At 44.4% G+C, this 72,089-nt stretch overlaps 1 protein-coding gene across 3 annotated transcripts; it reads right to left on the reverse strand.

Moving 5' to 3' along the window:
- Positions 1-534: 534 nt before the first annotated feature.
- Positions 535-41,072, reverse strand: tmem218 (transmembrane protein 218). 3 transcript variants are annotated; one of them, XM_072593081.1, is made up of 5 exons: positions 39,734-41,070; positions 34,296-34,416; positions 26,955-27,060; positions 4,708-4,871; positions 535-4,243 (listed from the first exon to the last, which is right to left on the reverse strand). In XM_072593081.1, the coding sequence occupies exons 1-4, from the start codon at positions 39,795-39,797 to the stop codon at positions 4,740-4,742; spliced, it is 423 nt and encodes a 140-aa protein (XP_072449182.1). In that variant the 5' UTR covers positions 39,798-41,070; the 3' UTR covers positions 535-4,243; positions 4,708-4,739. The 3 variants fall into 3 exon arrangements, with proteins under 3 accessions (XP_072449182.1, XP_072449183.1, XP_072449180.1); XM_072593082.1 differs by having other exon boundaries at positions 535-4,871; positions 41,024-41,072; XM_072593079.1 differs by having other exon boundaries at positions 535-4,871.
- Between the last annotated feature and the right edge of the window lie 31,017 nt (positions 41,073-72,089).

Consider the following 72,089-nt stretch of genomic DNA (forward strand, 5'->3'; position numbering starts at 1 on the left):
ATAAATCTGTGTTAGGTACAAATTATTTGCATATGCTTAAAAGCGACATACTACCTTTATGGAAAGGCGTCACTGAATGTGTATGATTTCAAAATTTATGCAAAAACATCCTAACTAGATATATTTCCATCCTTCTCTTCTACACTCCATGTTCCATTTAGCTTTGAGAATTTTTCTATATCTTATTACTATGTTATCTTTTTAACAGCTAAAAGTTGCATTTTACCTTACAGGTAGCTCTTAATTGTGCCAGCAGGTGGCATTGTGGCACCACCAGGCTCCAGATTTTTTTCTTCAAGAATATCAGTTTCGGAGAAGGGCACTACAAAAAGGAGCATTTCTGTCTCCACCATGAAATACTAGGTTAAGATAATGTCACCATTTTCCCAGCGGACTACAGGGCTGCTCTCTCATTAGAGAGAGATGATTCGAGGTGAGATTATCCAGAGGATCACCTATTTAGGACAAAAGTTTCAGGCTGAAATCTTAACATTTAAACTTTCTTTTATTAATTCAAAGGCATTAGAACATAAACACATTAGAATATATAGCCTTGCCTATATTCACCAACATTTTAGATTTTAAAAAAAACTTCATATACAAAACAAGATATTTATTCAAAATAAATTAGTTACAAAATGTAAGTTTCCAAAATACAAAAACAAACATTAAATAATCAATTGCATAATACAATTACAAAATCTGCTTGATTCATTGTTAGTCATAACTTTAAATACTTCTGCCACATCCCACCTCCAACAACAAAAATTCTCCTTTGAGCCAACAAGCTTTGTTCTGATTTTTCCTGTCTCACATTTTCTATGTCTTTCAACTGGTTGGCAGCATCCTAGTGAATTTCTAATGCCTCAACATCTTGGAGCCTGAGTGGAGCCCACAACTGCACATGGTACTCAACCTTAGCAGACATTTACTGCTGAGGTCTCCGGGAGGAATGAGACCTGGCTGTGAGAACACAGACTGAAAGAATGTTCATACATGGTATCTCATAGCTTCTGTTTATTTGTAAACAAACACACCCTTTGAGGTGCATGTTTGGAATCTGCATTTTCCATAGGTTGACAATGAAATAAACTATTCCCACCTGCCTACTTTTGGCCCATATCCCAGCAGGAATCGCTAGAGTCAGGGAGGGTCCCAGAGGACTGAAAAATCGCTAATGTAACACCCCTATTTAAAAAGGGAGTATGGCAAAAGACAGAAAATTACAGGCCGATTAGCCTAACCTTGAGTATGAGTAAGATCCTGGAATCCATTATGAAGGATGAGATTTCTGAAAACTTGGAAGTGTATGGTAAAAAAGGGCAAAGTCAGCATGGTTTCATCAAGAGGAGGTCAAGCCTGACAAATCTGCTAGAAGTCTTTGGGGCAGCACCATGGTTAGCACTGTTGCTTCAAAGCACCAGGGACATGGGTTCAATTCCAGCCTCGGGCGATTGTCTGTGTGAAGTTTGCACATTGTCCCGGTGTCTGTGTGGGTTTCCTCTGGGTGGTCCGGTTTCCTCCCACAGTCTAAAGATGTGCATGTTAGGTGAATTGGCAATGCTAAATTGCCCATAGTTTTCAGGGATGTGTCGGTTAGGTGTATTAGTCAGGGGTAAATGTAGAGTAGTAGCTTAGGGTAATGGGTCTGGGAAATGGCCTGTTTCCACACTGTAGGGGTTCTGTGTAACGAGCAGATTATACCAAGGAAAGCCAATGGATGTTTTCTACCTGGACTTCATGAAGGCCTTTTGACAAAGAACCACATAAGGAGGCTGTTGAGTAAGATAAGGGCCCATGGTGTTAGAGGCAAGGTACTAGCGTATATAGAAATTTGGCTGTCTGGCAGGAAGCAGAGAGGGGGGAATAAAAGGGTCCTTCTCAAGATGGCAGCTGGTGTTCCGCAAGTCTCAGTGTTGGAAACACAACTTTTCACTTTGTATGTAAATAATCTAGATGAAGGAACTAAGAGTATTCTGGCTAAGTTTGCAGATGATACAAAGATAGTGGGACAGGTGGTATTGAGCTGGCAGGGATGCTGCAGATGGATTTGGACAGGTTAGGAGAGTGGGTAAAGAAGTGGCAGATGGAGTACAACATGGGGAAGTGTGAGGTCATGCACTTTGGTAGGAAGAATACAGGCTTGGACTATTTTTTTAAATGGAGAGAAAATTCAGAAGCCTGAATTGCAAAGAAAATTGGGAGCTCTCGTCTAGGATTCTCAAGGTAAACTTGCAGGTTGAGTCAGTAGCTAGAAAGACAAATACAATGTTGGCATTTATTTTTGAGAGGACTTGAATATAAAAAGCAGGGATGTACTTCTAAGGCTCTAGAAGGCTCTGATCAGAGAATATTTAGAGTATTGTGCACAGTTTTGGGCCCAGTATCTCAGGAATGATTACTGACCTTGGAACAGGTTCAGAGGAGGTACACGAGAGTGGTCCCACGAATGGAAAGTGTAACATATGAGGAACGTTTGCAGACTCTAGGTCTATATTTGGTGGAGTTTAGAAGGATGTGGGAGATCTATTTGAAATTTACAGAATACTGAATGGCGTAGACAGTGTGGATGTTGGGAAGATGTTTTCACTGGTAGGAGAGACTAGGACCTGAGATAAGGAGAAACGTCTTCAACCAGAGAGTGGTGAATCTATGGAATTCACTACCACAGAAGGCTGTGGAGACCAGGTCATTGAGTATATTTAAGACGGAGATAGATAGGTTCTTGATTGTCAAAGGTGACGGGGAGAAACCAGGAGAATGGGGTTGAGAAACTTATCAGGCATGATTGAATGTCGATGGGCTGAATGGCCAAATTTCTGCACTGTCTTATATACTAAACTGTTCTTATTTATGCACTTATCCAAATGTGTTTTAAACGTTGAAATTATACCCACATCCAACACTTCCTCAGGAAGTTCATTCCGCATGTGAATGACCTTATTGTGTAAACAAAAAATTGCCCCTCATGTTTTTATTAAATCTCTCTTCTCTCACCTTAAAACGTGCACCCTTGTCTTGAAATCTCCCACCCTAGGGAAAAGATACCTATGATTAACCTTATCCATATACCCCCTCACTATTATAAACTTCTATAAAGACCCCTCTCAACTTCCTACGCCCCAGTGAAAAAAAAGTCCCAGACTATCCAGCCTTCCTTTATAACTCAAACCTTCCATTCTGGGCAACATCCTAGTAAATCTCTTCTGAACCCACTGCAGCTTAATAATATCTTTCCTACATCTGGGCAATCAGAACTGGACACAGTGCTGCAGAAGAGGCCTCACTCCCTCAGAGTCATTCCTAAATTAATCTAGTTCCATTTGCCAGTATTTGGCCCATATTCCTCTAAACCCTTCTGATTCATGTACCACGATGTAATTAAGCCCACCTCCACCATATTCTCTGGCAGCTCATTCCACACACGTACCATCCTCTGCATGAAAAGGTTAGCTCTCAGGTCCTTTTTAAATCTTTCCCCTCTCACCTTAAACCTATGCCCTTGAGTTTTGGACTCTTCCACCCTGGGGAAAAGACCTTTGCTATTCACCCTATCCATGTTCCTCTCAAGGGTCTCCCTTCAGCCTTTGATGCTCCAGGGAAAATAGCCCCAGTCTATTCAGCCTTTCCCTGTAGCTCAAACCTTCCAACCCTCTCAACATCCTTGTAAATGTTTTCTGAACCCTTTCAAGTTTCACAATATCCTTCCTATAGCAGGGAGACTAGAACTGACCGCAGTATTCCAATACTGGCCTAAACAATTGCTCTGTACAGCCGCAACATGACCTCCCAACTCTTATACTCAATGCACTGACCAATAAAGGCACACAGACCAAATGCCTTCTTCACTATTCTATCTACCTGTGACTCTACTTTCAAGGAACTATGAATCTGCACTCCAAGGTGTATTTGTTCACCAATGGTCCCCAGGACCTTACCATTAAGTGGATAAGTCCTGTCCTGATTTGTCTTTCCAAAATGCAGCAACTCACATTTATCTAAATTAAACTCCATCTGCCACTCATTGGCCCACTGGCCCATCTGATCAAGGTCCTGTTGTATGTACTCTGAGGTAACCTTTTTCGCTGTCCACTATATCTCCAACTCATGTTGAAATGAAGAATTATTCTCCTTTTCTCAATGGTCTCTCCTTCTCTCCAGTAAACTGCAGACTGTTCAGTAATGGTAGCCTTCTTCTCCAAGCAGGCTACTCTTCAGGCACTGGTATCAACAATCCACTGACCTAGAGGGTGATGATAAAGCTGAGCTTTATTCACTGACACAAGGCTGATGCACCTTATTCAGTACTGTTAATTTCTATGATTCTGGGAGCTACTTTCTGCATATTGATACTCCAGTCTTTTACCAAAATATTGCTTCATCAAGAACTGGAGTGTTTTTTAAAAAAATTCAGCTCACTACCACTTTCACCAGAGTAATTAAGGATGGGCAATAAATGCTGGCTCAACCCACATTCCATGAACAGATTTTTAAACAGTTACTTTTGACTCCCTTCCCTGATCCCAGGAAAATAAATGTAACCCCATGATGCATGGGATTTTTTGTTTAAAGTGGTTAAGTTTAACTCATTCATATATTACCATGGGTTGACTATTTCCCACCAGATATTACAGGGGCCACACCTCATGCTTTTCCACAAAAATACACCTTTTAAGAGTGTTTTAACAAGTAGTCATTGCCACACACCGATACAAAATACAGGGATTCTAGATCACTCCTCAGTTCCGAAGGAGCTTAGCTTCCACGTGCTCCACAATGTAATGGGGAAAGAGTAGAATCAAGCCTGTCAGGAGCGCCACAATCAGTACACACAGCAGACAATAGCGGCCAATGAAGAAACGGTCATAAATCTGAAAGAGAAACAAAAGAGGCACATGGGTCAGAGCCGGTCCCGCCTTTCCAACCCTTTTCTCCTGCATGAAAGTAAGCGATCTGCTTCCAGATTTAAATCTCATCGTTCAGCTTGACCACAAAGAAGTGCAAAGAGCCAGCAGAAATAACCTAGATGATCCTGAGATAAAGATAATGCCCCCACTTCTGACTGCCAATTAGTGACCACCCCTGTCCCCAACAGCGACAACCAGTCCTAGAGGTAATTTTAACCCAAAAGAAATGAACACTAGTTAGTAATAAAAGAAAAATATTAAAATAACCTGGGTTATTTAATTAGGAATCTGCAAAGTTCCACAGTAAGATCTTGGAATAACATTGAAATTTCTCTTGACAGCATGCCAAAATTATGGATTGTTTCTGGCACAATGTTTTATTTCCAAGGTCGAACCATTGTAAACAGAAACCTTTGAGAAAGATAGCTTACAAACCCCTTCAGTTGAATACGGCTTAAAAAAAGAGCATAGAAAACAAGTAACTCTTACACAAAGAGCTTACATATAATTCACTCATTTTCAATAAAAAAATGAAGAATGGTTTTGACTTGGAAGAAATGGTATTTCACAAGTCTGAACGTTAACATGTCAAATGCAGTGACACTACTTGCATGACACAGACAGTAGGTAATGAAATACAAGATTCTGGATTAGTGGTGCTGGAAGAGCACAGCAGTTCAGGCAGATGCCCGAAACGTCAATTCTCCTGTTCCTTGGATGCTGCCTGACCTGCTGCGCTTTTCCAGCAGCACATTTCCACAGAACTGACCCATCTGACTACCAGGACAGCAATAGTGCAAGAGAGAAGGTGAATGACAGCATCCTGAGCAAGACAGGGAAAATCATCCTGGTTTCTGATTGATATCTAGCAATGTCCACTGAGGATTGTGCAAATGTGTGTGGCAAGTAAAGAAAGAATCTAATCAGCCATGATGCCTTTCATGATCAACAAACCGGACAGGGCCAAATGTAAGCCCATGTAAAGAATAAGTGCTGTCTATGGAACAGCATCTCAATAAGTGCACTTTCAAAGGTGAAGAGAAATTTGGAGACTTTCTGTAAATTCCTAGCATCTGGGGAAGTAGAATCCAAAACACAACACTCCAACAAGTGGAACCAATTATAGAAATCAGCTGCAGCAAGGATAAGATGACCTGGTACTTTTAAGTGATGTTCTCATATTATAGAGTCATAGAGATGTACAGCACAGAAACAGACGCATTCGTTCAACTCATCCATGCCAACCAGATATCCCAACCTAATTTAGTCCCACCTGCCAACACCCGGCCCATATCCCTCCAAACCCTTCCTATTCATATAACCATCCAGATGTCTTTTAAATGTTGCAATTGTACTAGCCTCCACCACTTCCTCTGGCAGCTCATTCCATACACGCACCACCCGCTGTGTGAAAAAAATTGCCCCTTAGGTCTCTTTTATATCTTTCTCCTCTCACCCTAAACCTATGCCCTCTGGTTCTGGACTCCCCCATCCCAGGGAAAAGACTTTGTCTATTTATCCTATCCATGCCCCTCATGATTTTATAAACCTCAACAAGGTCACTCCTCAGCCTCCGATGCTCCAGGGAAAACAGCCCCAGCCTATTCAACCTCTCCCTATAGCTCAAATCCTCCAACCCTGGCAACATCCTTGTAAATCTTTTCTGAACCCTTTCAAGTTTCACAATATCCTTCCAATAGGCCTACAGCAGCCTAACCAGTGTCCTGTATAGCCGCAACATGACCTCCCAACTCCTGTACTCAATACTCTGACCAATAAAGGAAAGCATACCAAATGCCTTCTTCACTATCCTATCTACCTACAACTCTACTTTCAAGGAGCTATGAACCTGCACTCCAAGGTCTCTTTGTACAGCAACACTCCCTCGGACCTTACCATAAAGTGTATAAGTCCTGCTAAGATTTGCTTTCCTAACATTTATCTAAATTAAACTCCATCTACCACACCTCAGCCCACTGGCTCATCTGATCAAGATCCCGTTGTAATCTGAGGTAACCTTCTTCGCTGTCCACTACACCTCCAATTTTGGTGTCATCTGCAAACTTACTAACTATACCTTTGAAGCTCACATCCAAATCATTTATATAAATGATGAAAAGTAGTGGACCCAGCACCCATTCTTGTGGCACTCCACTGGTCATAAGCCTCCAATCTGAAAAGCAACCCTCCACCACCACCCTCTGACTTTTACCTTTGACCCAGTTCTCCCTGAATTCCACGAGATCTAACCTTGCTCATCAGTCTCCCATGAGGAATCTTGTCGAACACCTTACTGAATATAATGAAATGAATGGCTGAGTCTAGATACATACTATATCATCAATTTGTTGACAAACTGTTCAATTAAACTTTAAACAACCAGAACTTCTTAAATGTACATCAAATCTAAGGAATATTGAAATAGTCAGACATGGTGAGGGAATGGAAGATACATTTTTTGATGGTGGCTGAAAATGTGTTGCTGGAAAAGCGCAGCAGGATAGGCAGCATCCAAGGAGCAGAAGAATAGCCATTTCGGGCATGAGCCCTTCTTCACTTTGGCTTTTTTCAAAACCAGCCATAAACCTAGCAAACAGGTAAACACTACTCTGAATACAGATAAAATCTTGGTTCAAACATATCAAATCAACCTCAAAAAATAGAACAATAACTGGACTATACATTTTTCTTTGTTGTTCTGCTGTTACTATTTTGATCAATGACAACTTCAAAAACTGCACTAACCTCATTAAGAATAGGTGCACAATTAAAATGAATCCTAAACATAAATGGATGTTGTTGACTTATTATGTTGCTTTGTTGTTGTTTTGGATTGTGGGAGCAAGGAAGAACAAGGTAACGACTCACCCTTTTATATTTTTGGAGGCACTAGTGTATTCATTGTTAGGTTCCTTTGTTTAGTAAAAGGGATCCAGGATGCAATGATCTCTCAAAAATCATCCGACTTACGGAGCTTCAAGTTTTTTTCTGCTGGGTAGTAAGTTCACTTTCTAGCCCCATTCCCAAGAAGAGGGGAAGGCCCTGTCAAAACCTTTGGCCTGATGGCTGCTTTGTGATGTAAAGTGACACCAAACAGCAGGGGTTCAATTGTCAAGTCACCATGAACAACCCACCCTCTCAACACGCTCCTTGTGGTGACCCTTGGGTTAAACTGTCCACCAGTCGCCTCTTGCTAATACGAGAATAGCCAATGGTCTTTTGGGACAACAGCAACTTTAAATATCCTGTTTCACAATTCCTTCAAACTCCACAGAGTGAAGGCCCATTCTATTCAATCTCTCTTCTCCTCTCTTTCCAGGAAGTTATCCAGTTAATACTTGCTGCACTCTTTCAATAAGTATATCTTTGCTTAGCACAAAGACAAATATTGCAAAGTATACTTCAGGCAGCATCTCACTTTGCCCCTTACAATCATTTCCTTATTCTTGTATTCCTACTGTCTTGTAATAGTGGCTGACACACTATTTGCTTTCCCAAATGTTCGCTGTACCTCCATGTTAAATACATATTTCTTATGCAAGGACAGCCAAATTTCTCTGAATATCAACATTAAAGGATTTCTCAATATTTAAAATTTAATAAATTTTTCTGTTCTTCTCAACCAAGTGTCACATTTCCCACTTTATTAACCATCTTTTTGTCCACTCACCACCAGAATGCCTCATGTGCAAGGTAGCATTAACAGAACTTGCAGATAACATTGAGCTTGAGCAATAACTGGGAAACACTGTCCAGCTTAGTGATTGAGGCCAGGATATTAAAATGAAAGAGCACAAAACATTCACGTCCTAGAATAATGACATCAACTGGGTGCTTGGGCTTTTTATAAGCAAACATATTTTGACAAAACCCAGTGGCATCACGATTGCTGTGCTGTAAGCTGATCTATATTAACAATAGGGCAGCATGGTGGCTCCGTGGTTCGCACTGCTGCCCTCACAGCACCAGGGACCTGGGTTCAATTCTAGCCTCTGGCGTCTGTCTGTGTGGAGTTTGCACATTCTCCCAGTGTCTGCGTGGGTTTCCTACGGGTGCTCCGGTTTCCTCCCAAAGGGTTAGGTGAATTGGCTATGCTAAACTGCGCATAGTGTTCAGAGATGTGTAGCTTAGGTGCATTAGTCAGGAGTAAATGTAGGGGAATGGGGCTGGGTGAGTTACTCTTCAGAGGGTTGGTGTGGATTTGTTGGGGCGAATGGCCTGTTTGTAGGGATTCTATGATAGGATATGATTCTATGAACATAAATTACTTGAACTAAACTGAACCTTAAATGAAATCATTCATGTCTCAATGTTATGATTGAGACGACAGGACGACAAACGTGACTGTCCAAAAGAAAATCAGTGTTATACTTGCAATTCTATTTTGCTGAACACTTAGAATTCCCAGGTAATGTTAGCATGCAAACCTGCAGCTTTATGTGTGGCCTAAAATATTAATTAGCTGTGAGAGCAGAACAAGCAGAGAGAAAACAGCAGAGAAAGAATGCTAACGAATGCTAATCATTGCCCCTGCAGGTGGTTTTGCCTGTGCTCTCGTGCAGCAATACAAGGAGCTTGATACTCTAAGACGATGTTGAGGAAGAATAAACTCCACCTCAGCAACAGAACAAATCTCCTGTGGACTAGACGGGTGCTCGTTTAACACACCTCATTCTTTAATGAGCCAATTAGTGGGGCCTGATACTGTGAGCAATACACAGAGCTTGGGCCATGTAATATTAATAGTTCATTGGCTTGCGAGCAGAGGTCCTGCCCTGTGCCCTGCTAATTGGTACCATGGTACTGCTATTATTTGATCATAGGTGGAAGTTAGCTGAAGCACACGGCAACATAGTTCTGCTTTAATGTCCAGGTTTGTGAATTCTCTCATCTGATCAGTTGGAGGAGGTGTTCCAGTCAGTCAGTAAACTGGTCAGGCCACATTATTCGCTTTTTTGGGCTTTCATTATTAAAATCTTATGTATTTTTCTATGATATGCTGTACCCAACACTTCACCATTACTGACTGACATAAATACCAAACAGGAACTTGCAACATGTCATATCAGTGAGTACAGCCATTCCATAAAAGTGGCTGCCGGCAATCCCAAGTGCTTTTATGTATCTTTAAATTACAAAGGTTATCAGAAGCAAGCATGATGGTGGTTTTCTAGGTTTCCTCTGAGGCAGTTACACTGTTGGTGTAAACAGATGTGAATACTGCTGAATGCAGTTACTATGGAACGGACAGAAAAGTTGAAGTCACTACCATCTCTTGAAATCATGGATACAGGTCGTTCTACTATAATGCACGTTTTGTTAATGAGAATTCGCTGTAACGCAATTGCCAAATTGGGCACACGGTTTCTAAGCACAAACTTTTAAAGTGTGTGTTGGCTGTAACACAATTTCATCACCAATACTTTAAGTGCTGTTTCTAAAGTGATATTTTTCTATAACATGGGACTGTACAAGAACACAACCGTCACATTATAGAAGTACTGCTGTTTCTCAGTTGTTATCTGTGCTCTTAATTCTAATTTGCAGTGTAGCTACGATAGTTTCTGAAGCACTCTGAGCCAATGTGTACTGCATTGCAGAAATCCGTGAAGTAAATGGCAGTTCTGCCAAACAAATGGGAAATATATATGATGTATATCATTTATACAGAATAGTGGAGAGATAAAGAGAGGTAAAGTCAGATAACAGATGGAGGGAAATTCCTCTCTCCCTATTTGTTTGTTTTGTAAATCATGCATTGTGATGTTGAATGTAAAGTTATTGCTGTAATGAAAACTGCTCAAAGATGGTTACTTTGATGGTGTTTGGTATAACCACACTATGTAAAATTAGTCTTGTGGAGCTGCATTCACAAACACTTAGGAACCTCTGTTGCCGTCTCCTATGCTTTCTGACATGGTCCAACAAGTATTTCTAAGGTCTACTGTTTCAGCTTCCTCTTAAAAAAAACTTCAGAGTCTGTGCTACAATTGTTGACTGATTTCTCAGGCTCTGCATCAGCTCAGGGACTTTTCTGGACTGTCACGTTCCCACTCCATATTAACAATCTCATCTACTCATCATTCAACATAATATTTTATGTCGATTGTACTCTTCAACTTCTTTTGAACTGCACACACAAGGCACAGATGTTGTTCCTCATTCGGTGCAATTGTTGCACCATTAGATTTTGGTCACTTTTGAGCTTTGCAATGAAAATTGTGACCCTTTCAAATCTCTGAAAGTCTCAAAACTACCTTCATTTTTGTTTTAATTGCTGAAATTCTTCTCTATTCTGACCTCAGGTGCAACTCCTCATCCTTGCCATATCTATATTTTTGAGGGATATTTCTATATCAATTCAATGGTCCTCAGCTTGTGGGATGTGACCCTCACTGGTGATGTAGAAACAGTGGATGGGATTACAAAGCTACACCAAAGTCTGGAGGCCAATAAAAATAGCAGTAACATTCAACTTGTAATTATTAAAGTTTGCACCTACTTGCCTCTAGATAAGACCATAAGACATAGGAGTAGAAGTAAGGCCATTCGGCCCATCGAGTCCACTCAGCCATTCAATCATGACTGATGGGCATTTCAACTCCACTTACCCGCATTCTCCCCGTAGCCCTTAATTCCTCGAGACAACAAGAATCTATCAATCTCTGCCTTGAAGACATTTAGCGTCCCGGCCTCCACTGCACTCTGCGGCAATGAATTCCACAGGCCCACCACTCTCTGGCTGAAGAAATGTCTCTGCATTTCTGTTCTGAATTTACCCCCTCTAATTCTAAGGCTGTGTCCACGGGTCCTAGTCTCCTCACCTAACGGAAACAATTTCCTAGCATCCACCCTTTCCAAGCCATGTATTATCTTGTACGTCTCTATTAAGTCTCCCCTTAATCTTCTAAACGCCAATGAATACAATCCCAGGATCCTCAGCCGTTCCTCATATGTTAGACCAGCCATTCTAGGGATCATCCGTGTGAATCTCCGCTGGACACGTTCCAGTGCTAGTATGTCCTTCCTGAGGTGTGGGGACCAAAACTGGACACAGTACTCCAAATGGGGCCTAACCAGAGCTTTATAAAGTCTCAGTAGCACAATGGTGTTTTTATATTCCAACCCTCTTGAGATAAGTGACAACATCGCATTCGCTTTCTTAATCACAGACTCAACCTGCATGTTGACCTTTAGAGAATCCTCGACTAGCACTCCCAGATCCCTTTGTACTTTGGCTTTACGAATTTTCTTTAGAAAGTAGTCTATGCTTTTATTCTTTTTGCCAAAGTGCAAGACCTCGCATTTGTTCATGTTGAATTCCATCAGCCATTTCGTGGACCACTCTCCCAAACTGTCTAGATCCTTCTGTAGCCTCCCCACTTCCTCAGTACTACCTGCCTGTCCACCTAACTTCGTATCATCTGCAAACTTCGCTAGAATGCCCCCAGTCCCTTCATCCAGATCATTAATATATAATGCGAACAGCTGTGGCCCCAACACTGAACCCTGCGGGACACCGCTTGTCACCGGCTGCCATTCCGAAAAAGAACCTTTTATCCCAACTCTCTGCCTTCTGTCAGACAGCCAATCCTCAATCCATACCAGTAGCTCACCTTGAACACTATGGGCACTCACCTTGCTCAGCAGCTTCCCGTGTGGAACCTTATCAAAGGCCTTTTGGAAGTCTAGATAGACCACATCCACTGGGTTTCCCTAGTCTAACCTACTTCTCACCTCTTCAAAGAATACCAACAGGTTTGTCAGGCATGACCTCCCCTTACTAAATCCATGTTGACTTGTTCTAATCAGACTCTGCTCTTCTAAGAATTTAGAAACCTCATCCTTAATGATGGATTCTAGAATTTTACCAACAACCGAGGTTATGCTAATTGGCCTATAATTTTCCATCGTTTGTCTTGATCCTTTCTTGAACAAGGGGGTTACAACAGCGATCTTCCAATCATCCGGGACTGTCCTTGACTCCAGTGACTCTTGAAAGATCTCAACCAATGCCTCTGCTATTTCCTCAGCCACCTCTCTCAGAACTCTAGGATGTATCCCATCGGGGTAAAAACAATGACTGCAGATGCTGAAAACCAAATACTGGATTAGTGGTGCTGGAAGAGCACAGCAGTTCAGGCAGCATCCAACGAGCAGCGAAATCGACGTTTCGGGCAAAAGCCCTTCATCAGGAATGGGGCCAGGAGATTTATCAATTTTAAGACTTTTTAGCTTTTCTAGCACTATCTCTTTTGTAATGGCAACCATACTCAGCTCAGCCCCCTGACTCCCTTTAATTGTTGGGATATTACTCATGTCTTCCACTGTGAAAACTGACGCAAAGTACTTGTTAAGTTCTCCTGCTATTTCCTTATCTCCCATCACTAGGCTTCCAGCATCAGTTTGAAGTGGTCCAATGTCTACTTTTGCCTGTCGTTTGTTTCTTATGTATTGAAAGAAACTTTTACTATCATTTCTAATATTACTGGCTAGCCTACCTTCATATTTGATCCTCTCCTTTCTTATTACTCTCTTTGTTATCCTCTGGTTGTTTTTTTAGCCTTCCCAATCTTCTGATTTCCCACTGCTCTTGGCCACTTTATAGGATCTCTCTTTTTCTTTAATACATTTCCTGACTTCCTTTGTCAGCCATCTTTTACAGTGTCCTCAATTATACCCACAAACTCCTGCCATTTTTGCTCTACTGTCTTCCCCGCTAGCCTCTGCTTCCAGTCTATTTTTGTCAGTTCCTCTCTCATGCCCTCATAACTACCTTTATTTAACTGTAACACCATTACATCCAATTTTGCCTTCTCTCTTTCAAACTCCAGACTGAACTCTACCATATTATGATCGTTGCTTCCTAAGGGTTCCCTTACTTTAAGATCTTTTATAAAGTCTGGTTCATTGCAAAGCACTAGGTCCAGAATAGCCTGCTTCCTTGTGGGCTCCATGACAAGCTGTTCCAAAAAGCCATCCTGTAAGCATTCCATGAATTCCCTTTCTTTGGATCCACTGGCAACATTATTTACCCAGTCCAGCTGCATATTGAAGTCTCCCATGATCACCGTGACCTTGCCTTTCTGACATGCCTTTTCTATTTCCCAGTACATGTTGCATCCCTGGTCCTGACCACTGTTAGGAGGTCTGTACACAACTCCAATTATGTTTTTTTTGCCTTTGTGGTTCCTCAATTCCACCCACACAGACTCCACATCATCTGACGCTATGTCATTCAGTGCCACAGATTTTATTTTGTTCTTAACAAACAAGGCAACCCCACCCCCTCTGCCGACCTCCCTGTCTTTTCGATAAGTTGAAAATCCTTGGAGGTTTAACTGCCAGCCCTGACCCCCCTGTAACCAAGTCTCTGTGATGCCTACATCATAATCATTCACTATGATCTGTGCCATTAGTTTATCTGCTTTGTTATGAATGCTACGAGCATTCAGGTAAAGTGCCTTAATGCTAACTTTCTTATCATTAGAGATATTGGAAGTCATATGATGTCCTAAATTATCCTTGCCTCAATTTTAAATCCGCCTGGACACATGCTATCCTGCTGCTTATCTTTCCATTTAACGCCATACTCCCTGTCGCTTTCACTTTCCCTTCCCCCCAACTCAGAAGTTTAAAGTCCTACTGACCACCGTATTTATCCTTTTCACTAGAACATTGGTACCTGATCAGTTCAGGTGGAGACCGTCCCAACGGTACACATCCCCCCTGTTCCAAAACTAATACCAATGCCCCATCAAGTGGAATCCCTCTTTCCCACACCAATCCCTTAGCCACGTGTTTACTTGCCTAATTTTCTTGTCCCTATGCCAATTGGCACGTGGCTCGGGCAGTAATCCGGAGATTATGACCCTTGAGGACCTGTGCTTCAATTTCCTGCCTAGTGCTTCGTAATCCCAAACAGGTCCTCCAACCTAGTCTTGTCTATGTTGTTAGTACCAACGTGGACCACAACAACTGGATCCTCCCCCTCCTGCTCCAATATCCTTTCGATCTCTGACTGTTGGAGACAGATGCACCTGGAAACTGGGTAGGGTAGCTTCATGAACACCTCGTGGAAGCTACAAACCTTGAATAAGGAGCTACCAGTTTCATGTTTTTACCAAGCAGGGCAACAGCTGCAGAGTTTCTTTTGGTGACAGGCATGGTTAACAGCCGCCATCTGTACAGCAACAATTTGCAGCTATTGTGGGGCAGGAAGAGACTTTTCCTGGTCTTCTATTACAGGAGAATGTAGTGAGTTTGACTACAAGTAATAACAGGAAACTTGAGTATTTTAAAGCATAATCATGAAAATGTGTATGTTGAACTCTCAAATGCAAACTTTAATAATTATAAACTGAATGTTACTGCTATCTTTATTGGCCTCCAGAGTCACATTAATTTTCAACTAGAAGTGTTTGGATTGCGCTATGTTAATTATTTATAACCACATTTTTTAAAAAATCCTTTTGCTACGATTGCAAGATTATCATTGTCAGATTGTTGGTTTTCAGATTTGTTTTTGTTGATTTAGAGGCATGAATGTCCTGTTACTGCACACTTATTAGAAGATGTTTTCAGTATTAATTATTTTATTTTTGGCAGCTGACGTGGTCTTAGGTAATTTAGTTTTGGTGGGAGGTGGGTCCTTGGAAACATCAACATTTTTAGGTGGTGTCCCAGAGAAAATTTTGAAAACTGCTGACCATAAAGCCTAAGTCCATTCAAAACTCAGATAATGTTTCCCTCTCCAGATAATGTTAATGATTTCTTTCTTGCACTACTAAAGTCCAAGTCAGTTACGAGGAAATTTTGCTCATCGGAGAGGTAAGGCTCTCTCTCATACCAACCTCTGCTTCAACCAATCCTCTTTGTAGCTCACGTCTGTGGTCATTACTTCTCTTCTCTTCTCTTCTCTCCTCCTCCTGCCTCCACAACCTCCATCCACCAACAACTCACCTCTCGGAAACAGCCTGGTATTTACTGGCATCTCTTCCACCTGCGCCATCTTTAAAGGCCCGTTGTGCACCTGAACAAGCACCTGGCATTACAGAAATGCCATGCATCGTTGCTGACATTTCCCCTAGACATGTCATATTGAAAGAGACTGGCATCCTGCTTTGTGGTCAGAGACCTGGAGTTTCTTTAGAATGGGATGGTCCATTGCAGGATTTTCTTCCTCTTCACCCAGGAGCAGCAGTGAAGGCCACAACACCAATAGCAGCCTGGTCCAAGGTTGCCACTCAGGTTAAGGTATCCTCAGCCATCTCAAAGTTTGATCAGCAATGTGGCAAGAGGGTCAACAACCTTCTCCTCTCTGCCAACATAAGTGCCACCATTTTCTCTCCGTAACCTCACTATCTGGCTCCCCCCTCCAAAATTAAATTACTGAGCATACCGGGGAAAACGCAGCAGGTCAGGCAGCATCCAAGGAGCAGGAGAATCGACATTTCGGGCATGGGCCCTTCCTGAAGGGCTCATGTCCGAAACGTCGATTCTCCTGCTCCTTGGATGCTGCCTGACCTGCTGCGTTTTTCCAGCAACACATTGTCAGTTCTGATCTCCAGCATCTGCAGTCCTCACTTTCTCCATACCGGGGAAAGCCTCAGTGGACAGGTCTCTGGCACTGAGCCTGGCTCTGTAGCTCAGAAGGGAAGGGGGAGAATAGGAGAGTGATACTGATGGGAGATTCAATGGTTAGAGGAACAGTCAAGAGATTCCGTAGTCACGACAGAGACTCCTGGATGGTATATTGCCTGCTGTGTGTCAGGGTTAGGAATGTCTTAGATCAAGATTACAGGAATCTCAAGGGGGAGGGTAAACAGCCAGACATCATACAGTCATAGCGCCATAGAGACGTACAGCACGGAAACAGACCCTTCGGTCTAACTCATCCATGTCCACTAAATATCCCAACCCAATATAGTTCCAATTGCCAGCACTTGGCCCATATCCCTCCAAACCTTTCCTATTTATATACCCATCCAGATGCCTTTTAAATGCTGCACTTGTACTTGCCTCCACCACTTCCTCTGGCAGCTCATTCCATACACGTAGCACACTCTGCATGAAAAAGTTAACCCTTAGGTCTCTCTTATATCTTTCCTCTCTCTTTGTACCTTTCTCACACTTGCTGTTGGGATACCTGTAATACAGCCCCAACATTCTTAACACACCTTTTCGATTTCTGAGCTCGACCCATAACGCCTCACTGCTCGAATCCTCCATAGTGCCCTCCTTCAGCACAGCTGTGATATTCTCTCTGACCAGTAAGCCAACTCCTCTACCCTTTTTACCTCCCTCTCTATTCCGCCTGAAGCATCTGTATCCTGGGATATTTAATCGCCAATCTTGCCCTTCCCTGAACCAAGTCTCAGTAATAGCAATAACATCATACTCCCAGGTACTAATCCAAGCCCTGCGTTCATCTGCCTTACCTTCTACACTTCTTGCATTAAGACAAATGCACCTCAAACCACCTGTATCCTTTGCGTTCATCATGTGGTCCCTGCCTGGTCTTCCCCTCAGTCACGCTGGCTTCATGATCTAGTTCCTTACAGGCTTTAGTTACTACCTCCTTACTGTCCACTAACCTCTTCATTTGGTTCCCATCCCTCTGTCACTTTAGATTAAATCCTCCCCTACAGCGTTAGGAAAAGCACCCCCTATGACAGTGGCTCCAGTCTTGCCCAGGTTAAGACCTTTGTATTTGTAATAGTCCCACCTCCCCCAGATTTGGTCCCAATGTCCAAACATCTGAACCCTTCCATCCTGCACAATGTTTGAAGCCATGCATTCATCCTGCCTATTCTTTTATTTCTACTCTGACTAGCACGTGGCACTGGTAGCTGGACTGATATTACTGCCATTTTCTCTTCTTTTCCTTTCTCTCATGTTTCTTTGTTTACTCTTGTCCCCTCAAAATTTGACCACCTGACTGTGCCCCCAACTTTGCCCCCCTAATACCCCACTGTGACTGTACACAATGTGCAGGTGCAGACTGTCAGTGACCTTTACACTGATTGTGATGGGGCACTGCAAGATCCCACTCCCTGTCATTCCTCCTCACTGAGAAAGTTGTTATGAAGTTGAAGGAGTATACTCTAGCTTTGAGAGAGAGTGAAAGCTGACGGCTCCTGTCATGTGACTGACTCGCAGAAACAAAGTATAATTTAAAGATGTAACATTTGGCTGTAACCTAGATGACTGAGTTGTTTTCACAGCAGTTTGAATTTAACCAGTTTAAATTATGCCCCTAGATACTAAAACCCAATCGAGTTGGCATTTTACTGTTTTGACAGCAGTTTTGGGTATAAAAAGCAGGCAATTTGGATAGTTAGCCAGGAGAAAGAGCACCAACTGCTATTGTCAGACAGACTGCCTGAAAACACTCTCTGTCAAAGGTAACTTTTATCTCTGAAACACCTTTGTAGCCAAATACCAAAGACAACCCAGGGAGATCTACAAACAGAGGAAGATCAATACCGGAGACAACAGCTGCTTTCGGTTTTGAAAATTAAGTTGCTGTAAATTTAATAGGGGCTTTATTGGACTGTGTCCAACACCATAAAGGGGTAGGTGGCAGTATAATCATGAAGGAATGATTGGGGGTTGGGCAGTATGGGGAAGGGGCTAAAGCAGCAAAGAGGGAGAGGTATTCAAATGGGGGGGGGACAATATTCAGGGGAGCAAAGTATCTGAGGGAAGCAGCAAAATAGTCAAGGGGACTGGAATTGGGGGAAGCAAAATTGTAGGGGCTGAATAATGGGAAAGGGGTTTGCATATTTGGGGGAGTTGCAAGAGGTGGTGGAAGAAGAAAATAGAGCTGATTACAAACTGAGGGCAAATATGTCCCCACACCCCTATTTTTGATTGCCCAACTCTGGGCCACACAATCGGAAGAAGTAAAATTGTGGGGAGAGGGGCAAAATATAGGGAGTAGGATTTTGGTGGGGGAGGGGGCAAAATTGAGAGATGGCAAATTGTGGGTATTGCAAGATGGCAGGGACATAAAGTTTGTGGAGTGGCAAATTCGGGGAGGGGAGGGGGAGCCTTGCAAGGAAAGGAGGCCGCGGTTTGTAGAGGGGAATGAAGGTACACCAGAGTGGACAATTACATGGGGGGGGGGGGGGGGGGATTTTGGGTGAGGTATGCCAAGTTGGGGACAGAAAACATCTGGTAGTGGGGGCAAAACTTGGGGTGGGCACACAGTTGAGACAGGAATATTTGGGGTAAACTGGGCAGCCGGTGTATCAGATAAAGCCCCTTTGTTATGACACAGAGGTAAAACCTTCTAATTAAACCAAACACACAGAAAAGCTCACCTCTGTTAAAGTATGAGTGACAGAGAACTACCCAAAATCCACTATTTAACAAAAGAAATATCAATTTTATTCATTAACTCGAAAAGTGAACATGAACAACAGCTATTTTGTGGTACACACCGATACCAATGACATAGCAAGGAAAAGGAATGAGGACCTGAAAACTGAATAGGGAGAGTTAGATTCGAAGCTAAAAGGCTGGATAAGCAGAGTAGTGATCTCAGGATTGCAACTGGTGCCACGAGCTAGTGAGACTAAGATGTACAGCTGAACACGTTGCTGCAGAGCTGGCGTAGGAGGGAGGGTTTCAGGTTTGTGGATCATTGGTATACCTTCTGAGGGACCTGAACAAGGAGGGCAAGTTGCACCTGAACTGGATGGATACCAATATTCTGGGTGGGAGCTTTGTTAGAGCTCTTTGGGAGGGTTTAAACTAGTTTGGCAGGGGAATGGAAACCAGAGCTATGGATCAGAGGATGGGGAAGCTGGTGAACAAGCAGATACTGTATGCAGAGTGTCTATGAGGAAGGATAGACATTTGACAGGGCAAAGTTGCAGTCAGTGTGATGGGGTGAAGTGTGTCTATTTTAATGCAAGAAGTGTCAGGAATAAGGGTGATGAACTTAAGAGTATTTGGAGCTACGATGTTGTGGCCATTACGGAGACTTGACTATCACAAGGGCAGGAATGGTTGTTGGATGCTGCAGGGTTTAGATGTTTCAAAAAGAATAGGGATGGAGGTAAAAGAAGTGAGGGAAGTGGTATTGCTAATCAGGGGTAGTATCACAGCTGCAGAACAGGAGGTTGTTGAGGAGGGTTTGTCTACTGAGTCAGTATAGGTGCAACAGAGAAAAGGAACAGTCACTTCATCAGGAGTTTTCTACAGACACCCCCCCTCCCCACCCCGCAACAGAGACACTGAGCAGATTGAAATTTGATGTTTGGCTACGAACCAGGTCAGGTGACAGATCTCTCGGTGGGACAGTATTTGGTCATAGTGATCACAATTCCCTTACCTTTATTATAGTCATGGAGAGGGATAGGAAAAGACGGCATGAGAAAGTATTTAACTGGGAGAGGGGGAAATTACAATGCTATCAGGCAGGAACTGTGAAGCATAAATAGGGAACAGATATTCTCAGGGAAATGCATGACAGAGATGTGGAGGTTGTTTAGGGAGCACCTGCTGTGAGTGCTGGATAGCTTTGATCCACTGAGGCAAGGAAGGGATGGTAAGGTGAAGGATCCTTGGATGACAAGGGATGTGGAACATCTAGTCAAGAGGAAGAAGGAAGCTTACGTAAGGTTGAAGAGGCAAGGATCAGACAGGGCTCTAGAGAGTTATAAGGAACTGAAGAATGGACTTAGGAGAGCTGGAAGGGGGCATGAAAAAGCCTTGATGGGTAGGAAGTCCCCTGGGTCAGACCAGGAATATACCCAAGGTTACTATGGGAAGCAAGGGAAGAGATTGCTGCGCCTTTGGCAATGATCTTTGCGATCTCATTGTCCATTGGAGTAGTATCAGATGATTGGAGGGTGGCAAATGTTATTCCTTTGTTCAAGAAAGGGAATAAAGATAACCCTGGGAATTACAAACCAGTCAGTCTTATGTTGGAGGTGGGCAAACTATTGGAGAGGATTGTGAGAGACAGGATTTATGCTTATTTGGAAAACTATGTTTTGATTAGAGGTAGTCTCCATGGCTTTGAAATGGGTAGGTCATGTGTTCCAACCCTTATTGAATTCTTTGAGGATGTGACAAAACATACTGAAGGTAGAACAGTGGATGTACTGTGTACGGATTTTAGCAAGGCGTTTGATAAGGTTCCCCATGGTAGGCTCATTCAGAAATTAAGGAGGCATGGGATACAGGGAAATTTACCTGTCTGGATGCAGAATTGGCTGGCCCATAGAAGACAGAGGGTGGTCATAGACGGAAAGTATTCAGCCTGGAGGTTGGTGATCAGTGGTATTCAACAGGGATCTGTTCTGGAGCCTCTGCTCTTTTTGATTTTTATAAATGACTCAGATGAGGAAGTGAAAGGGTGGGTTAGTAAATTTGCCGATGACACAAAGGTTGGTTGAATTGTGGACAGTGTGGAAGGCTGTTGTAGGTTGCAGTGAGACATTGACAGGATGCAGAGCTGGGCTGAGAAGTGTCAGGTGGAGTTCAGCCTGGAAAAGTGTGAAGTGATTCATTTTTGAAGGTCGAATTTGAATGCAGAATACAGGGTTAAAAAGGTGGGATTCTTGGCAGAGTGGAGGAATAGAGGGATCTTGGGGGTCTCTCAAAGTTGCCACCCAACATTATTTGGTTGTTAAGGCGGCGTATGGTGTGTTAGCTTTAATTAGCGGGAGATTTAGTTTAACAGCCGCGAGGTTAAGCCATAGCTATATAAAGCCCTGGTTAAACCACACTTGGAATATTGCGTTCAGTTCTGGTTGCCTCAATTATAGGATGTGGAAGTTTTAGAGAGGGTGCAGAGGAGATTTACCAGGATGCTGCCTGGACTGGAGGGCACGTCTTACAAAGAAAAGTTGAGGGAGCCAGGGTTTTTTTCATTGGAGCGAAGAAGGATGAGAGGTGACTTGATACAAAATAATGAGAGGCATAAATAAAGTCGATAACCAGAGACCTTTTCCCAGGGCAGAAATAGCTATCATGTGGGGGCATAATTTTAACGTGATTGTAGGAAGGTTTAGGGGAGATGTCAGAGGTAGGTTCTTTACACAGAGTGGTGGGTGAGTGGAATGCACTGCTAGCAGTGGCAACAGAATCAGATACCATAGGGACATTTAAGAGACTCTTGGATGGGCACATGGATGATAGTAAAATGAAGAGTAAGTAGGTTAGTTTGATCCTAGAGTAGGATAAAAAGTTGGCACAACATCAAGAATAGAACGGCCTATGTTCTATCTCTGCTGCCGTACCCAACTCGCACCAAGGCTTATGTTCTACAAGTCACACTACTGTCTTCAGCATCTTGCCTCACTTACTCTCATTCACCTCAACTCTGACACCACTAACCCTGCATGTCCTCTGTGCTGTCCACTCATTTGCTCAGAATACCACCACATCGGCACCAAAAGTAAAAGCTGTGCCACACTTTCTTCCTCTGTTATACCAAACTCTCTCATTCCATCAGGAAAACAGCTCAGAACGGGACAGAAAGAATCAAGGCAAGGTGGTGATCTGCTTGTCATCTGGCTACTCACTCCTTATAAGGACAGAATTCAGACTCAAACCACACTGAGTAAGTCCTGGACATATCAGAAGCGGTCACTGACTTCCTGTTCTGGTAAAAGCTTAGTGAAAGCTAACCCCCTTGATTTGACTGAGAATTCTGACAACTATGAAAAGCTCGCTGGTTTTGTGTTTGTGTTAAATGGCATAGCAAGACAGCAACAACCCTAAACCTGGCTTCTCTGGCTGAGAGATCAAAACAAGGCAACGGAAGGCAGGGACGCTGTGAGCAGTGAAGAGCCCAAAAGAGAAGCCTGGCCCAATCCTCGAGATGGATATGTGACACGATGTGCTTTGGGTCCTCGCAACAGCAACACAATGGGAAGAGAGAGTGACAGCCTTTGACATCAGGCTGCATTTAACCAAGTGTAGCATTAAGGAGCCCTAGCAAAGCTGGAATGAATGGGAATCTGGGGGCAAATTTTCCACTTGTTGACGCCATATCTGACATATAGAAAGTTGGTTGGGGTTACTGGAGGTCAGTCATCTCTGCAGGAGCCCCTCGGTAATGTCCTAGGCACAAAAATGTTCAGCTACTTCATTAATGACCTTAAGGTCAGAAATGGAGATGTTTGCCAATAACTGTGCAGTGTTCATCACAATTTGCAACTTCTCAAATGCAACAATGTCTGAACAATAACCAGGCTTGGGCGAACAAGTGACAAGTAACATTCACGCCATACAAATGCCAGTTCGTGACCATCTCCAATATTTGACAATCTAATCACCGCCCCTTGACATTCAATGATGTTACCATCACTGAATCCCCATTATCAATATCCTATGGGGGCACCATTGACCAGAAACTGAACTGTACTCACCATATAAATATAGTGATTACAAGAAATGGTCAGAAGCTAGGAATTCTCCAGTGAGTAACTTGCTTTCTGACCCCACAAAGCCTGTCTGCCATTTACAAAGCACAAGTCAGGAATGTGATGGAAAGTACCCACTTGCCTGATGGGTACAGCTCCAGGAACACTCAAGAAGCTTGGCATCATCCAGGACAAAGCGGCCTGCTTGATTGGTATCACATCCACAAGCACTTGATCTGTCCACTACCAATGCTGAGTCACAGAAGTGTGTACTATCAATAAGATGGACTGCAGAAATTCACCAAAGATCGTTTGACAGCACCTTGCAAACCCACAACCACTTCCATCCAGATGGACAAGGGCAGAAGATGCACGTGAACACCATCACTTGCAAGTTCCCCTCTGAACCTCTCACCATCCTGACTTCACTGTCACTGAGTCAAAACTCTGGAATTCCCTCCCAAAGGGCATTGTTGATCAATTTTCACACATGAACTGCAGTGGTTCAAGAAGGCAGCTCACCACCATCTTCTCAAAGGTAACTCAGAAGGGCAATAAATGCTGGCCAGACACCAATATTCACATCCCACAAGAGAATAAAAAGTTTCCCAGTGCATCCCAAGGTGCAGCACTGAAATGCAGAAACATCCTCTAAGTTGCCTGGAGATGTGCCATGAGCGTTCTTAAAGGCTGGCAGATGGCAAATGCCATGAAGTCATTCACAACAAGCAATGAACTAAATCTCCCAGGTGCCTGCTCTAGTTTCCTTGTTGCAGTTTCTCAACATTTAGCTAGATTGGCAAGTTTGATAAAATGGTTGGCTGAAAATCAATCAGGTCAGCTGTGCTGCTAATAAGGCATTTAACAAGTGCTCCTCCCCAACAACTGCTATCTTGCCACTACTTGGTGAGAATCTTCCCATGTGACTTGTGAAGATGAAGAAAGATGGCTTGAATTGCTCTAAACGGCGAGATAGAACTTGCTACAACTGTTACACAATTTTGCCACACACCTCTCTATCGGCCACATTGCTCAGATCCCTTCAAGATTCCACCCACTGTCCTTCTTCTGCCATTCCAGGCCTCACTTACAATGAAATCAAGATTAATGGTATGGGATCCTTTTGTAACTTACTCCTGTGCAGAACTTTAAACTCTGGAACTTCATATCACTCACCACCTATCCCTTACGGACAAAAGGGTAACTAGGGAGAGAATAGGGCCCCTCAAAGATCAGTAAGGCGGCCTTTGTGTGGAGCCGCAGGAGATGGGGCAGATACTAAATGAGTATTTTGCATCAGTATTTACTGATGTGGAAAAGGACATAGAAGATATAGAATCTGGGGAAATAGATGGTGACATCTTGAAAAATGTGCATATTACAAAGGAAGATGTGCTGGATGTTTTGAAACGCATAAAAGTGGATAAATCCCCAGACCTGATCAGTGGCACCTTAGAACTCTGGGAAGCTAGAGAAGTGATTGCTGGGCCTCTTACTGAGATATTTGCATCATCGATAGTCACAGGCTGAGGTCCACAAGTCTGGAGGTTGGCTAACGTGGTGCCACTGTTTAAGAAGGGTGGCAAGGACAAGCCAAGGAACTATAGACCAGTGAGCCTGACCTCGGTGATGGGCAAGTTGTTGGAGGGAATGCTGAGGGACAGGATGTATATGTATTTGGAAAGGCAAGGACTGATTAGAGAGATAGTCAACATGGCTTTATGCGTGAGAAATCATGTCTCATAAACTTGATTGAGGCTTTTGAAGAAGTAACAAAAAGAGGATTGGATTGATGAGGGCAGAGCAGTAAATGTGATCTATGTAGACTTCAGTAAGGCATTCGACAAGGTTCCCCATGGGAGACTGATGAGCAAGGTTAGATCTCATGGAATACAGGGAGAACTAGCCATTTGGATACAGAACTGGTTCAAAGGTAGAAGACAGAGGGTGGTGGTGGAGGGTTGTTTTTCAGATTGGAGGCCTGTGACCAGTGGAGTGCCACAAGGATCAGTGCTGGGTCTACTACTTTTCATCATTTATATAAATGATTTGAATGTGAGCATAAGAGGTATAGTTAGTAAGTTTTCAGATGACACCAAAAATGGAGGTGTAGTGGACTGCGAAGAAGGTAACCTCAGATTACAATGGGATCTTGATCAGATGGGCCAATGGGCTGAGAAGTGGCAGATGGAGTTTAACGTAGATAAATGCGAGTTGCTGCATGTTAGGGAAGCAAATCTTAGCATGACTTATACACTTAATGGTAAGGTCCTCGGGAGTGTTGCTGAACAAAGAGACCTTAGAGTGCAGGTTCATAGCTCCTTGAAAGTGGAGTCGCAGGTAGATAGGATAGTGAAGGCAACGTATGGTATGCTTTCCTTTATTGGTCAGAGTATTGAGTACAGGAGTTGGGAGGTCATGTTGTGGCTGTACAGGACATTGGTTAGGCCACTGTTGGAATATTGTGTGCAATTCTGGTATCCTTCCTATTGGAAAGATGTTGTGAAACTTGAAAGGGTTCAGAAAAGATTTACAAGGATGTTGCTAGGGTTGGAGGATTTGAGCTACAGGGAGAGATTGAATATGCTAGGGCTGTTTTCCCTGGAGCATTGGAGGCTGAGGAGTGACCTTGTTGAGGTTTGTAAAATCATGAGGGGCATGGATAGGATAAATAGACAAAGTCTTTTCCCTGGGATGGTGGAGTCCAGAACTAGAGGGCATAGGTTTAAGGTGAGAAGGGAAATATATTTTAAAAATCCTAAGAGGCAATTTTTTCACGCAGAGGGTGGTACGTATACGAAATGAGCTGCCAGAGGAAGTGGTGGAGGCTGGTACAATTGCAACATTTAAAAAGGCATCTCGATAGGTATATGAATAAGAAGGGTTTGGAGGGATATGGGCCGCCTGTCAGGTGGGACTAGATTCGGTTAGGATATCTGGTCAGCATGGATGAGTTGGACCGAAGGGTGTGTTTCTGTGCTGTACATCACTATGGCTCTATGACTCTTCGACTCTTCCTATATTGTAAATACTTTTAAAAGGAATGTGTGTTAACACCTAACCAAAACTTCTTTAACTGCCTCTTCTTTTTTTCTACTTTCTTGACATTGCTTCTGCAGCACAGGCTTTGACCTGGGATTCTCAATTTCAAAAAAGGGAAAACATCAGAGAAGATCAAGATTGCACAAAAGTAAGAGATCGGTTTACAATAAAATTCTGATCCTAATCTGAGACTCTAGTGTGCTGACATAATTTATAAATTGAAGAGCACAGGTCATAGCAACTCAAGAGACCTCAATAAGTGAGCTTTGCTACTGTGACCAGAGGAACACATAGAGGCCCAGAAGCACTCACTGTAATTAAGTGGATAGAGCGAGGGAGTGATACAGTGAAGGGAATCATTTACTGCTGGGGTTTAAGTTTGCTTTTAGTTTAAACCTTTGATTTGTTCTTTTGGGAGTTTTGTCTGGATTTATGCTGCAAGTACAGTACTTCATCCTTCACGGAAATCAATATGTTGTGCACTGCATGTGTGAGAAATGGGACTGCCTGAGGGTTGATAAGGTTCTGTTGCCTGCACACGGTTCATTGTTTTTAATAAAAGCTCAGGGGCAGGTTATGAAAGGCAATATAAAGCAACAGATATAAACACTGTTCTTACCACGTCTTCAGTCACTGACTCAGGTGTCTCTTTGGCTCGGGGAAAGAAGATGAGGATCAAGGTGATCATCAATGCAAGGAAGAAAACCAATATAATCGAAAGCCAGCTAGATAAAATAACACAAGATATTCCCAATGAATCTGAACTGCACAACAGATGATACTTTATTATACTGGTTTATCAAGCAAGGGGCCCAGTGAGGGTATCACAGCACCAAAGCTGAGGAGCGGGAGATCAATTTAAATCAAAGAAATCTGGTACCAAATTGATGGTACACTGGCTCCAGCTAGTCAATTGCAGTTTGTGTCAATCAGACCAAGCTTTCCTCTTTCTGTCTTTCAGGTTTAACAATGTTTTTGCTTTTCAGAAGTATCTCTGATTTCCTCCCGGTGCTTTATTAACTTAGTACAGTCTCTCCCAAACTGTGTGAACAGCCCAACCTTCGTTCTGCTACACATGTTCGTTCCACAACCCTGACCTAATCACTCTGCTCTTGCTGTGCTCCTTTTAAAGATTAGAGTCATGCTAGAAAAGCACAGCAGGACAGGCAGCATCTAAGGAGCAGGAAAATCGACATTTCGGGCAAAAACCTTTCATCAGCAATGAGCCTCCAGGGTGGAGAGATAAATGGGAGGCAGGTGGGGCTGGGGGGAGGGGGTGGAGGTAGTTAAGAGTACAATGGGTGGATGGAGGTGAGGATGAAGGCGATACGTCAAAGAGGAGGGTGAAGTGGATAGTTGGGAAGGAAGATTGGCAGGTAGGGCAGGTCATGAGGGTGGTGCTGAGCTGGCAAGTTGGAACTGGGGTAAAGTGGGAGGAGGGGAAATGAGAAAACTGGTGAAGTCCACATTGATGCCCTGGGGTTGAAGTGTTCTGAGGCAAAAGATGAGGCGTTCTTCCTCCAGTGGTGGTGGAGGCGGCCCAGGACCTGCATGGTCCCAGCAGAGTGGGAGGGGAAGTTGAAATGTTCGGCCACGGGGCGGTGTGGTTGATTGGTGCGGGTGTCCTGGAGATGCTCCCTAAAGCACTCTGCTAGGAGGCGCCCAGTCTCCCCAATGTAGAGGAGACTGCATCAGAAGCAACAGACACAATAAATGACATTGGTGGATGTGCAGGTGAAACTTTGATGGATGTGGAAGGCTCCTTTGGGGCCTTGGATGGAGGTGAGCGGGGAGGTGTGGGAGCAGGTTTTGCAGTTCCTGTGGTGGCAGGGGAAGGTGCCAGGATGGGAGGGTGGGTTGTTGGGGGCATGGACCTGACCAGGTAGTCACAGAGGGAATGGTCTTTGCGGAAAGCGGAAAGGGGTGGGGAGGGAAATATATCCCTGGTGGTGGTCCGTTTGGAGGTGGCGGAAATGTCGACGGATGACGCCATTTATATGGTGGTCGGTGGGGTGGAAAGTGAGGACCAGGGGTGTTCTGTCCTTGTTGCAGTTGGAGGGGTGGAGTTTGAGGGCGGAAATGCGGGACGTGGACGAGATGCGTTGGAGGGCATCTTCAATCATGTGGGAAGGAAGAGGCCATCTGTGGTGGAACTGGTCCTCCTGGGAGCAGATACATTGGAGGCTGAGGAATTGGGAATACAGGATAGCATTTTTGCAGGAGGTAGGCTGGGAAGAGGTGTAATCCAGGTAGCTGTGGGAGTCGGTGAGTTTGTAAAAAATGTCAGTGTTAAGTCGATCATCATTGATGGAGATGGAGATGGAGAGGTCCAGGAAGGGGAGGGAGGTGTTGAAGATGGTCCAGGTGAATTTAAGGTTGGGGTGCAATGTGTTGGTGAAGCTGATGAACTGCTCAACCTTCTTGCGGGAGCACGAGGTGGCGCCAATGCAGTCATCAATGTAGCAGAGGAAGAGGTGGGGAGTTGTGTAACTACAGAAGATGGACTGTTCTATGTAGCCAACAAAGAGAAAGGTATAGCTGGGGACCATGCGTGTGCCTATGGCTACCCCTTTCGTCTGGAGGAAGTGGGAGGATTTGAAGGAGAAATTGTTAAGGCTGAGGACCAGTTCAGCCAAATGAATGAGTGTGTCAGTGGAAGGGTACTGTTGGGGATATCAGGAGAGGAGAGCTTGCAGGTCCTGGGTAATGGCCCTTTTCCAGTACCACTCTAATCTTGACCCTGATCTCCAGCATCTGCAGTCCTCACTTTCCTTTTAAAGTAACTCAATCCCAACCTGTTCTTTTGAGCTTTTTGTTTTAAAATCAGTGACCAAGTCACCCAAACCATTAACCATTAGCAACATGTAGTTCACTGGAAATAAAGATGAGATTAATTGCATTTTATTTACAAATAAATAATGAAGAATGGATACCACCCTTGGGGATGCAATCTCAACACAATGTGCATGGCAGATGGCACATACCTTCATCAAAAAGTATGATAAAAATTAATTAATGAGTGCTTATCATCATTCCATGTTTTACTTCTTGACAACTCAACAGTGGCAGGTTTTTGTTAAGTAATTCAAAGGAGAAGTAAGTTTACATGCATTCAGAGTGTTTGAGAAGATTTATAGCTCAGGTTGTGGATGAGATTGTTGACTTGCTCATGAGCTAGTTAGTTTGTTCACAGACATTTCGTCACCATTCTAGGTAACATCATCAGTATGCCTCTGTTCCTTATATACCATCCACTAAGAAACAGAACCAGCACCAAAACCAGAAATGACACCACTAACCCCAGCATACCCAGATACATAAATAGCAAACAGGACAGAACACCGGAGGCGCACTGATGAGGTTACCCAGAATGGCAATGAAACGCCTGCGAACAAACTTACTAGCTCAGCCATTAAGTAAATAACCTCAGATATTGTTCAAGTGTATTAAAATGTTTTGATATGGAAAACTATTTTTGTGAGTAGATAGCATAATCTAAAAATTAAGAACCAGATTTCTCAGGAAATTAGGAAACACTTCTGCATCAAAGGTTGGCAGAAGCTTGAAATCCTTCAGTAAATGGCAATTGATACAAGATTAAAATATTAATAGTAACATTATGAGTGGTAAGATTTTTGTTACTCAAAAATTAAAGGAATATGGATAAACACACTTTTAAAGATTCACGGGGCAGACTACCATAATCTCTCAGATAGGCGGAAAAAACTCAAAGGATTAAATAGCCCACTTCAGCTTCTATATTTTCCAATAGAATTGTTGCAAGTGTTCAAAGTTCTGATTCCTACACTTGTAACTTATTACTAATTTCCACTAGATAATGCTGTCCTGAACCACTCCCTCCCATTGGATTCATTGCTCCACTGCCTGATTATTTAGTCACAGTGTCATAGAGATGTACAGTACCAAAACAGACCCTTTGGTCCAACTCGTCCATGCCGACCAAGTATCCCAACCCAATGTAGTCTCACCTGGCACCTGGCTCACATCCCTCCAAATCCTTCCTATTCATATACCCATCCAGATGCCTTTTAAATGTTACAATTGTACTAGCCTCCACCACTTCCTCTGGCAGCTCATTCCATACTCATGTACCACCATCTGAGTGAAAAAGGTCCCACCCAGTCCAACACCGCCCGCTCCCCCAATCCCTCTCGGGCAGCCAGACTGGACACCAACAAGAAGACTGCTGCGAGTCTCCAAATAGCGCATGCACGCACACACACCCTTTTACTGCAACGTTTTGACAGGTTCCACCTTTGCCCTGTACAGGTCAATGTTGGAGAGATTATTTGGGGAAGGGGGTTTAGGGTACACAGCTGTGTAGAACTCCAGGGAAAGTGTGTGCGGGGGTGGGGGGGAGGGAAGAGAGAGGGTGGGAGGTCAGTCATTTGGAGATGGTGCAGGGGGCGGATAGGGGACAGTGTGCTGCTGCCTAGTCTCCTGAACGGGGAGCAAACTTAACAGAAAACTCCAAGCACTAAAGGGTATTGAATCAATTAACCAAATAATCAATTATCTGAACGGAATAGTGCCCGCCCATCTCATTCAATAGACAATAGACAATAGATGCAGGAGTAGGCCATTCTGCCCTTCGAGCCTGCACCGCCATTCAATATGATCATGGCTGATCATTCCTAATTAGTATCCTGTTCCAGCCTTATCTCCATACCCCTTGACTCCACTATCTTTAAGAGCTCTATCCAATTCTTTCTTAAAAGAATCCAGAGACTGGGCCTCCACTGCCCTCTGGGGCAGAGCATTCCACACAGCCACCACTCTCTGGGTGAAGTAGTTTCTCCTCATCTCTGTCCTAAATGGTCTACCCCGTATTCGGATAATCGAGGTTCCTCTGTATACTTAAATGGAGAATCAGGAGAGCAAAAAGGGGACATGAGATAGTTTTGGCAAATAGAGTTCAGGGGAATTCAAAGGTTTTTACAAATACATTAAGGACAAAAGGGGAACTAGGGAGAGAATAGGCCCCTCAAAGATCAGCAAGGCAGCCTTTGTGCGGAGCCGCAGGAGATGGGGGAAGATACTAAACAAGTACTTTGCATCAGTGTTTACTGTGGAAAAGGACTTGGAAGATATAGAACATAGGGAAATAGATGCCTGGGCTCCCATCAGTCCAGGATCGTTTCAGGAAGCAGAGTTCACTTTTAATCACTAAACAAAAGGCGCGATCAGTGCTGGAAATACATCTTTGATGTAATGTTTCTATCGTGACCTCGAGATCTCCTTCAGATAATCGATATTCAGATAATTGATAATCAGATAAATCGAGGTTCCTCTGTAATCTTATTGCCTTTATACTCTAAGGATTCATTTCATCTATCTTGTCTATAGCTGACATATGCATCCTTTTTTTTTCCTTAACCAGATCCTCAATTTCTTTAGTCATCCAACATTCCCTACATCTACCAGCCTTTCCTTTCACTGTGACAGGAAAATACTGTCTCTGGACTCTCGTTATCACATTTCTGAAGGCTTCCCATTTTCCAGCTGTCCCTTTACTGCAAACATCTGTCCCCAGTCAGCTTTTGAAGCCTAATATCGTCAAAATTAGCCTTTCTCCAATTTAGAATTTCAACTTTTAGATCTGGTCTATCCTTTTCTATCACTATTTTAAAACCAATAGAATTATGGTCACTGTCCCCAAAGTGCTCCCCCACTGACACCTCAGTCACCTGCCCTGCCTTATTTCCCAAGAGTAGGTCAAATTTTGCATCTTCCCTGGTAGGTACATTCACACATTGAATCAGAAAATTTTCTTGTACACACTTAACAAATTCCTCTCCATCTAAACCCTTAACACAATGACAGTCCCAGTCTATGTTTGGAAAATTAAAATCCCTTACCATTACTACCCTATTATTCTTACAGATAACTGAGATCTCCTTACAAATTTGTTTCTTAAATTTCCCTCTGACTATTAGGAGGTCTATAATACAATCGCAATAAGGTGATCATCCCTTTCTTATTTCTCAGTTTAACCCAAATAACTTCCTTGGATGCATTTCTGGGACTCTCCTCCCTCAGTACAGCTGTAATGCTATCCCTTGCCAAAAATGCCACTCCCCCACATCTCTTGCCTCCCTTTCTGTCCTTCCTGTAGCATTTGTATCCTGGAACATTCAGCTGCCAGTCCTGTCCATCCCTGAGCCTGGTTTCTGTAATTGCTATAATATCCCAGTCCCATGTTCCTAACCATGCCCTGAGTTCATCTGCCTTCTGTTAGGCCTCTTGCATTGAAATAAATGCAGTTTAATTTATCAGTCCTACTTTGTTCTCTGCTTTGTCCCTGCCTGCTCTAACTGTTCTCAACTGTACCAGTCTCAGATTGATCTCTTTCCTCACTAGGTCCGAGTCCCACCCCTCCACCTTAATAGTTTAAATCCTCCTGAGCAGCTCTAGCAAATCTCCCTGCCAGTATATTATTCCCCTTCCAACTTAGATGCAAGCTGTCCTTCTTGTACAGGTCACTTCTACCCCATACAAGATTCCAATGATCCAAAAGTGTGAATCCTTCTCCCATACACCAGCTCCTCAGCCATGCATTCATTTGCTCTATCCTCCTATTACAGCCCTCACTAGCTTGTAGCAGCAGGAGTAATCCAAATATTATTACTCACGAGGATCTCTTTTTTAAATTCCGGCCTCTCTACATTCTCCCTTCAGAATCTCATCCTTTTCCCTTCCTATGTCATTAGTTCCAATGTGTACAATGACCTTCTACTGGTCCCTCCCTCTCCACCTTGAGAACATGCTGCACTCTCTTGGAGACATCCTTGATCCTGGCACCAGGGAGGCAACACACCATTCTGATTTTTCACTGCTGGCCACAGAAACGTCTGTCTGTGCATCAGACGAGAGTGTCCCCTAACACAATTGGTCTCTTGGAATTTGGCATACCCCTCATTGCGTTACAGCCAATCTCAATGCCAGAAACGTGGCTGTTCTTGCTACATTTCCCTGAGAATCCATCACCCCCTACATTTTCCAAAACAGTATGCTTGTTTGAAATGGGGATAGCTACAGAAGACTCCTGCATTACTTGCCTATCTCTCTTACCTTCCCTGGAGTTAACCCATTTATGTGACTGTATCTGCAACTTTTTTCCCTTCCTATAACTGCCATCCATCACACCCCCTTGCTCTTGTAAATTCCTCACTGCCTCTAACGGTCTCTCTAACCAATCCATTCGATCTGAAGGATTCACAACCAATGACATTTATTGCAGATATAATTCTCAGTAAACACGTAAACTCTCCCTAAACTCCCACATCTAACAAGAAGAGCATATCATTCTACTAAAGGTCATTTTTGCTTCTTCCAATCTACAGACACAGAAAATAACATTGTTTTATTCCTCTACAAATACTCCTCCAGGCCAACTTAATACTTCTGGCTTATATTTTTAAGTTTAATCAAGAGACGTATCTCAATAAAACATATAATCAAGAATCCACTCTACACACTACTGCAGACTTACTGTAAGGCCACACTTAAAAATATTCACTTATCTGTTTCTGTGCTGTGACCTTGCCCAAACAGGTTCTTCCAAAATTAGTTGTGAATTTCAGTGTTTGTTAATTTTCCCAGACACACACTTGAATGTCCAGCAATACATGAATTCAAACATCAAAAGCAGTAACTGCGAAGGTTCACTGCTGTGTCAGTTAGCAGTATTTCTCTCTAGCTCTATTCATTCCCACTCTCTATGCTTCTTAATCAATTATGTGATCCATTCATTCTTACTGTGTGTGTTAACAGGCACATACAAGGAGAAAAACAGAGGTTGGGCAAAGCTTGATGCAATTAAATTGATTTCAAGCTAATCTCCAAAACAATAAAGATGTAATATTAAAACAGGCAGAATCCAGAATATTCTCAATATTACATTTAAGAAGTGGACTGAAGCAATAAATAAAGGCCTTACCTGATCACACCTCCTGAACGAGATAGCAGCATGCATATCAGCAATGACAAAACCCATACAACAGCCAGAATAAAAACTCCTGGCCCTACTCCCATTACAACATCAGCCATTGTGAAGTTTACTGTAAGAGTAAATTAGTGTTAGTTCCTGAAACAACATGAAAATATTAATAGATGAATGATTGGAGGACAGCCTTGTCATCTTTAAGCTTGTGATTTTTTAAAATTTACTTATAGATCTTTTCCAATCATACTTTGAACTAATTGTTTTACTCCTTTAAACTTCTTCATGCTACGCACCATTTCTTGGCTAATGTAGCTGGAGTAAATAAGCTTAAGCTAGATATTGAACATGTGCAAAATGATTCAGGAATATTTCCTCAATGTCTGATCATCTGGATGAGAAAAGGCTGTTCAGACTCCACAATACAATGTCTTTCTCCCGGATGGTCCAAGCGTACACATTGCCCTGAAAGAAAATCTACTGAGCATATTACCTCATCAAGCTGACAGGAAGGAACTCGATTACAATTTTCTCACCCCTTGCAAATGAAAGGAGAAATATTCAGCTGGACACTGCTGCATAGAGAGGACATCAGATATAGAGAATTGCAACTTTGACAGAACTTATGGCCCAGTTTGACACATTCAGACCTTTGGCAGTAACCTTTAGAAAGTAATGTTCCACAGTTTCTTTGAAATGTTTCTTTTTCAAGACAATAAGAAATGCACCACATCTGAATGGACCCTCTATGCCACCCCATTCATTGTCATTAGCAGGTTACGAGAGCCAAAGCATGTCGCAAAACTGTGAAGAGTTTGAAGAGCAGTATTTGGAACAATTGAAGAAATGTTCCAAATAACCATTTGCTAACCTCTGTCTATTTAGAGACGCGATAAATTGTGAATTGTTTTCCATATCATTCTGCACATGTAACTGACGCATTTTAAAGTAATTTCTTATTCTCTAAGTCTATAAACAATGGAAAAGATTCACCAGACAGAAAGGCAAAGACTTATCAAGACAATGATATTTCCCTTTTAATTTTTCCTCTCTGCATTTAGTCCTGATCTACCTACATGTTCAATTTTTTTGACATTCTCCAACACTTGAACAAGTATGTTTATTCAAACCCGTCTATCCTCTCATCCTTAGTCAATTCATTACCACTTATTACACACTATTTATATCTATTATATACTCAAGCTTATTTTATACACTATGGGAACATAAAAATGGTGCAACCCACTACATCTGTGATACTTTGCCAGATGACCATTCCTGGAGTTTGTGGTCTTTGACACCGCTATTTGTATGTGGGTTGTTTGAGACTGTTACCTTTGCTTTACCTTGGGCCTATCTAGTGATTCATGGTAGTGGATAGACTACCACAAAGTACCTACTTAGATGGCACTGTTCTTGGATAACAAGAAGGCTTACTGCATTATATCAATAAGTACAACTTGGTCAAGAACATTACTGAGACCTTCAGGACAGATACATCTGCTCGCTGAAAACTAGTGTAGATCACCTGTATGTATGCGACATCAGTCCAATGGGTGGAACCAATGTAACAGAAACATTAACCTCATTAGAGCCACTATGTTATGCATCATCTCCCAGTCCAAATTTTGTTTTCCATAGTTAACTCCACTGTACATGTAAAAGTATACTACATTTATCAGCACCCTGGAGGTTCCACCATGTCTAGGAAGCCTAATGAAACATTCCCCATGATCAGCTGGTTCAGAACTGTTTGTTTCTGGATCAATTTTGTTCTCTGGGAAGTAGTCAAACTCCTTTGAATCTCCTAAGAAATTTGTACATGTGACATGCATGCCAGCTCAAAGTGAAGTTGTTTGATTGTGAACAACTTACACATTTTCAACTTTTTTCTGTGCATTTTAATATATTGTAACTTGTAGTATTTCTATGCTTCTGCCAGTTATTCCATCTAGACCACGTGAAGTCTGATTGATAGAGACATTGCCATGCAGAATACACTGGTTAGACAATGACCATCAGTAACTGCTAAACCTTTTCAAATTCTGACCAGGCAGGTTGACTCAGATTGGTCAAGACTTTGCCAAAAATTACTTATCACCTATTTTGTTAATATAAAACAGGCACAATGTGTGTACACATTAGCACTGCTGCCTCACAGTGCCAGGGACCCAGGTTTGATTCCTGCCTCGACAACAGTCTGTGTGGAGTTTGCACATTCTCCCCATGTCTGCGTGGGTTTGCTCCAGTTTTCTCCCACAGTCCAAAGGTAAACAGGTTAGGTAAATTGGCCATACTAAATTGCCCATAGTGTTCAGGGATGTATAGGTTAGGTGCATTAGTCAAGGGAAATGTAGTTATAGGGTAGGAGAATCGTGTGGACTTGTTGGGTCAAATGGCCTGTTTCCACACTGGAGGGATTCTATGATGTTCTTTCTGTCTGCAAAGAATATGGTAAGTGGTATTATGACACAGGTAAACTCCCCTGCTTAATTTAAACCAGCAACACAGAAAAGATTTAACCTGTGCAGTAATCTGTGAAAGTTCGTGAGGCCAAGATCTATTTAAAGTAAAAATTAACAACTTTATTACTTAAAATATAACAAAAAAAATTAACAACTCCTTCTTCTAACCTTCTATTTTCCCTTCTAGTCTGATTAAATACCACCCCCACCCCCGAGTAAGATTTACCTAAAATTCAAATTTCAAAACTAGACAGCTGTCGAATCTTCCCTTTGCGTCTTCCTCTGTAGATTTTGTTTCACAGGTCATTGATAGATAACGGTACCTTTATCAGAGCTGTGTTTCCGGCAGTCTGTACATGCTGGTGGTTTGGCAACCGATTTTTCCCACTCTTATTATCCAAAGCATTGGATTGTTTCAATGAATTTAGTACACTGACAATATTAAAAACCAACGAGGTAAAAACAATGACTGCAGATGCTGGAAACCAGATTCTGGATTAGTGGTGCTGGAAGAGCACAGCAGTTCAGGCAGCATCCAAGGAGCTTCAAAATCGACGTTTTGGGCAAAAGCCCTTCATCAGGAATAAAGGCAGTGAGCCTGAAGCATGGAGAGATAAGCTAGAGGAGGGTGGGGGTGGGGAGAGAGTAGCATAGAGTACAATAGGTGAGTGGGGGAGGGGATGAAGGTGATAGGTCAAGGAGGAGAGGGTGGAGTGGATAGGTGGAAAAGGAGATAAGCAGGTAGGACAAGTCATGGGGATAGTGCTGAGCTGGAAGTTTAGAACTAGGGTGAGGTGGGGGAAGGGGAAATGAGGAAACTGTTGAAGTCCACATTGATGCCCCGGGGTTGAAGTGTTCCGAGGCGGAAAATGAGGCGTTCTTCCTCCAGGCGTCTGGTGGTGAGGGAGCGGCGGTGAAGGAGGCCCAGAACTTCCATGTTCTCGGCAGAGTGGGAGGGGGAGTTGAAATGTTGGGCCACGGGGCGGTGTGGTTGATTGGTGCGGGTGTCCCGGAGATGTTCCCTAAAGCGCTCTGCTAGAAGGCGCCCAGTCTTCCCAATGTAGAGGAGACCACATCGGGAGCAACAGATACAATAAATGATATTAGTGGATGTGCAAGTAAAACTTTGATGGATATGGAAGGCTCCTTTAGGGCCTTGGATAGAGGTGAGGGAGGAGGTGTGGGCGCAGGTTTTACAGTTCCTGCGGTGGCAGGGGAAAGTGCCAGGATGGGAGGGTGGGTTGTAGGGGGGCGTGGACCTGACCAGGTAGTCACGGAGGGAACGGTCCAAACAGACCCCACCACCAGGGATATATTTCCCTCCCCACCCCTTTCCGCCTTCCGCAAAGACCGTTCCCTCCGTGACTACCTGGTCAGGTCCACGCCCCCCTACAACCCACCCTCCCATCCTGGCACTTTCCCCTGCCACCGCAGGAACTGTAAAACCGCCGGGACACGCACCAAATAACCACACCGCCCTGTGGCCCAACATTTCAACTCCCCCTCCCACTCTGCCCAGGACATGGAGGTCCTGGGCCTCCTTCACCGCTGCTCCCTCACCAGACGCCTGGAGGAAGAACGCCTCATTTTCCGCCTCGGAACACTTCAACCCCAGGGCATCAATGTGTTCTTCAACAGTTTCCTCATTTCCCCTTCCCCCACCTCACCCTAGTTCTAAACTTCCAGCTCAGCACTGTCCCCATGACTTGTCCGGACTTGTCCTACCTGCTTATCTCCTTTTCCACCTATCCACTCCACCCTCTCCTCCCTGACCTATCACCTTCATCCCCTCCCCTACTCACCCATTGCTACTTTCTCCCCACCCTCCTCTAGCTTATCTCTCCACACTTCAGGCTCACTGCCTTTATTCCTGATGAAGGGCTTTTGCCCGAAACGCCGATTTCGAAGCTCCTTGGATGCTGCCTGAACTGCTGTGCTCTTCCAGCACCACTAATCCAGAATATTAAAAACCAAGCTTGATTGCAAGTTGGTATTTTGGGGTGTAATTTAAATTGATTGGCTGAATTCAATTTTTTTTCTCTCATAGCAACTCAGCCAATGCTAGCTGCTGAACCAAATGCTACATTGTAAATTCTCCAGCACTCTGTGTGCTTGCTAAGTCTTTCACTCTCTTAAAAGATACAGTACACTTCTACACCTTCATAATAGTAGTTATTGTGTCAAACAGCATGACTTAGCAATTGGGCTCAGTGCAATGCGTAAGTGTGTGTACTGGAAGCTTCATGTATCAAAACACAGGACTTTAAAAAAAATCAAGAGTTCATTTGCCAACTAATCAACACTCCCTTCTCATGTATTAAATAAAAAGGTTGTATCCCTTTACGATGCTATTCTTGTGAACAGCATGCTGAGTGCAAAACAATAAGCTTTGAAGAAATGTCTCTTTTTTTCAGTAATATCATCGTTACTGCTTGATTAGCCATGGTTAGTGGTCGGACAGGATAGTAAATACTGCATTTCTATTAAACTTATATTTAGCAGTGATGTCCATTAACAAAAGCAAGTTTTTTTTAAAATCCCAGATTGTTGGGATCACCAATTTAGTCTCTAAAACCTCAGTTTAAATCTATCAGTTCATTATTCTATAGTTGTTCTTTAAAATTGCATTCACCAATCCAATTTTTAAGATTAGATTCCCTACAGTGCAGAAACAGGCCCTTTGGCCCAACAAACCCACACCGACCTCCGAAGAGTAACCCATCCAGACCCATTCCCCTACTCATGCACCCATCACTACGGGCAATTTAGCATGGCCAATTCACCTGACCTGCACATCTTTGGGCTGTGGGAGGAAACCAGAGCACCCAGAGGAAACCCACACAGTCAGTGGGCCTGAAGCTGGAACCGAACCAGGGTCCCTGCAGCTGGGTTTCTTTATAATTCTATATCTCTGTACTGTTTACAAGGTTTTCACACCATTTTTAATAATCAGAATGGATGGATACCTACTATTTTGACAACTTTCTGCAGCCAAGATGCAATTTTTACACATCTTTTCAGGTGAAATGGACATTTTCCTTCCTTTTCTCAGCCTAAAACACCACGCATCACCTTCTACAAATCGTTTTAATGTTTTCTGGCTGCATTCTTTAAAAATGTTCAAGTTGAAATTGCACTATAATTACTTAATTTCAGTTGATTTAAAATCTTTGATTATTCCTGACCTTTCTTTTTCTGCTACTCCTTTGACTGGATTTATTTAAGTATATTTTGATTCCTGATTCTGACACCTTCCCAATTCATAGATGTGGTTTAAATGTCTTTTCTGGCTCTTTCATAGTTCATCACAACTACACAACATGGAGTCTAATGTCAATGATAATTAGATAAACTTGTTCTTTTATTCTTTAAAAAAAATTAACACCACGCACTTCCTCTAGGTAAAAGCTATTGCCATTCTACCCCAAAAGTTCTTTCTCTTCCCTTTCCTACTACAGAATATTTTGAGCTTCCTCTAACCATTCTCTAAGATCAATTTCAAGCTCCCCCACACCCCCAGGACAAATTTCTGTTTGTTACTTCACTTCCAGTCTGGATTTTATTTTTCATTAACTATGCTTCAGAGCCACCTTTCTCTTTTAAGTTTGTTTTCCGCTTATGAATTGCACTAAATAAGTACTACTAAGTAGAGTCTTTCCACTCTACTTAATGCAAACCCCCCCAAATTTCTCGCTCCCAGTTTCTCAATTGCTGTATCTCTAATGGAGACAAGGATCACTTCCAAAGGATCGGAGGTGCTTATTTATTAAAAGCCGTTGGTCGCAGCTGACCCCGGAAATGTAAGTATTGCTATCGCGTATTTTGTTCATTTTGTCCCCTCACCTCTGTACAAGAACCTCTAGTGCACACCTTCCAGCATAATAAATCTTTTTCTCAAGAAGTGCACAGCCAACTTTTTCAACTGTTACGATATTAAAGCTGATTAAATACGGGCTGCTTTGCAACTATGCAAAAGCAGGGCAAACTGCCTTCCAAACGTGCTCTGCAATTTGCTGTTGTTGCACGTCTCCCCTTCCCCTTTCCCTCTCCCTCTCCTCCTCTGTAACCGTGTGCAGTCCCTCTGGGAGACTGCCCAACACCCGCTGCGCTATAATCTTGTCATACAACACCCAGTCCCTCCTCAAACTCTTTCAAAAAGCCAATTGTCCCACACATTGCCGTTCCCGACCTGAGAAACTAGCTCAAATATTAACATTACTACTCTCCAAAGCTCTCCCCGAATGAAGTGAAATCTCAGACCTTGCGACGTCCACCCTAACAACTCGGAGCAGCAGCAGCACCTCGCAACATCCACCTCACCTATTGGCTGAGACCGGACAGCGACCAATAGGAAGCTCCGATACATGTAGGTTAACACCCCATGGTAACCGTATAAGACTGAGTGCAACGACAGATCAGCTAGAGTTAATATACACAGAGTTAATAAAGTGATCTAATGTAGAGAGTTAATCAACACAGAGTTAATAAAGTCATCTAATATAGACAGTTAATATACACAGAGTTAATAAAGTGATCTAATACAGAGTTAATGAAATGATCTAATATAGAGTTAATAAAATGATGTAATAGGAAGTCAATATAGTGATCTGATATAGAGTTAATAAAATGATGTAATACAGAGTCAATATAGTGATCTGATATAGAGTTAATAAACAGAGTTAATGAAGTGATCTAATAGAGGGTTAATATACAGAGTTAATAAAATGATCTGATATAGAGTTAATATACAGTTTACTGGTAATCTGATATAGAGAATTTATATAAAGGTAATAAAGTGATCTGATATAGAGACTGAACATACAGAGAGTTAATAAAGAGTTAACAGTTAGTATACTAGGATTAATAGATTGTTCTGATATAAAGAGGTAATTTACAGACAGTTGATAAAATGATCTGATATAGAGTTAATATACAGAAAGTTAATAACGTGATCTAATGTAGAAAATTGATATAGAGATACTGTAGGTAATATACAGTGATCGAACATATAGTTAATAAGCAGAGTTAATCTACAATCATCTTATTTAGAGTTACACAGAATTAATATACGGTGATCTAAATAGCATAGAGTTAATATACAGAAAATTAGTATGTAGTGATCTAAAGTAGAGTCTTAATATACAAAAGATTGATATGAAATTATCAATTGATAATGATCGATCAATCATTTAATATATAGTTAATATATAGAATGATCTAATATCCAGAGTTAATAGACAGAGTTAATATACAGGGACTTAATATGAAGACTTAATTTTCAGAGAGTTGATATGCAGAACAACCTAATGTATAGTGTTAAAATGCTATTGTCTAATATACATTATTGGTAAACAGAGATCTAATATACATAATGTTCATATCTTTATTAATATGCATATTTAATATACAGCATGACCTAACGTGGAGCTAATGGATCGTGGTGTAAGAAACAGTTAATCTATAAGTGCTCTAATATGCAGTTTCTGTGCAGCGTTGATATATAGTGAGTTAATATACAGAGTGATCTAATATCTAGAGCTTATGTACACATAGTTAATGGACATGATTCGGAGATGCCGGTGTTGGACTGGGGTGTGCAAAGTTAATAATCACACAACACCAGGTTATAGTCCAACAGGTTTAATTGGAAGCACACTAGCTTTCAGAGCGACGCTCCTTCATCCAATTAAACCTGTTGGACTATAACCTGGTGTTGTGTGATTTCTAACATAGTTAATGGATAATGGCTCAATTTACAGTTATCTAATTTAAAGAGTTAAAGAGTTAACATACCCTGAGTTATTATATGCAGACTTAATGTACAGAAGAAGGGCTTATGCCCGAAACGTCGATTCTCCTGTTCCTTGGATGCTGCTTGACCTGCTGCGCTTTTCCAGCAACACATTTTCAGCTCTGATCTCCAGCATCTGCAGTCCTCACTTTCTCCTTAATGTACAGAGAGTCAATAAAGAGAGTCATCTAATATTATGATGACAGGTCACAATCCCAAAATATTAGAAACGTGCTTTACTGCTAAATACCATTTTTTAAATTAAGTAACTGCTACTGAACAGGAGTAACAGGAGTACAGAACAGGACAGTATGGTGGCTCAGCTGTTAGCACTGCTGCCTCACAGCACCAGGGACCCGGGTTTGATTCCATCCTCAGCTGATTGTGCAAACTTTATACAGTCTCCCCGTGTCTTCTTGTGAGTTTCCTCCCACAGTCCAAAGATGTACAGATTAGGTGGACTGGCTCTGAACTCTGGCTATGAGGAATGCAAGGTAACATGGATAGGGCTGGGTCTGGGTGAGAAGTTCTTCAGAGAGTCAGTGCAGGCTCGATGGATCAAATGGCCTGGAGGGATTCTGTGATTCACTGAGTTCTTTAAGGCAACATGGTGGTTAGCACTGCTGTCTCACAGCACCAGGGTCCCAGGTTTGATTCCAGCCTCAGGTGACTGTGTGGAGTTTGCACATTGTCCCTGTATCTGTGTGGGTTTACTCCGGTTTCCTCCCACAGTCCAAAGATGTACAGGTCAGGTGAATTGGCCATGCTCAATTTTCCATAGTGTTAGATGCGTTAGTCGGAGGGAAATGGGTCTGGGTGGGTTACTCTTCGGAGGGTTGGTGTGGACTACTTGGGCCAAAGGGCCTGTTTCCACACTGTAGGGAATCTAATCTAATCTAACTCCATATGTCAACTCAATGATTGGCAAAGTCCTGTGTGAAACCAGTGGAACACCATATCTGCAAAGTCAGGGAATCAGGAAGAGAATTAATAAGGTAACAAGGGACAAAATCAGAAATTGCTGGAAAAACCTGCAGAGAAAAAGCAGAGTTAACATTTTGGATCTAGTGACCCATCTTCAGAGAGATAGTGAGCAGGCTGACTAACTTCCCTCTCAACAGAAAACCACGTCTTGCAGGCACATCTGTTTTCCCCTTGAGAAATATTTAAAGAAAGAGTTCATAAAATTCATGCAACACTAGTCTGCATATGTTGTTGTCTGAACATCTTAATATGTTGGTGAGACAGCTGTGAAGGCTCCAGTTTTGAAACCATTTTTCTTTTAAATACCTGCACTGCTGGTAAAACAAAACGATAAGATTGCTTTTCACTCTGACCAGCTCAAGATGAATCAGGTCAAAGGAATTTCACCTGCCTTACAAGACAATGAATCTTGCGATCAATTGCTCAACTGCCAAAGTTGATGCTATTCATGCTGCGGCGTCGTCTTATCTGCTCCTCATGAACAATTCAGAGATTGATCCATATTTCATGACTGAGTTGTGACTGAGAAGTTGGGTGAATAAAGAAAGGGAGCCTATTCATTCCTCACCCAGGAACTTAACAATTTGAGGTTTGTTGCACTGTAACAAATTGGACAACCTCACCTCAAGTCTGGTTGCAACATTAAGGGCGGTGCGGTGGCACAGTGGTTAGCACTGCTGCCAGAGACCCGGGTTCAATTCCTGCCTCAGGCAACTGTCTGTGTGGAGTTTGCAAATTCTGCATGGGTTTCCTCCGGGTGCTCCGGTTTCCTCCCACAGTCCAAAGATGTGCAGGTCAGGTGAATTGGCCATGCTAAATTGCCCGTAGTGTTAGGTGAAGGGGTAAATGTAGGGGATGGGTCTGGGTGGGTTGCTCTTCGGAGGACTGGTGTGGACTTGTTGGGCCGAAGAGCCTGTTTCCACACTGGAAGTAATCTAATCTAATATCCAGAGTTAACATAAAGAGTGTTAGCATACAGGGACTTAATAGACAAAGTTAATCAAAAGAAGAGACATTTAGGACAGTGTTAATAAATAGATTAATCCACAACAATATACAGAGTTAATGTATAGAGTAAGATAATTTACAGAGATAACAGTTAATATATAGTTAAATATATAAAAAGTGATTATTAATGTCCCACCAACCCCCAAAGTGTGATCCTCAGCCTAAACTCAGCACCAATCATGGTTTTCTGGGGACTATGGTAACTTTACTTTTTACAGAAGTGATCTAATATATAAGGTAGTCTGATCCCTGGTTATTATCTCTTTACCATTTGTAGAATTGGGCTAACTGCAAATCGTCTTCCATTTTTGTTATGTTATAACACTTCAGGTGAATGTAATTGGCTGTGAACACTTTGGAACATCCCAATGATATGAAAAGTGATATTCAAATGAAAGTTCTTCATGAAGCACTATATAAATAAAATAAAGCCTTGCATTTACAAAGCACTTTTCATAACTGCCAGAAATTTCATTACATTTTACAGTCAATGAATTAGGTTTTGAAATATATTTTGAAGTTGTAATAGAGGAAATGTCATAGTCCATTTGCACACATCAAACTACCATGAACAGCAATGTAATTGAAATAACTCCATGAAGGCTGGTATCCTATCACCAAATCACTCATTATTTACATGTAAATAGTACATGACACTGACCCAGCTATCTCAGGGCCAGCTCTGAGTTAGCAGGATCTCTGACATTCCTTTTTTTAAAAAAATATTTTATTAAACAATACACAGTTTACAAAACAATTAACATTAACAGCTATATACAGAGAAACAGCAATTTTACCAGGGAGAGGAATGGCAAAGCCAGGCCCTAAACCTTACCATTCAACCAGTTTTCAGGGAAATGAGGACAAACCTCAAATCCCAGTTTCAATCATTACAAAACAGTAACAATGACATTTGTACATAAAATAAACAGTCCAATTACATAAGAAAGTGCATACCATACAAACCCCCAGCAACCCACCCAACCCTCCCTCCTTCCAGCCACTCCTAAGGCAGCCCGCCACTACGCCCCTTCCGGCTCTCAGCCCACCCCATTCCCCTTCCGGCTCAAGGTCCACCCTGACACACCTTCCGACCACCTCTAGGACAGCACATCCTGCTTCCCCAACCACCCACAGGACGACAGCAGTCAGGACGACCTACCCACCTTCCGACCACCTGTAGGATAGCCCGCCTCGGTACCTGCCCAGGGTGACTGCGCTGAGGACGGCCTACCCGACTTCAGCTTACATTCCTTTTTTTAATTTTATTAAACAATTCACAGTTTACAAAACAATTAACATTAACAGCTATATACAGAGAAACAGCAATTTTACCAGGGAGAGGAATGGCAAAGCCAGGCCCTAAACCTTACCATTCAACCAGTTTTCAGGGAAATGAGGACAAAACTCAAATCCCAGTTTCAATCATTACAAAACAGTAACAATGACATTTGTACATATAAGACAGTCCAATTACATTTTAAAAAAGTGCATACAATACAGACCCCCAGAAACCCAGCAAGCACCCCCAGTCCCTCCCACCCTCCGGCCAATCTAAGACAGCCCGCCCCTACGCCCCTTCTGGCTCTTGGTCCAACTTCTATCCCTTCCAGTTCTTGGTCACATTCCTAGTTTTTTTTTCCATTTCCTGCAGTCAGGAGACTCTCTGAATCTCCTGTTTTTTTTATTTTATTAAGCAATTACAAAATACAGTTTACAAAAAAACAGTTAATGTTTAAAGGTGTATACAACAGGAATTTTACAAGGGAGAGGAGCAGCAAAGCCAGGCCTCAAAACCTACCATTCAACCAGTTTATAAGGAAATGAGGACAAACTTCAAATCCCAGTTTCAAACATGAAAAGACATCAACGATGACATTTGTACATAAAAAGCCAATCCAGTTACATAAAAACAGTGCATATAATACAGACCCCCAGAAACTCAGCAAGCACCCCCCATCCCTCCCACATTCCAACCACTATGATGCAGCCCACCCGTGCACCTTCTGGCTCTCGGTCCACCCTGTGCCCCTTCCAGTTCTCGGTCACATTTCTGTTTACTTATTTATTTTTTTAAAGACACAAGGTGCATGAATCTTTATTTGGTTTCCACCACCAGGAAGACAGGAAAACACCCGAGTGGCCAGTGACAAGCACTACCCTTCGCATCAAAGGGCAATGCTGTGTGATCAAACGGTGAAGGGGAGGGTAGGGATTAAATCAAAATAGAGTTGGAGGGGGAAATAATGCACTCCACTCCCTGCGGCACCCACCTCTCCCTGAACGACTCCAGGGTGTTGGTGGACACCGCGTGCTCCTTCTCCAAGGACACCCGGGCTCTAATGTAACCCCAGAAGAGGGGCAGGCAGTCAGCCCTAACGACTCCACACATTTCTGGGTTTTTTTCCCCCAAGAGGACAGTCCTTGACACTGGTCCAGCTTCATCAAAGCCAGGTCTCAGAATGACAGGATGTATGACCCTCCTGTTGTTTTTTGGACACCCTGTTCTTTTTTTTACATCTTTTTTTAAAAATTTTTTTTTCAATTTTAAACCCCACACTACCACCTAAATGCAGTAGTGCTTATTTATTCCCCCAACACACATGGTGTGTGCGCGCGCAGGTGTGAGACACACTGAAAGACACAAAGTGCACGAATTTTTATTCAATTTCCACCACCAGGAAGATAAGAAAAACACCTGGGTGGCCAGTGACAAGCACTGCCCTTCAAACCACAGGGCAATGCTGTGTGATCAAACGGTGAAGGGACTAAATCAAAATAGAGTTGGAGAGGGAAATAATGCACTCCACTCCCTGCGGCGCCCACCTCTCCCTGAACAACTCCAGGGTGTTGGTGGACACCGCGTGCTCCTTCTCCAAGGATACCCAGGCTCTAACGTAACCCCGGAAGAGGGGCAGGCAGTCGGCCCTAACGACCCCCTCCACGGCCCGCTGCCTGGACTTGTTGATGGCCAGTTTGGCCAGGCCCAGGAGCAGACTCACAAGGAGGTCTTCAGACCTGCCCTCCCTCCGCCGTACCGGGTGCCCGAAGATCAGGAGCGTGGGACTGAAGTGCAACCAAAAGCAGAGGAGGAGGATTTTAAGAAAATCAAAAAGGGAGTGCAAACGCCCACACCCAATATATACATGGTCCACGGAGTCCACAGCGCCACAGAACAAGCAGTTGGGCTGGGAGTCTGTGAACCACCACAACCTGCGGTTGCAGGGGACTGCTGCGTGCAGCACCCTCCACCCCAGATCCGCGAGGGAAAGGGGGAGAACTCCCGCGTAGAGAGCCCTCCACTGGGGATCTCCACCGCCCGGTGGCAAATGGGCACGCCAAGGCGTGTCCGGACGGTGGATGAGGGAGAAGAGGTGGACGGTGTGCAGCAGCAGTCTATACAGGGCCCTCCTTTTCACATCCTTGAAGGAGACAAAGTTAAAATTCCGGAGGCGGCTCAGGTTGTGGGGCACAGGCTCCCGCGGGAAGTACGGGACGTTGGGGCCAATGTGAAATTCCGTCCGGGCTGGAGTGAGCGCGGACGGGATCCCACCGCACACCTGAGCGTCCTCCAACTGGTGCACGACGTCAGGTCCGAGCACCGCCGTTTTAAGGCATCGGCCACGTACCGGACGTCTACCGCTGCCCTGCTCGCTATGTCCTGCGGCAGTGTCCAGCCCAGGCCCCCAGCACCCATCACGTCCCCGACCCTGGTCGCCCTCGCCGCCACGGCCCTCCCCTCCGACAGCCACTCGAACCCGCGAGTACGGAGGTGCGGATTCCTGAGCAACGGCTCCCTGACGACAGCCGCTACTCCAGCCAGAGGGTAGGCGCGACGCGATTCGACCATGTTCCAAACGGTGATCAGGTCCTGGTAAAAGACAGGCAGCGTCTTGAGGGCGACCTCCAAACCGTCACGGTCGACGAACAAGAGCTGCGTGTCGTAGTTGAGGTTATGCACCTGGCGGAAAAAATACGTCGCCAGGGCGCACCACCTGGGGGGGGCTCGACGTAAAGGTATCGCCGCAAGGTCTGAAGGCGGAACGTCGCGACCTGGGTGCGGACGCACACCAGTGACTGACCACCCTCCTCAATAGGGAGACTCAGAGCCTGCACGGCGACCCAGTGCATCTTTTTGTCCCAGAAGAAGTCGACCAACGTTCTCTGGATGTCAGCGACAAAGCCAGGAGGAGGGACCAAAGTGACCAGCCGGTACCACAGCATGGCGGCCACCAGCTGGTTTATGACCAGCACTCGACTCCTGTAAGATAGCACTCTGAGCAGTCCTGTCCAGCGGCCTAGGCGAGCCGAGACTTTGGCCTCCAGCTCCTGCCAGTTGGCCGGCCAGGATTCCTCAGCCGGGCTGAGGTAGACCCCCAGGTAGAGGAGATGGGTGGTAGTCCAGCTGAACCCCCGTAACTCCTCCGGCAGAGAGTCCACCCGCCACGGACCGACCAGTAGTCCGGAACATTTGGCCCAGTTGATCCTGGTGGAAGACGCCGCCGAGTACACGGCCTGGCACTTGCGCATCCTCCCCAGGTCAGCCGGGTCGGTGAAAGTGAGGAGCACGTCGTCGGCGTAGGCTGAGAGGACCACCCCCGTGCCCGCGCCGCGCAGAACCAGCTCCGACAACCTCCTCCGCAAGAGGCGCAGGAAAGGCTCCACGCACAGGGAATACAGCTGGCCGGACAGGGGGCAGCCTTGACGCACTCCTCTCCCGAAGCGAAGGGGCGCCATCAGGGACCCGTTAACTTTAACCAGACACTCTGCGGCGGCGTACAAAAGTCGGATCCGGGCGACGAACCGCGTCCCGAACCCGAACGCCCGCAGAGTCCCGAGCAGGTACTCGTGATCGACCCTGTCGAACGCCTTCTCCTGGTCGAGAGACAGGAAGGCGCTCGGCAGACCAGCCCGTCGACAGAAATGGATCAGGTCCTGGACCAGGTGGACGTTGTCGTGTATCCTCCGGCCCGGGATCGTGTAGGACTGGTCCGGGTGAATCATGTGGGCCAGCACGGAAGCCAGGCGAGAAGACAACACCCTGGCGAAGATTTTGTAGTCCGTGCTGAGGAGGGAGACCGTACGCCAGTTCTTCAAAGAACAAAGGTCCCCCTTCTTTGGCAGCAGGACGATGACCGCCCTGCGCCAAGAAAGGGGCAGCTGTCCGGCGTTTAGACACTCCCCCAGGACCTGTGCGTAGTCGTTCCCCAGGACGTCCCAGAACGCCCTGAAGAACTCCACAGTCAGCCCGTCCAGCCCCGGGGTTTTGCCCCTCGAGAGCCGGTCGAGGGCGCCGGTCAGCTCCTCTAAAGTGACGGGAGCGTCGAACCTTCCGGCGTCCTCCGGGCTGAGCTGCGGCAGGTCCTCCCACAGAACTCTGCGAGCGTCCTCGCTGGACGGATCCGGAGAGAACAGAGCCGTGTAATAGTTTCGGACGTGGGCCCTGACGCCCTCCGGATCCGAGACGAGGGACCCGTCGTCGGCCAGCAGCACAAGGAGCTGCTGACGGGTGCCGCGCCTTTTTTCCAGCGAGTAGAAGAAGGGGGAGCCGCGGTCCAGGTCCTGCAGGAGCTGGATCCGCGACCTCACGTACGCGTCCCGAGCCCCGATGAGCTGCAGGTCCCGGAGCGCGGCCTTCTTCTCTTCGTACACCCCGTGCAGGGCTGGGTCTGCGTCGGGCTGACCGAGGCGTGACTCCAGGTCGAGCATCTCCCTCTCCAACTCCATGATCCTGGATTTCCGCCTCTTTGTCGACCCCCTCGCGTACTCCTGACAGAAGACGCGGACGTGAGCCTTGCCCACGTCCCACCATAGCCTCAGGGAGGGGAAGCTTCCCCGCTTCCTTCTCCAGCCGGCCCAGAAACGACGAAACGAGTCCCGGAACCGCTCGTCCTCCAGCAGCAGGTTGTTAAAGTGCCAGTACGCGGAGCCGAGCCTGGCGCCGAACGGAAGGAGTTCCGCCCACACCAGGTGATGGTCCATGCAAGACACCTGCCGCGTGGAGGCCTTCGGAAAACAGGAGGCGTACGCCCGTGAAACGTACAGGCGGTCGATTCTGGACGCTCCGACCCCAGGCCTCACGACGGTGAAGGCGATGGAGTCGGGATGGAGATTCTGCCAGACATCCACCAGGTCGAAGGACTTGACCAAGTCCCCCAACCTCTTCCCCGACGCACAGCCAGTGCGGGCACCGCTGTGGTCCCTGCCCTCGAGGACGCAGTTAAAATCTCCCCCGAGGATGACGCACTGGTTCTCGTCGATGGAAGCGAGATGAGCGGACACTTCTTCAAAGAAGCTCGCTTGCCTCGGCCCGGCCAGGGGAGCGTAGACGTTCACCAAGTGAAGCACCGCGCCCCCACGCCAACCGAACAGTCAGGTGAAGCAAACGGCCTGGCACCGGCTCCCTGACCCCCAAGATCTCTGGCTGAAAATGCGGGGCCAACAGGATAGCCACCCCGCCAGATCTGCGGGTGAGGTGACTCATGTAGACCCCCCCTCGCCACTCCAGGAGCCAGGTGGCTTCGTCTCCCGGGGTAATGTGGGTTTCTTGCAGGAAGCACACTGCATACCTCCCGTCCCGAAGGACCAAGAGGGTCTGGAATCTGCGCTGTGACTCCCTGCTGCCGTTGATATTGCAACTGGCTATAGTTGTCTTCATGTCGGAAGTGTTGTGCAACCACCACCACTACAGTTAAAAACCAATTACTGGGAGGACGAGGGAGGGGCACAGGAGTCCCTTGCCCTCACCAGGAGTGCCCCCAGGAAGTTCCTGACTCGCTTTCGCTCCTTGATGTCGAGCCCAGGTGCCTGGCGAGCAGCGTGGGCTGACCAATAAATTCTCTCGAAAGAGCTCCAGCGGTTGAGCGCCAGTTGGGCTCTATCCCGGCGACCCCGAGTTTCCTCGAGGGGGATGAGGGGGAGATCAGCGGGGGGCACCTGGGACTCAAAAATGTCACTACAGACAGAGTCTGCGTCATCCCCGGTGTCCGCCACCGATCCCGAACCCTCCTCCGGGAGGTCTCCCTGGGTCGCCGACCCCTCCCCCACCGAGAGGATGGGGGCTGGTCCGGCGCCACCAACCGGCCTTGAACCCCCAGCGACCCCACCCCCAGAGTCACCAGCGGTACCTTCCTCGGCGCACCCCGTCCCGGAACGCCCCGAGTTCGGGTCGCCGGGCGGCGGAGGCTCGGGGCCCCGCTCCTCTCCCGACACCGGGACGCCTGGCTCCTCGGGGAAAAGATCACCCCCCAGGAAAAGGTCATCCCCCAGGGCCAAGGCTCCCGGGAAAACAGTCTGGGAGGGAGGAGCGAGGATAACACCTTCCTCCCCTCCGCCGCTTGGCAACCCAATAAAGGGTCCTTTGTTGTCGCCCGCACCGCGGCCCTCGTCGTTGTTAGAGTCCTCCCCAGGGGCCAGAGGAGTCGAGACAGGAGGAAGCCCTGCTGTAGCCCCTGGGGGTTTTGGCAGGTCGGGCCGCGGTGCAGGTCAGTTGGGGGGTACCGTGGGCTCATCCCCTGGAGAGGAGCAGCACCACCAGCACGCTGCTGGTGTATCTCTCCCCTCCAAGGGACGGCCCCTCTTCCCCAGAGAGACAGGGGAATTTATGTGCTCTTCCCTCCCCGCCCGCCTTGGTGATCATGGGGCTGGAGGCCCCGCCCCCCCAGCCTTTCCTGGAATACGATTGGCTGGGGGAAGGCAGGGGGCGTGGCCAGAGTGGGGAGGGTCAGCCGTGTCACTTCCTGCCCCACCCCTGTTTTATCAGGTGACGGGCGGGGCAGGGGCCCATTTCCCTCTCCAGGGCTCAGACACATGGTCGCTGCGGGAGGTTGGGCAGCAGTGGTCCCCCCCAGGTTAGTGCCCGGGTGTGGCTGGGCTCGGGCTCGGCATCAGCATCAGCATCCCCCGGGCCAGGTGTTGCAGTGCCTGGGGCGGGCGTCGAAGCCCCAGGGGTTTCTCCATCGGGGTGGGGGGTAGATGTGGGGTCGGGGTCAGGGTCAGGTACAGGTTTGGGGGTCAGGGTTCCCACACCGGGGCAACGCTGGCACGGCCGCAGGGGCATTGTCATGCCGGGGCGGGGCAGGACGTGGGCTGGGTGTCGGAGAAGGGGATAGGGTGGTCTCCCCGTGGGCGGGCTTGACGCGTCGCGTCTTCTTCAGCGCCTTCTGGCCAGCTGGATGCGCACCCCCCTCCCTACCGGAGGCTGGAGGATTGGAAGCCTCCAGCTTAGCCTCTGGTGCCGGGGCTTGTGGTGTTGACTTTTGGGGAGGGGGAGTGGGTGCGGCGGCACAACCGTCAGCCGTTGGCGCGGGCTGGGCAGCCTTCTGGGTGGGGCAGTTTTTCCTAATGTGCCCCACCTCATGGCACAGGTGGCACCGCACGCCGTCCGCCGTCCAGAAGGCGCGGTAGGCCACGCCCTCGTGGAGGAGGGTAAATGAGCCCTCGGTGACCTCCTCCCGGGCGAGGCAAATAAACACCTGGCGACGGAAGGAGTAGATATGCCGGAGGGTGGGGTCCTTCAGACCGAGCAGGAGCAGTTGGATCCCTGACCGGATCTCCCCCAAGGTGGTGAGGTGGGGGAGAAGGAGCTCACTGGCAATGAAGGGCGGGACGTTGGAGATCACGACCCTCTGGGCCGTAACCTCCAGAGGGTCGACGGGCAAATGTGTCCCGCCCACAGTGAGCCCCCTCTCCACGGCCAGGTGGACCTCCTGCTCAGTCTTGAGGAAAAATACGGCCTTCCCATACGTTCGGGCCACAGCGACAATCGCCAGTGGGCTGACCACACTAGCCATGGCCTTGCTGCAGGCCTCGATGGTCATGTTGGGGTGGGGATAGGCCTTTACTCCCAGGCGTTTGGTAAGGTGCCTGAAGGGGGTTTGGGTTGTGGCCGGGGCTGGGACAGCCGAGCTTAAGGCAGCGGCTACCCCGGCGTAGGTGCAGCTGGGCCCTATGACCTTCGGGCTCGCCATACTCTGCTGCTAAACGTTCGGCCTCAGGCAACTGCAGTGATGGAAGCAGCCTTGGGCGAGTCCCACGTAGGCCCTCGGTTGCAGTGGTGGGGGCAGACCTGTTGGGGAGGGTCCCCAAGGCAAGTCCAAGGCAGCTGTAGTGGAGGTGGGCCTCCAGCAGTGGCAGTGGTGGAGGTCGTGGGGAGGAGACAAGGCGAGTCCCAGGCAGCGGTGGTGGAGGCAGGCCTCTGACAATCCTAGGCCGCAGCGGTGGGGGCTGACTTGTTGGGGAGGGTCCCCAAGGCAAGTCCCAGGCAGCAGCAGAAGTAGCAGTAGTGGTGGTCGAGGGGCCCAAGGAGAGTCCCAGGCAGCGGTGGTGGAGGCAGGCCTCAGGCAACAGCAGTGGTGGAAAGCAGGCCTCTGGCAGGTCCTGGGCAGTTCCTTGGTAGCAGCAATGGGGGGAAGACCTGTTGGGGAGGGTCCCAAAGGCAAGCTCCAGGCAGCAGTAGTGGTGGAGGTTGCAGGGAGGGGCCCAAGGCCAGTCCCAGGCAGTGGTGGTGCAGGCAGGCCTCAGACAGCAGCAGCAGTGGAGGCAGGCCCCTGACAAGTCTTGGGCAGTTCCTCAGTCACAGCAGTGGTGGGGGCAGGCCTGTTGGGGAGGGTCCCCAAGGCAAGTCCCAGGCAGCCCCAAAATCGAGTCCTAGGCAGCAGCAGCAGTGGTGGAGGTCCTGGGGATGGGCCCCAAGGCAAGTCCCAAGCAGCAGCAGTGAGGCAGGCCCCAAGCAGCAACAGGGAGAGTCCTTGCACGTGTGCATACACAGAGTCACAGTCACACACTGAGCCAATTTCTCCAGAAGGGGGGAAAACACCCGAATGGCCAGTGACCAGCACTGCCCTTCACATCAAAGGGCAATGCTGTGCGATCAAAACAGTAACATTTCTGTCTATTTTTTTCCTCTTTTTTTTTTCTTCTTTTTTTTCCCTTTTTTAAACCCCCACACTACCGCCTAACAGCGGTAATTCTTATTTTACCCCAGCACCCATGGTGTGTGTGTGTGTGTGTGCGCGTGCAGGTGTGAAACACAGTGAAAGACACAAAGTGCACGAATCTTTATTCAATTGCCACCACCAGGAAAATAGGAAAACACCCGAGTGGCCAGTGACAAGTTCTGCCCTTCACATTAAAGGGCAATGCTGTGCGATCAAAACAGTAACATTTCTGTTTATTTCTGTCAACCAGGACTCCCTGATTGGAACTGTTAACCTGGGCCAATCAGGGAACTAATATTCTATGATGTCCACCTGGCTGATTGCATTCCAACCACAACAGCGATAATGCCTAGGTGATCTGTTTTTGTGACTTTGATTGCAGGATTATTATAGGCCAGAACATCAGGAATAGATTCCTTGCTCTCCTCAAGACTGCCATGGGATATTTGGCATCCACGCAAACAGGGGCTGTGTTTTAACATTTCATCACAAAGACAGCTTCTCTGATAGTGCAGCACTCCCTCTGCACTACATCAAACTGTTAACATTTGTGCTTCATTCTTAGAATGGGATTTAAATCCAAAACCCTGTGATTTAGAGGTGTGAATGTTACCAACGGAACCACAACTGAAAGGTCAGTGCAAATTGTTTCTTCAGAGAGTTGGCAACCAGAAGTTGATGGTAGAACCATACAATATTTAAACTGATTTCCCTTATTGTAATTATTATGCCATTGGTTTTTAAATATTCAACCTTACCCTCCTCTGATTTTAGGGGTGGAATCTTCACCCAGAACCATTAAAACTGACACGGGCGACACTTACCCATGTATGACTTCACGTGCCATTTTATCCTTTCACATTTTTTGTATTTATTTACAGCTATTGCACCTGTAGTGCACTTTCCAAGCACGAAAGGAGTGTGTGAGGGCTTTAAGTTTTGTGGTGGGGTTTTAACTTTATGATTCTGTATATATAAACCACCAATCCTGTATAAAGACACTGATTTATTAATAGCAAATGGATCAGAAAAGATATAACCTAGCTACTTTAATGCCACTGACCTGATCATTGGGGGGGTGCTTAGAAGGCCTGACTCAGTCCTCCAGCACAGCAGGCAAGTGTTATGAAGATGTGGGTGTATTGTACCTTTGAGAGTAAAAAGCTAGCAGAACTACCTGACAGCACCAAGTGTTCTGAACAAGATATAATGTAATATGCAGTTCAGTAGCTAGGGTAACTGGTTGCCTGGAAGTGATAAAACAGAGTCAAATTAGGCCAATCATATCCCAAAAAATACCAACCTCCAATCAAGTTTGAATTTAGTATTTTAACAATCTTATAAGCCAATGACACAATCCAATGCTTTGGGGGTAGAAGACCAGGGAAAACTAACCAGTTGGGAGGAGAACTGCCAAGCCACCAACATCTGCAGACTGCTTAGAGAACAGCTCTCTTAAAGATGCCTTTATTGATCAGTAACCTGTGAAGCAGAAATCCCTAAGAAAAAGAAAAGAAGAGCAAGGAAGAGAAGATTCAACATCTGGCTGGTTTTGAAAACTTGAATTTTTGGTAAATCTTAATTGGGGAGTTTTATCAGACTCGGATTGTAGAAGGGGAAGGTAAAAGATAGGTCAGAGGAAGGAGTTGTAAATAGTTGCTAGTTAACTATTCTCTGTCATACCTTAAGAAATAAAGTTGTTAATTTGTACTTTAAATAATTCTTGGCCTCTCAAATTTTCACAGATTACTGCATGGGATAAATCTTTTCTGCATCGCTGGTTTAAATTAAGCAGGAGGATTTACGCCATGTCGTAACACAAGGACCAACATTGTTTAAAGGCGCCCTGAAATTTACTTCTCATTTCACACACTCTCCTTGCACCCTCTGCCAGCACATGGCTCTTAGATTTTTCTATATACCAGCATGTATTCACCATATCTTCTCTGATTCCTCGTTGTACCTCCATACTTTTTATGTCAAAACCACTCATCTATTACGCACCATGTGGATTCCTCTGAAGCCATATCAATGGGAATTATTTGAATATCATTGGGAAAACAATGAAACACTCCCTCAGTAGTGGGCTGCAGAGCTGGCATGGATTGTGCATTAAAGTCTCTGACACAATCGGCCTCTGACTCTGGGGTATGAGTGCTACCTGTGACCATTTATTATTTAAGGAGTGCCGAGACTAACCAGGGTGGGAAAACCTAGTGCAGTACCCAATGTATAGGTGACTGTATCTCACAATTGCACAGGATTTATTTATGTCAGTAGTATTTAGATTTGCATCATGGAGGCAATTCTGTCAACAATAACAAACAAATAATCTAACATATATTGTTCTGATTCAGGCCCAAAATTTATTTAACCACAAGCAGAAACTTGTTCAGGTGACCGAGCTAATTCAGTTACTTTATGTCAACTGTGGATTCTGGAATTAGTCATTTACCAATGAAAACAAAGGAGATGTCTTCTGATCTTTGGCAACTCACTGAACTCATGGTGGACACATTACCAAGAAACAGGAATTAGATTTTAACTAATTCTTAACTAATTCAGATCCTTTAGTGCCTCTGACCTGATCATTGAGAGGTGGGAGGGCAGCAGGACTCCAAATCCTTCCACCTAATCACATTGCCCCACCGCTTCTGGACATGTGTGGGGAGCCACTAAATTTCAACCTGAGAGTCTCCCTTTCTGTTTATTACCAGATATTATTTTTAATTGATATGTTATTAATAGACTCAAAAACAGTTGAGGAATTTCTCATGAACTGAATCAATGCTTGTCTGCTGTTATTGCTAATAGTTCCAAGCTACCAACAAGTTGATCAGAATCTAAATGAGGAAAGGCTGATTTGTGGTAAAGTATTGATCAGGCTGTTTTGTTCTAATGGTGTTGACTCAAGTGAATTCTTTCTGAAGCAGTTTAAAAAAAAGAAAAACAAGAGATATATGTTATGATCGTTGAACCATCCTACAGCAATTCAGGTATTCCTGCCAGTCTCTTGAGTTGTCATGAGCTCTGGGATACATATAACAGTAAGCCATGTTTGTCCTATCTTGGCTAGCATTGTTATAAAAGAATGTTTCATCAAAGATTTCAGCTGACAACACAACATGGGATACTTGAGTTAAGCATTTGATTTAGATGAATTTTTATTATTAAGTAATATTAAACTCACCGCAAATATTTTCATGTTTAAAAAAGCAGCAAGCCTCTGAGGGCAATCATGTTAGAATGAAAAGTCAGAATTACCAGGGGTCTCAAAGTGATGTCTCCCACATGAAACATTGGAAATTAAATCTTTTAGAGGTAAAGATCCAGAGAACCTTCTCAAATAAAATGCTGTATCTTTAGAGCTGACCCTATTTCAGTAAATTCCAAATTCATCACTCTGACATTCTGTGCTCTGAGTACTTAAGCTCTTTCCACTGCAATAAAAGTGATGGATTGTTGACTATATCCATAGGTAAGTTATAACAAGCTCACATCCTATTGCACTTAAAGGCTGCCTCTTTGTCATCATTTATGTAACAGGGCTGTAACAGGGTTTTCATCTTTTTGATTGCTGTGCCTTTTTTTTAAAGCTTTTGATTTCCATCTGTTAATTTTCTAGGCTGGCATATGTGGGGGAACTAACGACAGCTCCACCACCTGTCTCAGGAGGACATCTAAACCATTGTGCTGCTGTGTGCTACATTATGGTCAGTAGCTCAAAACCAACAAAAACAATTCCCTCAAATTTGTGGAGAAATGCCTGCAGGAAAAGTGAACTTGCACTATCCCAGCTACACATTCTAGATCCATCCTGGGCCAGGATTTGATATAGTAAGAAATTAGGAGTCGATGCATACCCTATTATGATATTTTGTATTGATCAGTAATTTGTAGTGAGGAGGGGATACGGTAAAAGTTGTGATTCACCACCGGTTGTTGTATGATTTGAACTGCTCCCCCATTCTCCACACAAAAACAGAATCTTGCTATTGGTCTCCCTGTGAATTTCAAGTGTTCATTCTATTTATGCAGTTAAAATAAATTAAGCTTGCTGTGGAAAGTTAGGTAATGATGTAAGGTCCCTTAATGATGATATTTATTTTTCTGCAACATTACTTAACCTTTCCATTCCAGAGAGAGAATAACTGAAATTGTGGAGCCTCATTTGTTTAGGTAGTAACTATAAACAATAAAAGAACATTTTCAAAATGTAAAATCATGTTTGTTTCTTACTTTTCCTTTCTGCATCACTTTTCACTTTTTCTTAATCTTTCAACCTCTTTGTTTCTATTTCTGTGCCAATTTGACTCAAACTCTATCTCCCTCTCCATCATTTGTTTGTTTCTCCTCTAAGATCGCATTGCTCAGAGTGTTAGATTGTTGATTCCATTGTTCATCAAGGTCTCAGATGTCCTTTTGACCTTGGCTTGCCCTTACCAGCCTGCGCTCTCAGCAATTCGTGTTGCCAAAAGATTTTGGGCTGAAGGGTAACCAAAAAATTTAATGAATGCTGCAGTAAATTCTGATTCAATAAATTTTGCCAAGATTTGAATCAAATCATGGAGCTAATATTATCATCAGACTTATGACTTTCGTTTCTGAGCAGATTTGTTCAGATTGGGGTCTTGCCAGATGAAAGAAAGGATTTTGCATTTACGTTGCGCTTTTCATACGCTTGGGCCACCTCGAAAGATTTTGCACCTAATGAACCACTTCTTAAAATTAGTCAAATCTGTAATCTAGGAAAAAGTGTCAATATTCTACAGGCGACAATGATAAAAATGGCCACATTAGCTGCTCCTTTGGGTTCAAATGCTGCCCTGGGAATGTTCATGTTCATTTGATACTGTGGTTCAGGTCTTGATTTAACGTTTCATCTTACAGATTGCACCTCTAACAGTGTAACATACCTTTTATAAATTAGCCTTGATTGAATACTTAATTCTCTGGGTCAGATTTTCATCTTCGAAACATAAATTAGGAGTCTTAGGCTGGCCTGTCACTCAGTGAAGACAACCATCTAGTGAGCGAGAATGTTGATTGTTCAGCAATCTTCAAAAGCTTCAATGTATTTAGTTTCAGAGCCTTTGTTGACACAGCTGTGAAGGGGACTTTTACCTTTGGTTCTTGTTAGTTTTAGAACTTTTCAAGACTTTATCTTTCCTTGAACTGATTTTCCATTATCAGGTGGATCATTTTTGCAAAATTGAAAGACGACAAGAAAATCAAAGCTTTTATTTTCCCATGGGGAGAATGAATTTGATTAGCAATTTTATGAGCTTGGAAGAGGGGTACTTTTTCAAGCAGATAATGTGTTGCTGGAAAAGCGCAGCAGGTCAGGCAGCATCCAAGGGGCAGGAGAATCGATGTTTCGGGCATGAGCCCTTCTTCAGGAATGAGGAAAGTGTGTCCAGCAGGCTAAGATAAAAGGTAGGGAGGAGGGACTTGGGAGAGGGGCATTGGGAATGCGATAGGTGGAAGGAGGTCAAGGTGAGGGTGATAGGCCAGAGTGGGGGTGGGGGTGGAGAGGTTAGGAAGGCGGTGCTGAATTCGAGGGATTTGACTGAGACAAGGTGGGGGGAGGGGAAATGAGGAAACTGGAGAAATCAGAGTTCATCTCTTGTGGGTGGAGGGTTCCTAGGCAGAAGATGAGGCGCCCTTCCTCCAGCCATCGTGTTGCTATGGTCTGGCGATGGAGGAGTCCAAGGACCTGCATGTCCTTGGTGGAGGGGGAGTTGAAGTGTTGAGCCACAGGTTGGTTGGGTTGGTTGGTCCGGATGTCCCAGAGGTGTTCTCTGAAACGTTCCACAAGTAGGCTGCCTGTCTCCCCAATATAGAGGAGGTCACACCGGGTGTAGCGGTTACAGTAAATGATGTGGGTGGAGGTGCAGGTTACTTTTTCAAGCAACTTTGTTTATTGCAACAGTTTCATGGATATTTCTAAGAGTTGCCAGTGTTTACAGGGCTCACCGATTCTGTACTTCCTGGATAGCGGAAGACTGTTTCAAAGGCTAAGCAGCTGCAAGGACATTGGTTTAATGTGAAAATCAAGAAAAAGCTCCTCAACACATGTTGAACATGTTTATGAATTCTCATCTCAACCTTCCCTTCTGTAAGAAGGACATCTCTAGCTTTTCCAATCTAATTTTGTAACTGAAATCCCTTATCACCAGAGCCATTCCAAACTGTCACTGGGTGAGGAGAGGTTACAGGAAGTTTATTCACACTGAGGTCTTAGACTGGATGGACTCTATGACTTTGAGTGATGTGATGCTTTTTCACAGGTGATAGTTGTGGCAGAGCCACATTGTATTAGTAAGGATAAAAGAATTAAACAGAGGAAGATACAGGATGATCAAGAGATAGCAAGTTAATGAAGTTACTTTTGGATTATTAGCAGACTCCGCAATGACAAAAAAAAAGGCTAAATTGTTTTCATGTGTGCTGTTAACTTCTCTAGTTATAGAGTCTTAGAGTCATAGAGATGTACAGCACGGAAACTGACCCTTCGGTCCAAATCGTCCATGCTGACCAGCTATCCTAATCTAACTTGGTCCCATTTGCCAGCATTTGGCCCAAATCCCTCTAAACCGTTCCTATTCATATATCCATCCAGATGCCTTTTAAATGTTGCAATTGTACCAGCCTCCTTCTGAGCATTTATTTTGTAATACTTTTTTTTAAATAAGCAATCAAGGAATTCATCCTGATTGTTCAAATTGATAAATAGATCACATGGTATAAAATGGAGCTTGGAAATCCTAGGGTTTACTCCCAAGCAGTGTTGAATTAGTTGATATCAATGAAGATTCTGGCACAACATTGGATATTAGGGCTCCTTTAACAAGTAGGGAACAGTCAGCCAGAGATTCTGCTCCTTGTTGCCACCCAATGACCTCTCCCCAAGGGACAAAAGTGAGTTGGGATGGATGTTAAGTGAGGACATGTCATGCACAAAGACTGGGCACCTGGGTGTGTGTCACGACTTGCTGTGGTGCCAAGCTGGAAAGCAGGTCCTGCTATTTTTGGATATGACTCTAAGTTGAAGATCTTAAAATAAGTACACAAAATTCCCTACTTTACCTGATTTTCAGACATACGTTGATAGAAAACACAATCCAGGTTTCTGTACTTAATATAAAATATTGTTTACCACAAGTAAGTTAGACATTGACTGCATATTAACAGTTATAAACTGTCAGCATATAACACTACAAATTAAAACTCTAAACTTCTTGTACACAAAACGGAAGGGGAGTCTGAAGGAGTCAATACAACCAGCAGATTCAAGATGAGCTGAATAGTTAGAGATGTAAAAATACCTGAAAATAAAACAATACCTAAAAATAACTGAAGGCAGTTCTAACCTTGAAGTAGGAAGATTAAAGGTATAATCCCATAAAAGACTGAATTTTACTTTAACTCCTAACAAACTGAACCAGTTACATCAAAAGATTCTTTTCCAGCCCTGACACACCAACTCATTAATGCTTTGATGACTTGTGCAGCTTGTAATTACTATCAGCCATAAACAGAATTTCCCCTGTTTTTTTCTGGTTTGTGATCTTGATGTACTTAAGCACCTCATGATAGGTAGTAAGCAATTGGGCTGTTATTCATTTCTTGTAAAAACAGTATGTTCTCAAAGTCAATCAAGATACCTAGAAGTGGAGGCACCAAATTCAGTCAAGACTCTTCCCCCACATGGAAGGGACAGAGGATGACTTGAGGACAAAACATGTTCTAGGTGGAATTCTCCCTACTAGCAAGAGAGGATGGTTGCACAGTCCTTCATCCATAAATCCTGAAACTGTTTCCCAAGATAAAAGAAAAATATTAATACCGTAAATAACTAGAGGTGACAAACGTCCTTCAGTATATATGTAGTGTAGTTAGAAGTCACTTGTTCTCAATACAGCTCCCACATAAATTCATAAGGAGAGTGTTCATAATTGTCCTCTTTATATGAAACAATGTGAATTACCTATATTCCGTAATTAATATTATCCTAATCTTCAAGCAAATCTGCTCTGAAAGCATGGGCTTTGAGTATAGTTTCAGCAAATCCTTGTGGGACTTTAGAAAAATGCCAATTTGATATCTACTCCAGTAACACTACCTTAAATGTCCCAAAGAAGCTCCACTGCAAATGGCATGTATGACACTTTACATCGGCCAGAAGGTCATTCTGGGACCAGAATAGAAGCTTCCAGGTCTTGAGTGAGCTTTTCATGAGTAGGTGGCTCAATATTGGCTTGTAATATGATTTAAAGAAAATACTTCCAGCCACAGTCCCATCCTAGGCTTGCTACGTCTCTAATAATTGAGACATCACCTAGATATTTTCTCATCAACCTCTTCAGAGATCTAATGACATGCATCTGGAATAGATTGGACTTGAACCCAGGCCTACTAGCTTAGGAGTAGGGACCTACCACTGCACCACAGTGGCCAACACTAGGGTTACCTAAATGGGAGATGCATCATATGATCAAGTTAATGTCCCAATTTTCCGAGGAGGAATGTGACCCTAGTTCCGGATCAGGAATCCAGAGGTGACAATGCGAGGAAGTTGGACACATGATGCCCCTTTGGAGGTGGCCAATTCAGAAAGTGCCTCTTGGAGCTCCTTGTAAAAGGAAGGGAGGGCAGCTGTTGGCAAGATGAGAGCTCATTTCTGCATAGCCCATAAATGTGGGGTGACTTACACAGCATCTTGCTGCCTGACTAGCTTACATGAAGAGACTACAATGACATCCCTGCTGCTTGAGGACATCGGAGTGCTATATGTGCTCCCCCATCTTCTTAAAAAATAATCAGTATGTAGCTTAGACACCCTGTCTTTAATTGCTGGGCTTCTGAAAGAACATTGCAGGTGGTGAAAAGGAAGGGTGAACTGTTAGAAAAATTGCAGTTCACTTTCGTGAGTGGATTTTAATTGTGTCTCCCCAAAACCCTGTAAAATGCCCCCTTTGGCTATCTGCTGCCGCCAAGTGGGTAACAGTCACTATACTGAGAAAACTCTGCAGCGACAAGAACATGTCCCAGAACAATAGCATTTTTCCCTTCCCCACGCTAAAGCCTCTGCTCCTGGTCTGGGAAAATGCAGCCATAGGGGTTTCAAAAAAAAAATTTGCAGAAATATCTGCAGAGGATTTAATTTCCACCTTTGTGTAATGTTGAACAGTATATGCAAATGCAAATGATTAGTTTTTTCCATCACACTGTTCTTTGTGAAGCTGGTCGTGAGCATTCGGTTGGTCAATGTCTTACACGTCTTGATGGGAGTAAGGAATAATGCAGAGTGAAAGATGAGCTGAATAACTGACCAGTTGGCTTTAGGATTAGAAGTCAGAGAAATAATCTAAAGATTGACATATGAAATTGAAACACAGGTAAAGGTCAGCACAGTATTCAAGCCTGCTTCACAGTAGCTGCAACACCACAGCGGAATACTTCTCGTCTTGCCTCCTGCCCAATTTCCAATTCCCAACCTCCAATTCCCTCATCTCCCCACATTGGCCACAGCCATGTAGCCTATCAGAAGACACTTGCAATTATATAGACCTTACATGACTGCAGCATATTCTAAAGTGCATTGAACCCACAATGGTATGTTTATGAATTGTTGTACGGCAGTGAAATATAACTGTCAAGTGACCACGATTTTTTAAGAAATTAAATGTTGATTAAGATTGAAATGACCACATATGCTTCAAGACACTGTGAAGGTGATGTCCTATTTGGAGAGTAGCCAGTCTGATTTAGTAATAGTGCAGTGGAGATGGTGGATCCATATTCAGGAATTGTGCTTGGCTGCCCTGGTGTTCTCTCTGCCTTTCACATGTATAATTCCTAGTGTAGTTGCTCAAATGTTAGCATCAGGAAAGTCAACTGAAACTAATTTTGCATTTCTGAAATGTGAGGCAATAAATGAATAATAACATAACCTGGGTGAATAGTATTAGTGTTACCTCCTATGCTTTCATCCTAACATCAAGAAACTATGTGTTAGAGCCCTCTTGTGGCACAGCGGTAATATCCTTACCCCTGATCCATGTGGCCTGGGTTTAAGTCCCACCTACTATTGATTGACTGATTTATTGTCAAATGTCCCGAGATACAGTGAAAAGTGTTTTGTCTGCTACATAGTCAGATTGTAGCAGGGTGGCAGAACAGCTTGCAGAATACACTGTTGCAGCCACAGTGAAGGTGTGGAAAGAGATCAGAATTAACGATTGTGAGATCCATTCAAAAGTCTGATAACTGAGGGAAAGAGGCTGTTCTTGAATCTATTTATAGAATCATAGAACTCAGAGAATATTTGTCATGTATTCAAACTTTTATATCTTCTGCCCGACGGAAGAATTTGGAAGAGAGTATAACGAGGGTGGGAGAGGCCTTTGTTTATGGTGGTTGATTTCCCGAGGCAGTGGGAAGTACAGATAAAGTCAATGGATGGAAGGCTGGTTTTATGTGACGGACTGGGCTTAAGGTGTGTACTAACATGTCTGAGCAGGTAGATTAGGCAAAAAATTAGGTTAATCAAAACAAAAAGAAACTACATTTTCCAGTGACCCAAAAGCACTTTGAATATTTTGGTGTCCTTGTGCACCACAACAAATTTTGGAAAAAGCGATGTAGTTTGTCTTTGTGATTTAGAAATTAATCCAGCAGGGTTTAATTTTTATTGATAACTATTAACTATCTATTCTGTGACTTCAGTAAATGAACAGTGTACCTCTTAGAATATAGGAGCCAGAGTAGGCCTTTCATCCCCTCAAACTTGCACCATCATTCTAAATCAGAGCTGATCATCTTTTGATATTGCCCAGTATTCTTCTAAACTCCAGAGAATACAATGCACTTCAAAGGACAGTCCCACCATCCAAAGAATCCTAATGCTGAACCTCTGCTGCATTCCTCACATGGCAAGGATATCCTTCCTCAGTGTTGTGGTTCTGTTCGCCGAGCTGGGAATTTGTCTTGCAAACGTTGCGTCCCCTGTTTAGATGACATCCTCAGTGCTCGGGAGCCTCCTGTGAAGCGCTTCTGTGCTGTTTCCTCCGGCATTTATAGTGGCCTGTCTCTGCCGCTTCCGGTTGTCAGTTCGAGCTGTCCACTGTAGTGGCCGGTATATTGGGTCCAGGTCGATGTGTTTGTTGATAGAGTCTGTGGATGAGTGCCACGCCTCTAGGAATTCCCTGGCTGTTCTCTGTTTGGCTTGCCCTATAATGGTAGTGTTGTCCCAGTCCAATTCATGTTGCTTGTCGTCTGTGTGTGTGGCTACTAAGGATAGCTGGTCGTGTCGTTTCGTGGCTAGTTGGTGTTCATGTATACGGATCGTTAACTGTCTTCCTGTTTGTCCGATGTAGTGTTTTGTGCAGTCCTTGCATGGGATTTTGTACACTACATTGGTTTTGCTCATGTTGGGTATCGGGTCCTTTGCTCTGGTGAGTTGTTGTCTGAGCGTGGCTGTCAGTTTGTGTGCTGTTATGAGTCCTAGTGGTCGCAGTAGTCTGGCTGTCAGTTCAGAAATGCTCCTGATGTATGGTAGTGTGGCTAGTCCTTTGGGTTGCGGCATGTAGGTGTTCACAACACCTATACAAAGTATTCGCCAAAAACGGATACCCTCGCAATTTCATCAACAGATGCCTAAGGGAGAGATAATGGAAAGAGGAGATGCCGCAACCCAAAGGACTAGCCACACTACCATACATCAGGAGCATTTCTGAACTGACAGCCAGACTACTGCGACCACTAGGACTCATAACAGCACACAAACTGACAGCCACGCTCAGACAACAACTCACCAGAGCAAAGGACCCGATACCCAACATGAGCAAAACCAATGTAGTGTACAAAATCCCATGCAAGGACTGCAGAAAACACTACATCGGACAAACAGGAAGACAGTTAACGATCCGTATACACAAACACCAACTAGCCACGAAGCGACACGACCAGCTATCCTTAGTAGCCACACACACAGACGACAAGCAACATGAATTGGACTGGGACAACACTACCATTATAGGGCAAGCCAAACAGAGAACAGCCAGGGAATTCCTAGAGGCGTGGCACTCATCCACAGACTCTATCAACAAACACATCGACCTGGACCCAATATACCGGCCACTACAGTGGACAGCTCGAACTGACAACCGGAAGCGGCAGAGACAGGCCACTATAAATGCCGGAGGAAACAGCACAGAAGCGCTTCACAGGAGGCTCCCAAGCACTGAGGATGTCACCTAGACAGGGGATGAAACATTTGCAAGATAAATTCCCAGCTCGGCGAACAGAACCACAACAACGAGCACCCGAGCTACAAATCTTCTACCAAACTTTGATCCTTCCTCAGGCTCGAGGACCAGGCCTGCAACATAATATTCCAGGTGCAGTCTCACCGTGATTTATACAATTGTAACAAAACATCTTTGCTCTGTTCTCCAATTCTCCAATCTATTTACAATATACTCATTCTTCATTACACATGGATTCATTACCTACAGATTTATATCCTTGTGAGGTTGGCTCGACATCTGACTTTTTTTTCCTAGTTGGCAAGTCTTGATGGATCACATGGTCCTTCGTGGTAGATAGGAAATTTCTATTATAGTGCTATCCATGTTTTTGTTTTATTGGTGGGAGGTCTGTGCCCCTATTCCTTGTGGATTACAAGGATTTAGTATAAAGACTAACATGCTATTTGCTTTTTGCATTTCTTGCTGTACCTGAATGTTAGCTTTCAGTAATTTTTGAACAGTGACATCTTTGGACATCAACGTTTTCTGATCGTAAAAATACTCTGCACCATCTTTCCTTTTGCCACAGTGGATAACCTCACAATTAATTCCATTATATTCTATCCACCATGCTCTTGGCACTCACTCAGCCTGTCTAATTCCCCTTGAATCTTCTTTGCATCACATCTCATATTCCCACATATCATTTGCATAGTTCGAATACTTAGCTGCTAAATAAGTTCCTATATTTCCCTGGCTTAACCTCAAGGTCTGGATACTCCATATGAGGTTAAGAAGAAGGCATTTATTTCATTTATTTACAGAATGTGTGCATTGTTGGCTAGGTCAGTGTGTATTGCCCAAATGGGAGTTAAGAATCAAACACCTTGCTGACAGTTGTGGTCACATGTAGATCAGACCAGGAAAGAATGGCAGCTTCCTTCCCCTTAGGGAATTAGTGAACCAGATTTCTTTTTCCCAGGGTCCCCAGAATATGAGCTGTGTCTCTGGGTTAATAGCCTAGCGAATATACAACTAGGCCATCTCCTCCTTGTACATTTATATCCTTGACTTCCTGTTACCAGGGAGAAACTGAAGTTAGAAAGCAAGGAAGAAATATAGGCGGTACTATTTCACTTTTTTATTATCTTTGTCATTGTAAATTCTTAATGCGGTGAGACTTGCAATAGGACAGTGAAGCATGTGCAAGATCTCTGATGAGCTTTGCAGATGCACACTGGGTTCCTAGTGAGAAAGAACTATCAATGAACTATTACTCTTTCTTATATTTTCCCCAATATTATTTTAATGTGATAGCTAATATTTAAACATTTTTTTGTTTTTAAAATGTTATTGACATTTATACAGTTCCTCATGAAGCCAAGTTAAATTATACCAATCCTATTTGCAACATCCAACACATCGTAGCCTTAAGCCAGTCAGACATATGCTTGCTTTTCACTATCGGGTGTCATAAGAGTGGTGACCTTAGCTACATCAATATCATATAATTTCTTGACAGCCTGTTTGATCTGTTGTTTCCTAGCCTTGATGTCAACAATGAAAAGCAAAATATTGTCCTCAATTTTCTTCATAGCGGTTAGAGTGAACTTAATGATAGCATTAATGGTCCAATTTCATCTTCCTGCGAGAACTTTTTCTCAGATACTTTGGTTTGCTTCTCAGCCTGAATGTCTTTGTTCTCTTGAAGATAGGTGTTGTCCTAATTTTCTTCTGCCTGTGACTATGAATTCCCTTCAAAATGGCTTTCTTTTCTTTCAAGGCCTTGGATTTAGCCACAGTTTTGACAGGAACAGTTTCCTTCTTTGCCATCTTAAAAAAAAGCTTGCATTTTATATATGGCTTTTTCAAAACCTTAGAACATCTGCTGCCCTTGTCCTTCTAGATGGAAGTGGTCGTGAGTTTGGAAGGAGATCTCTAATCAGCTTTGGTGACTTTCTGAGTGCATCTTGTGAATAGCGCACACTGCTGCTGCTGTGCATCAGTGATGGAGGAAGTGGATGTTTGTGGATGCGTGCTAATCCAACGAGCTGCTTTCTCCTGGATGGCGTCAAACTCCTTGAGTGTTGTTGGAGCTGCACTCATCCTGGCAATTGGGGAATATTCCATCACACTCCTGACTTGGGCAATGTAGATGATGGAGAGTCTTTAGAGAGTCAGAAGCTGAGTTCCTTGGTTTGCTTTCCGAGACTTTCACCTGTTCTTGTAGCCACTGTATTTGTATGGTGAGTCTCCTTGAGTTTCAGATCAATGCTAACCCTCAGGAAGTTGATGGATGGGGATTCAGTGATGGTAACACCATTGAATGCCAAGGGGCAGTGGTTAGATTGTTTAAAATTGGAGATGGTCATTGCCTGGCATTTGTGTGGCATGCATGTTACATGCCACTAGTCAGCCCAAGGCTGGATGTTGTACAGATCTTGTTGCAATTGATCATGGACTGCTTCAGTGTCTGAGGAGTCACAAATAGTGCTGAACATTGTGCAATCATCGGTGAACATTCCACCTCTGACCTTATATTGGAGGGAAGGTCATTGATGAAGTTAGGACACCATCCTGAGGAATTCCTGCAGAGATATCCATAACTGAAATGACTGGCCTCCTGTGACCACAACCATCTCCCTATGTGCCAGGTATGTCTTCAACCAACAGAGCGTTTGCCTCTGAGACCCAATGTTTCCAGTTTTGCTAGGGCTTCTTGATGCACACTTGTTGAACGCTGCCTTGATGTCAAGGGCTGTCACTCACACCCCACCTCTAGAATTAAGCTCTTGCGTTCATGTCTGAATCAAATCTGTAATGAAGTCAGAAGTTGAGTCGCCCTGGCAGAATTCAAACTTGGCATCAATGAGCAGGTAATTGCTGAGCAGGTACGGGTTGATAGCTCTATTGATTACACCTTCCATTACTTTGCTGAAAATCAAGAGGATACTGATGGGGCAATAAATGGTTGGATTTGTCCTGCATTTTGTGTACGGGACATAGCTGGGCAATTTTCACATTTTTGTGTAGATATTAGTGTTGTAACTGGAAGAGCTTGGCTAGGAGAACACAAGTTCTGGAGCACAAGTTTTCAGTACCATTGCTGGAATATTGTCAGAATCCATAGTCTTTACTGTATCCAGCACCTCCAACCATTTCTTGATATCACATGGAATAAATTGAGTTGGCTGAAGACTGACATCTGTGATGCTGGGGACTACTGCAAGAGACTGAAATGGATCATCTACTCAGCATTTCTGGCTGAAGATTGCTGTGAATGCTTCACCTTATCCTGTGCACACTTCTGTTGTCTCTTCCATCATTGAGGATGGGGATATTTGTGGAACCTCCTCCTCCAGCATCATTCACAATTGGATATGGTAGGATTGCAGAGCTTAACTGTGATCTGTTGATTGTGGAATCACTTAACTCTGTCCATCACTTGCTGCTTATGCTGTTTACCATGCAGGCGTCCTGTTTCATAGCTTCATCAGATTGACACCTCATTTTTAGGAATGCCTGGTGCTGCACCTGGTATGCCCTCCTGCACTCTTCCTTGAACCAGATTGATTCCCTTGCTTGAACGTAATGGTTGAGTGGGGGATATGCCAGCCATGAGGTTGCAGATTTTGCTGGAGTACAATTCTTCTGCTGCTGCTGATGGCTCCCAGTGTATCATGGATGTTGTGTCTTGGGTTTCTAGATCTGTTCGAAGTCTGTCCAATTTAGCTCACAATGGCGTGCATTCCCAAAGTGAAAGCGGGACTTCATCTCCACAAGCATTGTGCGGTGGTGACTTTTGCCAAGACTGTCCTAGAATCCCTACAGTGTGGAAACAGGCCATTTGGCCCAACAAATCCACACCAAACCTCCACAGAGTATCCCACAATGACCCATTCCCCTACCCTATTACTCTACATTTCTCCTGACTAACGCACCTAGCCTACACATCCCTGAACACTATGGGCAATTTAGCATGGCCAATTCACCAAATCTGAACATCTTTGGACGGTGGGAGGAAACTGGAACACCCAGTGGAAACCCCATGCAGACAAGGGGAGAATGTGCAAACTCTACACAGATAGTCGCCCAAGGCCAGAATGAACCCAGGTTCCTGGCGCTGTGAGGCAGCAGGACTAACCACTGAGCCACCATGCCACTCCGACATGGACTTTGCATCAGCAACTGTCAGATTGGTAAGGATGAGATCAAGTATGTTTTTCCCTTGTATTGGTTACATGGGACTGATCAATCACTTTATTTGCTGTTGGCTTAAAAATAAGCTTTAAACATGTTTTGTTACTTTTTGCCTCGATTTGAGGGTGTTTTGTTCACCTGAAATAATTACATTGGGAGGGCAATCACAGTCATCTGCATCCTTTTAGCTGATTCTGCTACCTGTGTGGTAGCATGTTCCAATTTTATCCACAGTTCTCACCTGCACACTGCCTTTGTGTGCTGGCTAGTTAAATCCGTCAAGAGTCAGGATGGTAAGACAATGCGTTGCCATTTTGAAGAAAAATGTGTTGATGCATGTGAAGTCTCTACTATCCGAATAGCATCAAGTCATATTCTAACTCTGATCTAATACACACAATGGGTTTGATGTTTCAGCTCCCCCACTGACAGATTATGACTGTCATCTCCTGTGCCTACTTACCTATACTATTGCAATTTTATAGTGGAGGTAGATGCATTGGGAGGTTTTCCTGTCTGCCTGCTAATGAGCCAATTGAACCCATTTAGCAGCCCATTAATGACCATTTAAGAGCTGCATCCTGCAGCTGTTGGGGTTTGATCAGTGGTAGGAGAGGCCCAAACCAAGTTGGCAGATTCAACCAGTAAAGTAGAGCCAATCTTAACCCCTGCGGATTAACAATTCACCCTTCCTCCTGTCTCTGTTTCTCCACCACTTCCAACAATGTGCAGTCCATCATTCAATGATACAAACATTTGGTGTGCATCTAGTGATAAAATTCATCATGGTAATGGCAATGGGGTGATATTAAATGAGAAAGACTGTAAAAAGCCCAAATTTATTTCTTGGTTTTGTACTAAGTTAACAAATTTCAATCATGTCGACAGCATAAGTGCTATTGGTAGCTTCATCATGAGAGACAAAAAAAATTGGACGTGGTTCCCATTGGTTGGTGAATGTGGGGTGATAGTGGGATCAATCTTGGCTATGATGGCACTAATGCCCTTTCCCACATTCCTGCATGTCATACCCAAAGGAGTGGCATTCTCCTCAGGCAACAGTCCAAAATCATAAAGCCAAAAATGTTTTTATTTGGATCTTGATCAGATGGGCCAATGGCTGAGAAGTGGCAGTTGGAGTTTAATTTAGA

This window comes from Chiloscyllium punctatum, chromosome 23, assembly GCF_047496795.1.
Source record: "Chiloscyllium punctatum isolate Juve2018m chromosome 23, sChiPun1.3, whole genome shotgun sequence".
Classification (NCBI taxonomy): domain Eukaryota; kingdom Metazoa; phylum Chordata; class Chondrichthyes; order Orectolobiformes; family Hemiscylliidae; genus Chiloscyllium; species Chiloscyllium punctatum.

Excerpts from the sequence above, each read along its gene's own strand:
- tmem218 (XM_072593081.1), bottom strand. The coding sequence starts at position 39,797 with ATGTCCATTTCACCTGAAAAGATGTGTAAAAATTGCATCTTGGCTGCA. Across the intron at positions 27,061-34,295 it reads CGTTCAGGAGGTGTGATCAG|CTGGCTTTCGATTATATTGG; the intron begins GTAAGGCCTTTA and ends TATTTTATCTAG. Across the intron at positions 4,872-26,954 it reads AGTCAGTGACTGAAGACGTG|ATTTATGACCGTTTCTTCAT; the intron begins GTAAGAACAGTG and ends TTTCTCTTTCAG.